Below are 52,185 nucleotides of genomic sequence, written 5' to 3'. Positions count from 1 at the left end.
ATCTAAAAACAATCTATAATTAGCAATTAATCATTATATATTTGTAACATAAGTTTAAAGCAAATATTTTCTATCCCAATAAAACACAATAAGAAAGAGTCAAAGTAAATGTAATAAATTGTTATTCTTACTTAGTAAGTGATTCAATATTGGGTTGATTGAATTGTTGAATTGACATTAAAGTTATAGAAGGATCATGGATTAAAAAATTAGAGTGGGAAGGATCTTTAGGCATTTTGGGGAGTGAGGGAAGTCTTGGAGTGATAATTAGGGCATGACCAAGAAAGGGTTAAAATTCCACTTCCCAGCTAGTGGGACCTTATTAGCTTATTTCCTTTAGGTTGGGAAAAGACGGCATTGTGACGACATCAAAGACATGAAGCAGTGTATCTCCAACAATGGCCACAATCCAAAGAGAAAGGAAAGAAAAAGAGAAAACAAAAGAATGGTAGACTCAAGCTAGTGGAAGTTTCATTGTCCAAAGTTTAAGTCTTTCTTTAATGCAAAAACCAGACCTCTGACATGCATGCCATGCCATTCATTAACAACACCGCTGGGTCCCTTTTAAGAATCTTTCAACCTAACATCACACGAATCTCCAAAATTATTCTTTTTCTTCAACATTAACTCTTCTATGCTTTCTTCGTAAATGCGCAAATTAAATTAAACTGCACAATTATTGAGTACCAAAATTAACAATAATAGGATTTGTTAAGTTCATGTCAAAGAAAAAAAATTAGTTTAGGTTGTAACTTTAACACTTTTACATCAACGAATTGGAAACAAACTTGTATTGAGAGTAAAATTGTAATTATATAAATATATTATTCATATAGAAAATTGTTGTTGAAGAAAGAAAATATTAGTCCTAATTATAAGAGTTTGAAAGTTAAAAAGTATTTAGAACCTAGTTTTTAAAATAAACTTCAAACGTCTCAAGGAGGCACCAAAAGTAGCATACTCAAGTTAATGTATATTTTTTTATATATTGACTTATTCAGTTTGTTTTGTTTTCTTTGAAAACTTTCATCTTAGAGCAAACTTATAAAATCACTTTTGTCACTAAATAATCTTCTCTTAAGATTAAGTCTAATTTTGTTTTCTCGAGGGATGAATACTGTTTTTAAAACTTTTCGCAAATGATGTATGATAGTTTTTTAAATGATTGACAGACAAAAAATAAGTTCAGACGATGGTGTTTAAAATGAGTTTTAAGAGAACATTTGAAGAAGCAAAGCAATAAAACAAAATTTTTATGTTGGTTCACTCGACTTGATTACGTCCAGTTCTCTCTTAAGAACTCTTAACGAGTTTTACCTCTCCAAGTTTACAATGAGTATTCTTACCACTTTTGGTTCATCTAGTCAACCACTCCTGGTTTACAAGTATTCTAATCATTTCTGGTCTCAACCCTAGACAACATGTCTAGATTGTTTAATTCAATTGAGCTAAACATCAAGTGTTTTAATTCTCTTCAAGATTTTATGGCACAAGTAGTGTTATGAGTAAAGTATATATTGATAACTCTTAAAGAGAGAATAGAAACAATACAAAGTAATATGAGATATTGCTAAGGTTTCTCTCTTTTAGAAATATTTAGCTTAAGAAGTTGTATGAGCACAATAAACTTGTTTGAGTGCTCATAAGTTCACTATATTATCCTTCTTATCTTCTCTTCAATCTTTTGTCTATTTATAGTTTTTATTGAGAGATGATACTTAGATAGATAAATTGACTTCAGGAGAGTAGATAACCTTTAGGTGGGAAGTAATTTAGTCTACTTTGCAAAGGTACAGTGTTTTATCATAGCCTTTATCGAACCAGAGCTTATACGATGTGATAGAGCAGAAGGGTTAAAGGAAAACATTCCCAGAATGTTCTTTATTTCTCTGAACATCTTTTTCTTGGGTGCAATGATTTTGGTCATTTATTTCTACTCTAGTGATCTACACAAATATTAAGAACAAAGTATACAAGCATCGAAACACTTATTGTACGTACATTAAATATTTTGAACATTAATAAGCGTTACGTCGTATTGTGTGTTCAAAACATTTTATCATTTGTCATATCATTAATAAATGCATCGTTTGGTAAAACATACAACATATATGATCATCTGATGGTGTAAAACATTATATATGCTTTATCAAAACTGTTTGTAGCGTTTAATAATAATACATTAGACAATGTTTTTCATAAGACGCTTGGCTTGAATTAACACTACATTGAATAAAACAATCTTTAAGCTTCAATGTTATTATGGACTATACAAGTTTTGTTCATAAAACACTAGCTTGTTACTCATATCGTCTATTAGATGATTTATTGAGAAAAACTTCTTTTCTTAGACACTATTTATAAACTTTCTTCATTAGACAATTCAATCTAGAAAACATTATTATAAGCTTAATTTTGTCTACAAAAGATGTTACAAAATATTTTTCTCTTAGATGCTATTTCTTTAAAACAACTTCTAATACACAACGATATTTCATTTAATATTTTTTTGTTAAACTTCAAAATCTAAGCTGCTTAGACGATGAATTCTTTAAACAATCTTATCTTAACATAAATATGTAACATTACTCTATTGATTAAGTACGCAAAATCATTCTTGATTTGTATAACAAAAATTTGTTGATTTACAAGGAAAAACTCTCTATGAGACGTATAAAAACAAACATTGCTTATTCTAGATATCATCTTGACAAATGTGAAATGCGATCTCCAGATCATCTGTTAGATGCACAAATATTTTAAGTACTTAAAGCTTTGATTATATTTTTCATGCAACATTTTTAATTATGTGTATCACTTCATGCATGTATTTTATCCATATGTCTTTTTTGCATGGAAAAACTTCCTTTAATAGATGTTTTATATCAAATTGCTCTAATTATATGTTGTAGTTTGGTTTTATATCAATGCATTTTCAAAATTATGCTAACAATTTTTGCTATTGAATTGAAAATGTTGTAGAAAGGATAATTTTTTTCTCTATTATCTTTTTCTCTTCTAATAACACTTTATTTAACATACAAATACAAATACAGAAAACTTTTTATGACGTTTAAAAAAGATTTTTTATGTCAGTTCTGGACCCATCATAAATATAACCAACATAAAAAGTTTTTGTTTTCTTTGTTGATTCTTTTAGATATGTCATAGAATGTCCACTTTTTAGATCGATTCTTCTAACTCGTTATAAAAAATGTATTTTAGTTAGAAGTAAATGTGTTCTTTCTTGCTTCCTTAGTAATTATGATTACCAAATTCAATATCCAAAAATAGAAATGTTCACAATCGTTCTTCAATCATACACAACACGAAACAAAAGCAAAATAAGAGAACTTCAATCATCATATTAAACTAGAATAATACATAACACAAATGTCTTAAACACTTTAACAATTAAATTGAAACACTCTCATAACCCTAAACCAAGAATACCCACACTTTGATGTACAAACCAAATACATCAAAAACATACAATTAATTCTAATAAAGATTACAAAACCATAAAAAGAAATGGGGATCACCTTCAAATCCTTGAACATGAATAATATTTGAAAAGCAAAATAATTATGATATAGTTTGTAAATAATAATTAATAATAGGAATAATATGTTATTAATTTGATATAGTTTTCTTGGATTTGGAAATTTAAAAAGATGGTACGAGAACCAATCAACGTAGTCAAATTTGATTAAAGTGGTTCATGTTGAATTTATTTAAACTAGTTATCCAATTGAACTTAATTAGTTTGGATTCTTAAGTCTATTCAAATCAATGAAGATCCTTAACTAAAACACAAATTATCTACAGAAGTGTTTAAGAAATAATTGCATTTGAATCTAATAATAATAATGAACAATTGGTTTAATAAACCTTTCTCAACTAAACCATTTATTCTTTACAAAATTGTCGTTTACTCTCTTACAATCCGAAGAGGAAAAAAATTGTTTCTTATTATATGACCATTTTTGTGTTTAACATCTTAACCGGGTTCAAATTATCCTACAGAGGACCAATTTGACTTTCACTCATTAAAGCCACATTAGTTTTCTTGTTCAAACTATCATACACTTAATTAGGGATGACAACGAGTCGGGTCGGACATAGATAGTGTGATACCCGAACCCGACCCGCATGTAAAAAACTATACTCGTACCCGCTCTGTTATCCGTCGGATATCCGCATAAAAAAAATCCGTGGATTTTTTCCAACTCGCGGATACCCGTTTTAACCTAATAATATTTTATTTATTTTTTTCTTCAAAATGGGTAGGTACAAACCCTTTTTTTAGGTTTTCTTCCATAACAAAAAGATGGGTCAAGCCCAAACCCTTCTTTAGGGTTTCTTCCTCATGTTCAGAGTAGTCGTCATTCTCCTCCTCGTCTCGTGCGTGTGCGGTACGGTACAGGAGAAGTCCCTAGCAGCCTCGGGACAACTACTTCTTCCCCATGAAACGAGCTCGAACAATAACCCTCACACCGCAGGCCACCAAATTCTTTTCCCTCTGAAAGACGAAACAGAAACGGAATGAATCGCAAATCCAGCGCCTCACCGCCTCCAAGCTGCCACCACCGCGCCTCTCCACACCCCGACAAAGGTAGTTCGCTCCCGATCGAACGAAGAAGAAAGGAAGAACGCCTCCCTGAGTCACGCCATTGTTGCTCCAGCAGCTACGCTCTCGTCGGACCTTCGCCACGCCATCGCTCCATCATCGCCGCTGTGAGGTTGTTGCCTCTGCTGAAGACGTAGATCATCATCGCCCCCAACATTAGGTCATCCATAGTGGATTGAAAAGCATAAACTTCAAGGTTTTGGCTTTAGTGTGATGAAGGAGAAAGAGAAAGGATAGAATGAGCCACTAAGTGTGACCCTTCGAAAGGAAACCCAAGGATTTTCTCTCCCTCTATGACAACAATGCGAATGTAGGAGAAAAAAAAATTGAAATGTAGGGTTTGACGGGCAGAGAGAGAGCTTAGAAAATAATTTAAAGGACGGTGTTGAACTTTTGGCAAGCGTACCAATAATCAACTGTAGTATAATGATTTTTAAGTAAGAGTATCAATACCACGAGGAACAACTTCAATTAAATAGATAAATTTATCTCAAACAACATATATACAAGGGTATTCAAACTGATTCATAATGGATTTTGATAATTTATACTATGTTGCGTAAAAGTAAAATATTAACAGCAGATAAGTTAAAGAAAGTTTAATACGCGAAGTTGGGATTGAATTCATCTATCTCACTCGTCTGCAATCTGAATGAATATAAACATATAACAACTGAAATTACCAATATTGATGCAACACACAAAAGTCATTTATACCGATTCCTCGCGTATAAAATTCATAAGATCAGTTCCTTGAATATTGATTCCTCACATATCCAACAAACTGTCCAGCATTATAATCAAGTGTTAAAAGCAATTGATAAACTGAAATCTATTCCTAACATCAAACGATATCAAGTATTCTTGTTCAGATCAGATTTTAGAAATACTTTCCAGTCAAAACTAAAACCCACATTCATGAAACTATTGATCAGAAGCACTAAAAGCAGAACAAAAATACCAATATTGAATAAAACAGAAATGCTATATATAAATATCACCAGATTGCATTCGAGTTCGAATCGATTACATTTAATCCCGAGAGAAAAGATCAGTCACTCATGGTGGCCGTTGACATTCTAAGAGATGAAGAAGAAGATCCTACAGCTAAAGTGGAAGAACAACTCTTTGGGTAGCTCTGTGTCTTCTTTTCGCCGCGCTCTCCGTCTTCTTTCTAACTCATGAGTATATATACTGCCCGAATTCTCGCTTAAGCTAAATTATTCTCGCTTAAGCGAAAATGACTTTTAAAGTAATGGCTTCCTGGACGAGTCTAGCTTAAGCGAGATCATTCTAGCTTGGGCGAAATGTTGCAGGATTTACTCTTCTCTCTTAATTTACCTGAAATATGTACAAAATAGGGATCAAATGATTTCCTTTTAATCAACAACTCAGAAACATGTGATTACATTTCATCTTTCTTAGATTGAGGAAAATTGATACAAATGTACACAATTTAATAAGAAGTGCCAAAATTCCATATGAAAATTTATTACTTTTTTGCACTTATCAAGGACGAAGGATAAAATTGAAATTTCATTTTCCAGACGGGTTGTGGGTATCTGCGAGTACGGATAGTGTAATATTCGAACCCGACCCGTTAACAAGCAGGTATTAAAATATCCGCTACCCGCGGGTACTAAATACCCGTAGCAGATTTTATCCACGGATACCCGCGGGTACGGGTTTTTATGCCATCCCTACACTTAATAGATCAATTATTTTAAGCTGAACTAAATGTAAATTAAGAGGATTACTTCCTGCACTACCCCATATTTCTTTCTACACCCTCACATTTTCTAAAAATTCCAAAACTACTCCTGTATTTCAAAAAACCCTACACCCCACTTTTTTTCTTCAACAGATTTCAAAGTCTGTTGAAGAAAAAAATCATTCAACGAATTTTAAAATTCGTTGAAGGATTTTTCAAACCTTCAACAAATTTTGGATATGTTGAAGTTTTCAAAAAATTCTTCAATGAATTTCAAAATCTGTTAAATGATTTTTTCTTTAACGGATTTCAAAATTCATTAAAGAATTTTTTTCTTCAATGGATTTCAAAATCCGTTAAAAGATTTTTTGAAATCTTAAACGGATTTCGAAATCCGTTGAAGAAGTGTATTTTTGGAATGTGGAGGTATAAGAAGAAAAGTGAGGAGGTGCAAGAAGAAATAGTTGTAAATTAATAATATAAGGCTTTTGCTTTATGCACCTCATACTCATCACCGCACCGCCATAATTTTTAAAATGACCCATCTACCATTCATAACATATTTCGATGGTGATTTTTGGATTGTCTATTTTGGAAATTTTTGGAAACAACCTTTCCGGAACAAGTTTTCTAGAATAGGATTTGTAGAACAAGATTTTCAGACCTGAAAATTTTCTTAGAATAAAATTTTCAATTTCCAGAACATATGAGATGCTTTTCAGAATAAGCTTTGTAAAACAAGCTTTCGAGAATTCATCTTTCCTTTTCAAATTGAGCAATCTAGTAGATTTCAGATCAGACAATCTGTAAAGAGAAAAAAACTACAAAATTATATAATCTCCACTAAACTTAACAACCTACATTTTCATGCTCTCCCTCTCTTTCTGTCTGTGCATAAAAAAGAAGACACAATGGCAACAATGGCTATAGGAGCAACGATGGCAAGTGAGAGTATTTTGGTCTTTTAGTTGTTAAAATGAAGTGCAAGTTGATTATAGTAAGGAAGTGCATTTTAGAACCAATAACTTCCTTGTGTGGCACAAGTTTTAGAACAAAGAAGTTCCATACGTATGTCCTTTATGAATGTTTTGTCGTTTGTTTATTGGTTCAATTCATTATACATATTACAATAGACAACAGAGTTATATCCTAAATATGACAATCATAGAGGGAAAACAACGTTAAGACACATCCGACACTGTCAAAAATCTTCTAACCCTTCTCAGGTATAGCTTATGTTTCCCTCATATCCAATCTCTGCTTGTTTCATGCTCCAAGCGTTCAGTTCTGAAACCACCAAACTCTGGCTTCCATAGTTAAATACATAAAGATGAGCATCTTTGTCTATAGCCAATGATGGATAAACTCTGCTAGTGATACAAACTCTCCCTCCATCTCCAAAACTCTCAACAATGGAGTGGTCAATCTGCATAACAAGAACTCATCAGACCACCAAGCATATCATAAAACAAGGAGGACTGAGTAACACCTTTTAGAAATAAACATACCAAGCTTCTTAGTGAAATCGTTTTTAGATTGGGATCTATGTCTAAGATACTTCCATATGTAGTTTTGTCAAGGTCATGCCTCAATGAGGACCTGGATAAACAAAATTCTGTCTCAATCACAATTTACATGGAGATGTTTAACAAGAGTTATCTATGAACAAAAAACTATGTTGGTGGAATGTTAGAATTCAGATGCAACCTGCTTTGGTCACTGCACATGAGGCATACATATCCATTGGATGCTCTATAAATTCTGAAGAAGACTGCGGTGTGCTCTTTGAGATCCTTTGAAGCCAAAGCTAACAACCCAAATGGCCCTATTGTGCCACTTCTTGCTGCATATTCTTGGCTACAAAGTAGTTGGGGATCAACTCCGTTTGGATCAAGAAACTCAGCCTTTTCTAGCTCAGGTAGCTCAAACAACACTTCTACATCGGCCTTCAAAAGTTCAAAATTGAAAGCCCTCATCATTGATGTGCTTGGTCTGAAATTTATCAATGAAAATAGAGTCAATTTACTTACCTGTGATGCAGTGATACCCGAGACTTCAAGATTTGATCCATGCTCAAGGTTCTCCCTCGTTATTCTGATGTGCTTGCCACGTAGTTGTTCTACCTCTTCAAGTGGCCATTGAACCAATCGCTTCCCACTTTTATCAAGCCAAACTTGCCTTGGAATTGTCTACACAGCCAAAAATACTCAGTCAGTTAACATGTTAAGAAAATCATTAGAAACTATAGTATGACAGGAATTGTTTGTATTATGGACATACACACTCTTCTATCTATGATTATATCCAACAATGATTTCAAACATATATCTTTGGATTGAATTTAATACAATCATATATCTACAAAGGTAAACAATATGACAGCTGAAATGACTAGAATACCTGTAGACCAGCCCATCCTTTCTGAATATCATCTTGTGTGGAGTCAGATTCGTTCACCCATCCCCATAATATTCTCCTGTTTTTGGCATTTTCAAAAAATGACTTGGAAGCATAGAATTTACCATAGTCATACCTCAAGTCTGAACTAGTCCCTGTAAACCTGACATCAGGAATGAAGTTTCCCTGATCAGATGCATAGTTACCAAGAAAATAGTAATCATGCTGCTTGCGTAGGTAGCTTATCTTCAAGACATGTCTGACACTTGGATTTTGCGCAGAAGTTTCCACCCCATCTGTGCTGCCATTGATGTACACAGGAAAAAAGTCTGGACACTCACAAACCCCAGTATTTTGTGATGCATAAAAGGGATTAGGATCCACTTTCCAATTAACAAAATCCTTACTTTGGTAGAGAATTGCCTTCCCTTCATCACCATTTTGGGCACCAACTACTACCCTCCATTTCCCATCCTTTCCCTGCCAAGCAGTTGAAGGGTCTCTGAAATTATCAACTTCAACTCCACTTGGTGGAGTCATCACAGGGTTCTGAGAGTGTTTTATCCATTCCCTTAAGAAGGTGTCAGATAGATTCCTCGGCACAGCTAAGTTCTGAACTTGATGTTTCTTATCATCAATTCCCGTGTACAAAATCATAGGCTCTTCTTTCCCAGGGATTATAGTGGCTGAGCCTGACCAACAGCTATTAATATCATATGGTCCACTTGGTTCAATAGCATTATTCAGATGAATCCAATTGATGAGATCATAGGATACTGAGTGACCCCACACAATCCTATCACCAAAGGTTGCTGCTTCAGGGTTATGCTGATAGAAAAGGTGGTAAACACCTTTGTAGTACATAGGCCCTGAGAGATTCAATCAACATTAACGCCAGATATCTACAGAAGAAGTAAGTTCTGGGAGAAACTAGAAGAAGACTTCTGCAGAAGTTAAGCGCATAAGTTGATTTTAATTTACTTATTTTGTTCCGTAAGTTCTTATAGTGAAGTCTATTTAAACAGATTCTTAAGAGGTCAAAGAAAAATTTGGTCCAATTTCACAACGATATGGATGATGATATGGGGAGATGTATGAACAACAGATAGTTCTATAAATTCAAGAGCTTACCATTGGGATCTGTAAAATGAAGACATCCATGTCCAATTATGTCAGCAGAAACATGTCAAATGACAAAAGAAAAGGATTAGACTTATCAATGGTTGAAAAAAGAAACAGAATTGAACAGATAAACTTGTATTCCTACGAAGTATTAATGTTGAAATACTAAAATTGGATCCACAAAACTTGGAGGGGATAACAATACCGTTCATCCAATTTTCTTGGGGCTGAAAGTGATAAGAAGTTCTATAAGGTTGCTTTGCAGTTGCTCTAGAATTGATGCTATGTGTGGAGAATGCTTGAATTCCATTTCCACTGTTGAGCAGAAAAGAAACAACAACAAATAACAGTAGCTCTGCAATGATCTTCATGATGCAAGCATGAGGGAGAAGGAGAATGTCAAAAGAGCAAAAGGCCTAACTATGAGTTTTAGTTTGATGAAGTACTTTATATATACACAAGAAAAGGACTATTATATTCACTGTGATCTGTCACTTTGTTGAAAGAGACAAATCCAAAACCAATCAGGTTTTTAAATACACATCAGCTTGAGATAGATTCCAACCTGAAGTTATCTGGGTCACTAGTTAGGCATTCATTGGAGTCTTGAATTTCATAATATAAAATATCAAGCCATCCTATATGCTTTTAGAATTTAAAAATATATCATATGAGTTTTCTATGATGACTCATGTATAATGGGTTTTTCTTTATAGGAAATGATATGCTTTTTCACCATTTATTGCTTATTTAATAGCAATGGTTTTCTTATCATAAAATATGAGAAAATGTCTAATTCACTCTTTATTGTTGACTTTTGGAGTAAGTATGATCAAAGTTATGTTTTAATTGGTTAAGAGTGGAACAGTGAGGGTGAAAAGAAATTAAACTCTTATCAGATTCTCTCCAATTTTTGGTGATAAAGCAAAAAGGGACTGATTTATTGGAAACTCCTATCAGACAAGACAGGGACAAATCACAGACTTCATCGTGCATCCATGCATGCATATGCTTATGTTGTGGCTGAAACTATATCAAGAGAGTTTGGTATGTGAAAATCACCAATGTTCATTGCCCAGCAAATTAGTGAAATGATGATACTATGGATAACACAGTGAAAGGTGTGGCCAAAGCCATTAACACGTGCTATGTTAGATATAGTGCTCTCTTTCTCATAGTTGTTTTCTTCCTATAACACAGTAAAAAAAGAATACAACTTTTCAAAAGTTAACATGTGTTTGTTTCATGTATGAGTATTGTTATTTAATATTGTGCTTGTCTTGGTACAACTCTTCTTTTTAGTATTTTATCATCTGGGTTCTGAGACAGAGAAGTAAACCACTTTTTTCTGTCTGTTAAGAAAATTACTTAACAATTACCCCTCAAATAAACTCCGACTTGACAACGAAAAAACTAGATTCTTGCCTAATAACTTTAAAATTAACTTAACCTTACAAATTTAATTTGTAAAATAATATTTATATTAAAAATTGTCTTTATCTTTCATCGGTATGCACTACTAGAAAAAATTGGCAGGAAATATGCAATTTTTTTAGTAGTGATAGGATTTCAAATTCATAAAATATATATCTATTGAAAATAATTTTAATGAGTCTTAGTTTTACACTTGATATAAATGACAAAGTTGTAAAATAGAAAACACACACGGTATAATCGTATTCTACAATTCTGTGTATATTATTGATGAATGCTGCAAGCCTTAAATAGCCACAAGACTAAGATGTAAATCCAACAACCCTAATATGCACAATATAATAATAACTAGTCGGGTATAAAAACAATAACAAGAACCAAATCTGTAGCCTTAAAAATAGTAACAAGAAATAAACCTGGAAAGCTAAAACTAGTAACAAGAATAAAAAAATAAGACTTAAAACAAAATCAATGAAATTCCATAATCATCCTAAAATTTAAGTTTATCTCAACAAAACTCTCCCATCAACTTAAATTTTTTCATCCTTCATCGAGCTTACTCCTTCCATGAACAGTCAAATTCTTTACTTTCATTATGGACTGAGCTTACTCTGTGAGTTCTTCACTTTCATTGTGGTCTTCCTCTTTCTTCACCTTGGTCAATGTCTCCTTTGCTTTGACTGTCATTCGAGTAACATTCGCTAACTTGTTCTTCATCTTGGCCGTCTTATTAACCATGTTTCCACCATGAGTTACTGCAACTTCGACTCTTTCATGATTTTCCTCTTTCCATCTGCCACTATCCTCATTGCACATAATATCATTTTTTATGTTTTCGCACATTTTGTTTTTATCCACTTCCTCGATAACATTATACTAAACTTCTCCTAATCTTTCTCTTTTAGTTTCTTCTCCACAACTTCTAACATGTTCAATTTCCGTAAACATTGTTATTGCTCCTCGAGCCCCTCATTTTCTAGGAACCCAAACACGTTAACCAAGCTGATCTCTAGTTCCTCTAGTACCTCCGAGCTCTCCAGTTTCTTCAGCACCGAGCTCTCCATGTTCACACTCTCCATGTTCTATTTTTTTATTTATATCAAATGTGGGATTTACGACTCTGATACACTATTGGGTCTATCAAGGAGGAGGCTCACGGGAAGACGCAAACACCAATGAGATATGAGCTCAATCATATAAGAAATTGACACCACTCTTTACCCAAAACCTTAAGACAATGAGTTAATGGGTCTTTTATCTTTATACAGTGATCTATTTTCTCATTTCTATCCAATGTAGGACTTAGACTCACGCTTGAATTCCCAACACCTACTCAACCAAACTTCCTACTTGCTCTATTGGGCTTTTCGGGCTCTCCACCGAGCTTATTGTCGAGCTATCTACACACTCCTCCAAGTTCTCCATAAAACTATCCACTAAAACCTCCACCATGTTGTCAAGAGACCTCCACAGGTTGTCCAAGCTTGCTTTTCCCCTCTCCAGGGCTATTCAGTCGTCTGACCGACCTCTTCATGATAGTCGGTTGCCTCACTGAGTTCCCTTTACTACCCGACTATTTTGCCAGGTTCACTGCAAATGTAGCAATCTTGACCATTGTTTGCTCTTCCTCCATCGATGGTTCTTAGTATCCATTCTCCATTACATCCCACACGTCTTGGGATCCAAGAAGAGCTCTCATTTGTTGACTCCAATTATCATAATTAACTTTCTTTGATGATTGTGGCAGAGACATACAATTTATTAGATTTTCCATCTCTCTTCCTCTCTGTTTTTCTCAAGCACTCAAGCACATTGTTTCACTCTCTATTTTTTTTCTTTCTCACTCAGACACACAAGGCATAAAACTTTAATGTCAATTTATAAAATAGAAAATGTGGCACACACTCTATAATTGCTACATATTATTGTACATATTATTGATGAATGTCACAAGCCTTAAATAGTCGCAAGACTATGAGATAAAACAACAATACTAATGTGCCTAGTATAATAATAACTGGCCGGCTATAAACACAGTAACACGAACCAGAGTTAAAAATAGTAACAGGTGTTGGGTACAAACAAAGTCCCACATCGGATAAAATAAGATATGAACATGATTTTATATACACATAAAATACCTCCATTGATAAAAGAGCTTTTGGAGTGGTACCAAAAACAAATCTGTGAGAGCTTGAAAGCGGACAATATCTTACCAGTATGGAGATTTATGTGTATGTGTGTGTGTTGAACCTTCCTACAATAGGAACTGAATCTTTAAAGCTAAAACACTTCACATTAATAAAAAAATAAGACTCAAAACGAAATCAATAGAATTACAAAATACCCTACAATTTAAGTTTATCCTAACAAAAGTTAAACATTATATAGAAAAAAATATAAAATCATACTTTTAGGATTAATATGTTTTTAGTCCTAAACTTTGATGCGAAATTGGATTTCGTCTTCATTCAAAATTTTTGATATATTTTGGTCTCCAAACTTTAAAAATGAATGGATGTGGTGTATTTAACCGAATTATGTTAAACTTTTTTTTTGTGTCAAATGCATTTCTTAATTGATATTGAAACAATAATGTGTCAAATAAGATAAACTTAAATACTAATATGAAACACATTTAACAAGCTAAGAAAATATTAATATAATTGGGTTAAAAGGATTATATCCATATTTTTTAAATTTAAAAACTATAATATCTCAAAGTTTCATATAAAACTAAATTCTAATTTTATGTAAAAATTCAAAAATTAAAAATATATTTAACCATACTTTTTAAATAACTGTGAAATTATTGGTTTAAATATTTTGAAGATGGTAATTAGAAATGAGAGTAGCAACCAATAATACAAAAATCAGATAGCATTTGGCAGTGCACAGTTGGCTTGCATGTGATTGGGAAAATGTCATGATCTCTATATTATAATTTGTGAGGTTATATGGTGAAGGTTTTCCTAAACAAATATTTTTTGCGTTCATTATCTATCACGTGAAAGATGACTTAGACAAAGACCCATAATATGAGTTCTAATGGAAAATATTAAAAGGAATTTAAAATCCAAGTCTTCTGAGAAATATTTTTCTTTTGGCTAATTCCTAAGACAAAACCGAATGATTGCAAGTGGCCATCTGTTTGATTGATTTGCATGAAGTGAAAGATCAAGACAACCCAACACTATTTGTTTTATATTTTATTTCAAAACTGGTTTTGGAACAACTTGCCTTATATAATTTATATTCATTTATTATTGAATTGAACTACTTGTATTTCCCTTTATTAAACAAATGTAAATATTAGTTTAGTCATTATTTCTAGAATTATTGAAATGAAAATATGATAATAAAAAAAATGCAGAGAAATAATTCCTCGAGCCACCACAATCAGTCTTTGAGTATTCGAGCCTTATATCTTAAGTTTGAGCACGATTTATAGTTCTTGACTTATATGTTTGAGAATAAGGTGATTTTCCATAAGTTTGTTTCATTGGTTGAGGATAAATTAAGTATAGGTTGGGTTTGTCATTTTTCTTATTTAATTTAATCCAAAATTTTGATAAAAATATTTAATTTAAATATAAATTTAACTTGATATCAATTTTATCATTATAGATAGAGTTAAATGGAAGGAAACAAAATAATATAAAACTTAAATTACGCTATATATTTAAAAATAAATATTTAAAAATTAACAAACTTACTGTAAATATAATTTCATGTAATGAAAAATATTCTCTATTAATTAAAAATGGTTTTATAACTAATATAAAATTATAAGAACTTGTGCTTTTATACTGTAAATACATCTATAAAATAATTTATAAGTGATAATTATATTTAAGTTATGTTAATTTTTTAATGACATGATTAATTTAATACGTGTGTTTCACACGATATATCTATATATATATATATATATATATATATATATATATATATATATATATTTATTTATTTATTTGATTTGCAATTTTATTTTTAAGTGTTTTTTTTAAGTTTAACCATTTTTAATTAAAAATTATCTACAAAATAAATACAAACTATATATAATAAAACTTATAAAATCATTTATATTTAATTTTATAAATATAATAATAACAATAATAATAATTTCATTATCCTTTGTATCGTAACAAATAAGTTAAGGAGTATTAACAAATTTTTTGGTGTTACTTGGCCTTGAAGTTGAATTTAACATAGATTATTAGGTGTGAACTTATCAAATAAGGGTGTGTGCTATTTGTTTTCTTCGTTTAGGAAGATAGAAGTTTCCCTTTTGAATTATTTTCTTCTACATTTCTTTCACATCTTCCAAAAATAAAACCTTCAACGCTTTGATTCAATTCATTTACTTCTTTCATTCAAATAATTCTTTTCTACTTTACTCTCTCATTTCTTTTATTACGACTTTATAATTTCTAGGTTCATTGAGATTTGATTTTATATGGTTTTAAATATTTAGATTTCAATTCTTTAGATAATTGGATTTGTTTGTTTGTTTAAAATATTTAAATTGTATGATGAATTGAATTTAGGGATACACAGTAGTTTCTCTTAAAGTTAATTTATAATAAAATACAGTGGATCAATTATAATGAGCTATTTGGACATAGAATAATGTTTAGAAATTCATGTAGGAAAAATGTTTTGTACTTAAACCTATAAACCAATTATGCATAATGAATTAAGGAAATTAGCCATTGCTTTCCATTGTACTGTTTTTACATGTTTTAGAACTCAAAATTCTTCATCAAACCCTTGAAACCTAATTATGAATTTGCGAATTTAAAAATTAAGATTAGAAATGCTCCTTTTGAGCATCATCCAAGTCAATCCCTATAAACTACATGGTTTTTTTTTTAATGAGAGAATTTTTTTTATGTATTTATGTGACTAAGCATTCATCAAAATGACATTGTTCTCAAGGAGCAATTAGTGTTAAAAATATATATAATAAAATTAATTAAAAATTTAAGTAATTTCTTCTCAAGAATGCAGAAAAAGTTTAAAGGGTGGATGTATTATAATTTCTAATGTTTTAACATTATTTTATTCATTGAAATTCACACTTTGATTCCATTTCTTTTCTTTTCCTTGTAAACAGTACATACATTGAAATAAACACACCATTAGGGAAATAGCTATGATGGATAATGATTTCGGCACACAGAAAATCACTAAAAAGGAAGTTTAATTCACTAAAAAACTGTTGTACTACTTGAAAATTTATTGAAAGTTGAATTTTCTTAATTGAACACTTCAAGATGTTTCTACTATTAATAATCATATAATAACTCATCAAAATGTGACTTCGTTCAGTAAAATAAATTTCACAAAACAATTCTTTAGTTACTAAAAATAAAATCTATAATCATGATATAAACAAGTAGTAAAAAAGAAAAATTATATTTTGTAAAACTAAAGAAATTACATTTTGAAAAATGATCAAATTAATTAGATGCAATTTTTGTTTTTATCTTCTTTCTCGGATTTTTACTTGTATTGATGTTTTTTCATAAGACAAGACATATGGAAGAAGATTTTATTTCACTATTTTTCTTTTTACTTTTATATTTCATTCTTCAGTTTATAATTTTTTTTATTTCCTACAACATTTGTTTTAATTTTCTAAGATGACAGTATAAAATTTGGGTAGCAAATATTATGTTGTTTTATTAGGAAGTAATTTTTAAATTTAATTCGACCCCACAAAATTGGTATGGTAAGGTTTTTCTAGTTGATTTGGGATTTTCTAACACACTCTCTTCACACCGAGATATAGACATGACTATTAGAAAGTGATTTTTAAGCCAAACTCAACCCCACAAAACTAGCTTGTACGGTGAGGTTTGCACCCCACTTATATATTATAAATTGGTCTTATCTCTAGTCGAAGTGACACTTTCAACGTGTTTACTTTTTTTTTTCATTTTTTTCAAAGCTTAGTATTTTTTTTATGTGTTTTTACTATTTAGCAAATAAAATGAATTGACAATTGTATAAAAGAATTTGAACTGTTTTGAGAGTTAACATTGAATAAATATGGGTTTTGAAACCAAAAGTGCAATTGTGCATTAGATAGTGTACCTCAGCAAATCCAAGTTTGTTGAGCCTATTATATAGAAATCTGAAACAAAGAAGGATATAGTATAAAATTATATTAATTATTAAATTATAATAAATAATTAAATTAAATTATTTTTTAAAGATTAAAATTAAATTATATTTAACTATTTTTAAAATATTTATTTCAGTTTTAAAATCTTATATAAATTTTTTAGTAATATAAAAACTAGTTACATTAATAAAATACAATTTTATGTAATTTAGTTAAATTTTATTTTTTGTAATTTCTACAATTGATATCAAAATTTATGTAATTATATGCAATTTTAATGAAAAATGTTCATTTAAACTTGATTTCTATTATATTTTATCATTATTTAGTACACTATGTTGTATATATGGAATAAAATTATAAATTGTCATATTTTTATTTTATCATAGGATTATTCTCGTATTTTACTCTCTTATCCTACCCTATTAAGTCTGTAAAAGACTTCTGAACTAACACAAATTAGAAACATACTAAAAACAAATTATATATAACCAATTTGCATTGACTACAGAAGTCAAGTCATCAATAAAAATAATTTCTCTGTTGCAATGTTCTCAAAGTTGATGTATATCCAAATTATTATCAGCACCAGTCATTTTACATCAGTGATGCTTTTTTCTTCAAGTAGTGAAAGATCCATTGTATAAGGTACTCACCATCTAGTATTGGTTGACCTTCCTCTATCATCATGGAGATCAATTCACACAATCTCAATTCTACCATGAACAAGGTACCTCAGAAACAACCTTACAGAACTTGGTACCACTTTCAACCTCCAAAATATTGGATGAATGGTATTATTACCCTAAACACTCTTTTTGTCTATTTGATTTTGACACATGTTTGTGTCTATTTCAGTAATCATGTCTAATTCTTTTCTCTTGGTCTTATAACATGTTTTCTGACAAAAAACTGGAAATGGTTGACTTCATTGTGCAGATCCAAATGGTACGCTCATGAATTTCTCACACTTTTGGTTACTTATTTTGCCTATTATAGCAGACAATTCATGCTCATACTTGAACAAATGTTGATCTTCTTAGAAAAACTAAATCAATTTATGCATTTAAAGTTTTATAGAAGTTCTTCTCATTGAACTTCTCCAAAAGTTTGTTGTGTAAGCTAATTTTACTTCGAACACTTGTTCAATCAATCTGTTATGTATATTATACATGTGTTGATATGAGCAAATTGATACTTGTGGCAGCACCAATGTACTACAAAGGAGTTTACCACTTTTTCTACCAACATAATCCTCATGCAGCAACCTTCGGTGAGAAAATGGTGTGGGCTCACTCTGTGTCCTATGATCTCATCAACTGGATTCATCTGAACCATGCTATTGAGCCAAGTGAGCCGTTTGATCTTAACAGTTGTTGGTCAGGGTCAGCCACTATAATCCCAGGAAATGAACATCCTGTGATTCTGTACACAGGAATTGATGATAAAAAGCACCAAGTTCAAAACATGGCTATGCCAAAAAATCTATCAGACCCCTTCTTAAGGGAATGGGTGAAACACCCTCAAAACCCTGTCATGATTCCACCAATTGGGGTTGAAGTTGATAATTTCAGAGACCCTTCAACTGCTTGGCAGGGAAAGGATGGAAAATGGAGGGTAGTCATTGGTGCTCAAAATGGTGATGAAGGGAAGGTAGTTCTCTACCAAAGTGAGGATTTTGATAATTGGACAGTGGAATTGAATCCTTTTTTTGCATCAGATAATACTGGAGTTTGTGAGTGTCCAGATTTTTTTCCTGTGTCCATCAATAGCACAAATGGGGTGGATACATCTGTCCAAGATCAAAGTGTTAGACATGTGTTGAAGATAAGCTATTACCGCAGAAATCAGGACTATTATTTTCTTGGTAAATATGCCAATGGTGATGGAAACTTCATTCCAGATGTTAAATTCACAGGAACTAGTTTGGACTTAAGGTTTGACTATGGTAAATTTTATGCCTCAAAGTCATTTTTTGACCATGCTAAGAGCAGAAGGATACTATGGGCGTGGGTGGACGAGTGTGACACTAGAGATGATGGCATTGAGAAAGGATGGGCTGGTCTTCAGGTATTTATTTTAGCTCTGTGTTAGACTTTTTCTTTTGGTTAAAATTTCTTTAGGATTATGTTAGGAAATGTCTCACAAAACTCGTTAAGATGTTATTCTGAATTGGTCTTATCTTTAGTCGACAAGAAATTATGTAACGATGTTGATGAGTGTTTTTTTCCATGTACTATGCAGTGTATTCCAAGGGAAGTTTGGCTTGATGAAAGTGGAAACCGGTTAATGCAATGGCCAATTGAAGAGGTAGAAAAGCTACGTGACAAACAAATTAGCATAAAGGGAGAGAAACTTGTTGGTGGATCAATTCTTGAAGTCTCAGGTATCACTGCATCACAGGTAAGTAAACTTTTGCTGCATTCTGTCACGTTCCTTTTTATTTTGAAACCATGTTCAACATCATTGATGATTTTTAGAACTTTATAATTCAAGGCCGATGTAGAAGTGTTGTTTGAGCTTCCAGAGCTAGAGAATGCAGAGTTTCTAGATGAAAATGAAGTTGATCCTCACTTACTGTGTAGTGAAGAATATGTATCAAGAAGTGGCATAATAGGGCCATTTGGTTTGTTTGCTTTAGCATCTGAGGATCAAACAGAACACACTGCAATCTTCTTCAGAATATATAAAACCTCCAATAGATATGTATGTTTCATGTGCAGTGATCAAAGCAGGTAATTTCTGACATAATCATCTGAGTTTTAATCTGGGAATTATGGTGCTTATATTATACTTTTCATCAAGAATAAATCTCAGTGTGATTTATGGTTGAGACTTGAGATTTTGAGAGTTGTGTACACTTCACAGATCTTCATTGCGGGAGAATCTTGATAAATCCTCATATGGAACTATCTTTGATATAGACCCTAATCAAAAAACAATTTCACTCAGAAGTTTGGTATGTTTATTGCTACTCATAAATATTACCCTTTTCATTTCATCAAGTGTTTTCCAATTTGAAATATATAAATTCATATTATGCAGATTGATCGCTCCATTATTGAGAGTTTTGGGGAGAAAGGGAAAATTTGTATTACGAGTAGAGTTTATCCCTCGTTGGCTATTGGCAAAGATGCTCATCTTTTTGCATTCAACAATGGAAGACAGAGTGTGGTGATTTCAGAACTGAATGCTTGGAGCATGAAGCATGCAGAATTTGACCAAGACGAAAGCATATATCAGCCGTAGCTAAGAACGATTTGGATAATCATGCATCAGTTATCTAGATACTTTATATTATAAGTGATTTTCTCTGTTTGTGATTGTTGTTGCTATCTTAGATATGTTTTTATTTTATTATTAATTATCAAATAAGGAAATGTTTATTAAAGTGGTGAACATGGCAGCAATACTGTTTTGTTGAGTCGAGATAAATGAAATAGAAGAAAAGAAAGTAGATAGATAAAATAATCAAAATAGAATTTGTTCCAAATGGATTGAAAATTTTACCTTAAAAATTTAATTAATTTTATAAATAAATATTATCATTATTTATTGATATTATTATTTAGGTTTATCGGTACTGTTACTCATCTTATTAGTAATACTTTATTTATTATTATTAAAAACAAAAAACTATTAAAAAAACAGGAAAAAAAATTAACTGGACAAAGTCTCTCGTATTTATCTATGACTTGTCATAATTGATTTCACACATTTATTTATAAAGAAAAAGAATAGTTGAATTGTAGCATAATAACTTATATGTTTGCAAGGAAACTTTTGTGTTAATGTCATCTATATTTAAGATATTTCTATTTATTATTTTTTTTACTAAATCATTCATTGTTTTTATTTTCTTTTCTCTATGTTTTTTTCTTTTATCAAAAGAAAGGCTTAAAAAGTACAAGGTAAGGTGACATAGTCTAAGAACATTATTAAATTATTCAAAAAATCTAAATTTAACAACGAATTTTAAAATTTAAAATTTAACAACTTCTATTACCAATGGAATTTTTCGAGAGAGAAAGTCAAAGATACCACCAATTAGACAAGGAATCCGACATCACTCTTTACCCAAAACTTTAGACAAAAAGTTAACGTGTCTTTCATTTTTATATACTGCTCTACTTTTTTATTTTTATCCAATGTGGGATTTAGACTCACTTGAATATCCAACAGAGTGATGAAGCTACGATAGTAACAAAGGGCTACGAGGGTAACACAAAGATGCATTGTAGTGGCAATCAAAATTAGAAGAGAAAGGAAAGATGAGAAGTAATTTAAGTCAGAGGCGACCGTGGATGCCCCAACGATGAAGGTGTTGTGAGGAGGAGAGGATGAGAAAGAAGTAAGAAAAAGAAGAGAAAAAAGAGAAGAGGAAGAAGAACTCGATTGTGATTTTTACGATGAATATTTATAACAAATTTATAGTCATTGATCATTACAACAATTGTGATCTGTTGATGAAATTTATTATTGAACACTTTATGAATAATTTTTTTGCAATTGATAATTCATAGATAAATTCAAATAGACCTGGCAATTTGGCCATCCTTACATGGTTTGGCCCTAACTCACGTGGGTTGGGGCCAGAAAAATCCACAGCGCCAAAAAGCTCCTCGTAGAAAAAGCCCACAGGACCAAAATATCTTCAAAAGCCCTGTGAGCCAGGGCCAGCCCATGGGCCTTTTTTTAGAAAAAATGTTCATTGTGAATACAAGAAAAAATATAATTAACTCCTAATTTGTTACAAAAATAGTTACTATAGAAAATAAATTAAAATTTTTGTAAGAGGAGAGTTCTAAAATCAAGAAGCAAAAGCAAAATGACAATATTTATTGAGTTAGATTCTCTAAGTATATAATTAAAGGATCATTTTATAAATTTGAAATTTAAATATTTAATTTCACTCTTTTTTAAGTTATAAGTAAGAAATTAACTTTTTATCTAAAATTATCCTAATTGAAATTTAAGAGAAGATTTTCTCTAATTGAAACTCTTAATTTAAAAAAAATGAGGCTTCTTTATTTTCTTAGAAAGTTATTGAAAAAGAAATTAAATATAAATTATTTTATTTTTCATTTTATACTCAACAAATCATGTTCATAACAAAAATAATAAATAAAAAGAAAAAACTCATAAACCTTGTGCAGACTAAAGTTGTATCGCCTATAGAATTCAATCTCGTCGTACTACTCACTCAAAATGTTTACATTTTAAATGTCATAAACATAAATATAAACATAAACATAAACATACATTTATGTTATGTGTTCTAATTGAAAGTTAAAAATAAATTATTTAATGTGTTAGTTAAATAATTGAAACACTATAACATTTGTCATTCTTTAGTACTTTAGGTCTATTTAAAATTTTCATTTTTTATAAATTTTTAAGAAATTAAGTTTCTTTTTATAATATATCTTATGGTGATTTTGAGAAAAGATTATGAGAGAGAAAAAAACAAAATAAAACATAAGTTTAATTTACACATAAAATATTAATACTATTTTTTATCCAAAAATTTTAGATAATAAATTTTTGAATTATTTTTAATTTTAAATAATTAAAAACAGATTGAGTGATATTTTAGAAGTCGAGGAAACAAAACAGTGATTTTTTTAAGAATTGTAAAAACAGTGCAAATATTAAATCAAATTAATATGTTATTATCTCTTTGTGGTTATTTTGATATTACTAATTATATATAATTTTTTAATAATTGGTGTCTGCAATATAAGACATAATTTTATTAAAATTGACAACAGAATAAAGCATTTTTATAATATTTCAGTAAAATAAATTTGTAATACTATTTAGTTGTATAAAATTAAGTGTGTGGTTTGCAATTGTTTTTAATTATTTAAAAAAGTGGTTATTTTGAGTATTAAATATTCTATTATACTATAATTAATTAGTTTTATTTAATAATTTGAAATAAGAAATCAATTACATGAATATAAAATTTAGTACTTTTAATAGTTACTATTAAAAATGTTGAAGTTTAGTTTCCAAAAAAATTTTAGTGGGCTAAACCCACCTTAACCCTGACCCTAACCCCCTTGAGAGGGGGCTTTGGGAGTTGGGGCTTTTTTTTTGGCCCCATATGAGGGGCTTCTTAAGAGGGAACTTTTTCAAGAGTGGGTTAGGACTAGCCTCGGGGTCATGAATCAAATTGACACCTTTAAATTCGAATTACAAACAATTTTTTCTTGGTAATAAACAATTTTCTTATAATACTTCTTAAGTATGCTTAAATTACTTAAATTTATTTTTCATCTTCCAAATATTTTGTCAGTTCCGGTTCTTATAAATTTTATATTTTGTATAAAAAATTATTAATAAAACATTTAAACATATTTGGTTCAAAGTTACCTTCGGATGATATACAATATGATAAAGGCACATCATATCATGAAAACAGCGATTGTACAAATTTTAAATATTAAAAGTTTATTCAGAAAATTGATTCTGGTTTCAACAGGGAAAACATACAATATGAAATAACGAGATAAAATAAGATGTTGTCCAAATCCTTGCTAGTTACTGTTTCTATTTTATGCTTTCTTCTTGGCCAAATTCTGCATGCTTCATGCTCCAAGCATTCAGTTCTGAAATCACCACACTCTGTCTTCCATTGTTGAATGCAAAAAGATGAGCATCTTTGCCAATAGCCAACGAGGGATAAACTCTACTCGTAATACAAATTTTCCCTTTCTCCCCAAAACTCTCAATAATGGAGCGATCAATCTGCATAATATGAATTTATATATTTCAAATTGGAAAACACTTGATGAAATGAAAAGGGTAATATTTATCAGTAGCAATAAACATACCAAACTTCTGAGTGAAATTGTTTTTTGATTAGGGTCTATATCAAAGATAGTTCCATATGAGGATTTATCAAGATTCTCCCGCAATGAAGATCTGTGAAGTGTACACAACTCTCAAAATCTCAAGTCTCAACCATAAATCACACTGAGATTTATTCTTGATGAAAAGTATAATATAAGCACCATAATTCCCAGATTAAAACTCAGATGATTATGTCAGAAATTACCTGCTTTGATCACTGCACATGAAACATACATATCTATTGGAGGTTTTATATATTCTGAAGAAGATTGCAGTGTGTTCTGTTTGATTCTCAGACGCTAAAGCAAACAAACCAAATGGCCCTATTATGCCACTTTTTGATGCATATTCTTCACTACACAGTAAGTGAGGATCAACTTCACTTTCATCTAGAAACTCTGCATTCTCTAGTTCTGGAAGCTCAAACAACACTTCTACATCGGCCTTGAATTATGAAGTTCTAAAAATCATCATTGATGCTGAACATGGTTTCAAAATAAAAAAGAACGTTACAGAATGCAGCAAAAGTTTACTTACCTGTGATGCAGTGATACCTGAGACTTCAAGACTTGATCCACCAACTAGTTTCTCTCCCTTTATGCTAATTTGATTCTCACGTAGCTTTTCTACCTCTTCAATTGGCCACTGCATCAACATCTTCCCATTTGTATGAAGCCAAACTTGCCTTGGAATACTCTAAAATATTGAGATCACTTGATAAGAACATTGTCCTAAAATATTTGATTACCAGGTTCAACGTGAAGCTAAAATAAATACCTGCAGACCAGCCCATCCTTTCTCATAATCATCTTGTGTGGTGTCACACTCCTTTGACCATCCCCACAATATCCTTCTGGTTTTTGCATAGTCAAAAAATGACTTGGAAGCATAAAACATTCCATGGTCCAATATTAAGTTCAGATTTGGTCCTCCCAAATCAGCATCAGCAACAAACTTTTCCTGATCAAGGAAATAGTCACCTAGAAAATAGTATTCTAGTTGTTTGTTCTGATAGCTGGTTTTCAAGACATGCTTAACACTGCTGTTGTGGACAGATGTATCCACCCCATTCTTTGTGCCACTGATGTACACTGGAAAAAAATCTGGACACTCAAACATTCCAGTGTTTTCTGATGCATACATAGGATTAGGAAACAGTTTCCAATGAACAAAATCCTCACTATAATAGAGAAGAGCCTTCCCTTCATCACCATTTTTGGCACCAATGATCACTCTCCACTTGCCATCACTTCCTTGCCAAGCAGTTGTAGGGTCTCTGAAACCATCCACTTCAACTCCACTGGGTGGAATCAAGATAGGGTTTTGAGGGTGTTTCTCCCATTCCCTTAAGAAGGGGTCTGATAGATTCTTTGGCACAGCCAAGTTCTGAACTTGATGTTTGTTAGAATCACTCCCTGTATACATAATGATAGGTTTTTCCCCAGGGAGGATTGTGATTGAGCCAGAATAGCAGCCATTGATATCATAGGACTCACTTGGTTCAAGAGCATGATTTAGATGAATCCAATTGATGAGATCATAGGACACAGAATGACCCCATACCATATGCCTACCAAAGGTTGGTGCATAAGGGTTGAATTGATAGAAAAAGTGGTAAACTCCTTTGTAGTACATTGGTCCTGTGACAATCAAATCAACACTTGTCATAAGATCATCAGTTCATGTGTTCTATTGAATCAAGAGTTGACAAGTAGATGAAACAGTAGTGCATTAACACCTGTCTTAAAGAAGAAAATTGTAAATTTAAAATTTTGACTGCATATCATAAGTAAAAATTAGATGGAACCTCAGTAATTTCTAATGGGTTAACATGGACAAGAGATAAATTTCAATTTGACATTGGAGAGAAGTTCACAGACATACCATTTGGATCTGCATGATGAAGGCAACCACTTTCAATTTTCATCAGCAAAATATGCAGATGACAGAGAAAAGCATTGAGTGATTTAGAACACAAGCATGTGTGCTAGAAGTTGATGAACAAGTTAAAAGAGTGCTAAGGATAGTACCATTCATCCAATTTTGTGGGGGCTGAAAGTGGTACCAGGTTCGGTAAGGTTGTTTTTCAGGTACCATGTACTTGTTTGAGATGATGTTGTCAGAAGATGCGTTGGTCTCCATGATTATAGCACCAAAGTTATTGGAAGAACAACAAGAACCAAATGTATAGTTTGATCAATGGATAATATTTGCAATTATGCACACTATGGATCTTTCTCCTTGTGGAAACAACACCAGTTAAGAAACATGAATCACCACATAAATCCATAACTTATTAGGATTTAATATACAACAACTTGCAGCTAGAAAATATATTTATTGATGACTTCCACAAGTTACATTCTTTTTTATGTTTTAGTAAAAGGTAGATACAACCTTTGACTTTTGTTGTTCTTAAATAATTCTGGTTAACACGCAAAAGACAAACTCAAATTTCAGAAGGTGGAAGTAGCCCAGAATCCACTTACTGTTTAATTATTATTATGTGTTATGGAAGTCTTTAAGAGGAAGAATCGAGGAAAAACCAAAAGAGGCTTGTCATTTAATAAAAAGTTTATCTAATTTTTCTAAAGGTTGCGTAGGGAGGATATTATTCAAAGACTCAAAGTCTTCAAGGTAAAAAATACTATTTAAAGAAATTTAGAGTTTGATTTTTTGGGAATTCGAAATCTAGTCTTTTAAATTTTTTAGGGTGTAGATTCATCGAAAAATAAAATAGTACCTTTTTTTAATTAGGTTATGACCAATAAATTGAAAAAAAAATTAATTTGTGAGTTTTGAAATTTATTTAAGATTTAATTTTAAAATCTCTATTTTTGTATGAAGGATAAAGATTGACCAATAATCACCTAATTAGTGGATAAGATTATATGTTAACTATGTCCCACATACATGGTTAACCTTTTATTTTAATTTTTCCTCCCACCTGCATATAGATTGGGAAGACACTTAAAAAATATTAGAAATGAAAAATATTAGAGCTTTTAGGTAATTTATTTTTGTTTTGATGAACTTCAATTAAATATTAGTTAAGGAGAGCTATTTCTTCTAAGCAATCTGAAATATAAAAATCTCTTTATGATTATGGGTCATATTAATGGTAGAATATTTTGTTAAATTGAAATGAATGTTTATACTTTTTATTTTAAAATACTGGGTTTAGTTGTTTAACCTAGTATTAATGTTGGATGTGAACTTTTGGTTTGAGTTGTGATATATAGACATGTTAGTTTTGGTAATAGGTTCAAGATGAGCTTAAATATTTGGTAGAAGGTTTGAAATTGGTTAGGTAATTCTGATAACTTGGGAGATTTTGAATTATTAAGTTTTCACTAAAGTTGGGCTTGGTATGCAAAAATTGAGAAATATTTATTATCATATAAAATTTGGGTCATATATAAGCTTAACTAGTATCATCTATACTTGTTAAAAATATATGCCTTAAGTGTAATTAGTTTCTAAAAAATTATGTAAAATTATATATCAATATGTCCATAGGATGAAATTTGTTTAATTGATTTGTTCAAAGATATGTTGATTGGTGAAATTTGTTCAATGGATTAGAATTTATCCAACAAATTTTAATTTGAAATAATTAAGAAAAAACATAAATTAAATTTTCTCAATAAATTTTATTGTATGCAGTGAAGGTACCATATTTATATATACACGTGTGTTTAGTTTACTTATATGATTCCAAATGATTATGCATATGTGTTAATTAATAATGAAGATTGATATTTCATGTATAATAATTATGTTTGGGTTATTATTATTAACTCTATTCAAGGGTAGTGTGCTAGTCTTTATGTGTAGTATTTATAGTAGTATCTAGGTCTGTACCTAGGTGTCTATACAGACTTTTAATTATGTACTTTTTGTATAAGAACTATATTATAAATAGATGAAAGTGAGAGAATTAAGCCCTTTAGAAATATATTTTACATTTTACAGTTTCAATTTCAATTTCAATTTCAAGTGTTTGAAATGATGAATTATATGTTGATACAAATGTTTGAAATTAAGTATACAAAATTATATAATTACATAGTCATTTATTTGAATTGAAGTATTAAATAATAAATTTATTAGAAACAAATTTTAGTGACAAAAGATATGTTTAGAAACTAATTTCTTAATTAGAAACCAATTCTTTTGGTAATCAAAACCATAAAAGCTATTAACAGACGAATTTAGAAACCAATTCATAATATAAACTATTTTGGTTACCAATTTAGAGATCAATTATAATTTTTTAAAACAATTTTAATTATTAATAATTTTTAATTTATAAATTTATATATAAATTGATCACTAATCAATTATTTTCTTATTATTAAAATTAGTCATTATTAAAAAATGTGAGAAGATGTCTCAATTTTAATATTAATAGTTAAGACATTATATAATAAGAAATCGAGGAAAAGCTCTTGCACATATTATAAAATAATTTGAGTGTATATTTTATGCAACAAAATCACCCTAATCTATATTGTAAATTTAAAGTCTTAAATACACAAGAAAAGACTGAGATAATTGACCAACAGAATAAAGTTCGTATGTAAATTTTTGTTACTTAGGGAATTATCCATTAATTTTATTATTATTAATGGAAAATAGAAAAATAAGCGATTGAACACAAAGAAATTTACCTACGGAAAGAAGGGGCATGGGAAAAGAAAATTCATGGAGAAAATTAATTAATCCATGAATAATATAAAATAAACCAAATTAAATTGAAAACAAAAAAGAAAACTAATCTTGAAGTATGTCCACAACTCAAAAACTTAAGAAAGTTAGAGACAAGAATAAAGGTCGGATCTATAGAATTGGAGAGCTTGTCATAAATTTAAATTAGGTGATAACCACATATATAATATAGGTTCAACTTTTTCTCACGATTCATAACAGATGATCCAACTCAAACAACAATCCAAAATTATACGAAAGACAATGAGAAACTTAGGAAAACAATGCAATTATTACTTAGTGTAGTCCTTCATTTCCTTTCCATTGATGCTCAGTGTGCATTTAAAAACCAACAGCAAAAAAAATACCAAGAACGATGAAGATCATGATTATGCTAATTGTTAGAAACTTAAAAATCTTTCACTTCATTTTAATTATGTTTAAAATTTGTTTATAGTATATTTAATATAATATTTATACAAATAATAATTTTTTTCTTAATTTAGAGAGAAACAATATTGCTTTATTTTTAGAAAAATGTGATTAAATTGAATCAAAGAAACATATAAAGAACTAAACTGAAATCAAGACAATAATATTTGATATTAACACTAACATGTGGCAGTATCCTTCCACGTGTCATTGACAATGTCACGTGTCACACTAGGACTTATACAACAAAAAGTTTTACAAAAGAAAATTTAAAAAATTTAAAAAACAAAACAGATTAACATTGTTAGTAATTTTTTTAAAGAGAAGTTAATTAAAAGACTTTTTCAAAAGTTATGACGCAAACTTTTTAAAAAACAGGAACTAACTTGACACACTCTTCCAAAGTGAGGGTCATCCGAGTAATTAAGCCTACAAATAACTTATGAAGAAGTTTGTAATAAAAAACTCTACTAGAGCAGGAAAAGTCACCGTGACAAATTTATAAATAAAATAATTTTTTTATGACAATTATGTGGGAATATAGTTAAAAATAAAACAATTAAGAAAAATAATGACAGTGGATAGAATACTATTATTAACCGTTCTTAAAGTGAAAAACAATGATAGTTGAACAGAGAATTATCGTTAAAAGTCGAAAAAAAGGAACAACGATAATTAGATGATAAATCATCGTTAAAAAAGTTCTTAAAGTGATAAACAACGATGATTAGACATAGAGCTATCGTCATTTGTGTAATATGTTTAAGAGAAATGCTCATTCTCTCTCACTTCTTCTCTCATTTTGTCGTTATTATCTAATTGTCCTTGTTATTGTTCCATGCTGATGAAAGAATCAATGAAAACATCGATGAAGAATCTCAAATTCATATCTTTTTATGTTGTTGTTTATTCGCTCATGTTTCGTGATTATATTTTTCTTGTCTCCTCGTGCCTCTGTCGTCGATAGACAAAGCCTCCCGTATACTCTACAATTTGTGAAATATTTCCACCTCCCATTTTCATTGTGAAATACTTTTTTTATTATACTGATTAAATATTTTTTAATTGTAAATTAGATAAAATGTGAATTTTTATTATATTAAAATATATTCTAAAATATTAAAGAATTTTCAGTATCTTTTTATTTTTTTAATTTCTTTTTTGTTTTTACTTAGGAAACAATTTAAATTAAAACGGTAATTATAAGTATTTCAAATGATGATTGTAATCATATTGATTACTTTCAACTTACAACAATAACTTTATTAATAACAAATTATTGACCGTTATTAAAAATATCTTTTAATTATTATTAAGAGTTTTATCTGCAATAGTACCTATTTTCATTACGCATTTTGTAATAAAAAGTCTTAGATAAAAATATAGTATGATAAAGAAATATATAAAGAAAATAACCATGTAAAATAAAATTAACATTCTTGTTTTCATTGTTTTCATTTTATTTATATTTATGTTGCTTTATTTTCTTGTATTTCTTACATTTTTTTGGGATTCTTCTTTTTTTGTCTTCTTAATTAGTTAAGAAAACAAAAAGATCAAGTTTGATGGATGCTATCTCGACTAATGTTGGAACATTATTTTCAACTTAAAACTTTGAAATTTAGTGTGAAATTTCATATTAATATTATTTGACTTCATTAACATTGTTTGAGAGCCCGAAAACCTTATAACTTCAAAATTATTTCAGTCCATTTTCATGTAAATTTTCCAAGTATATTCGTTTTGATGTAAATTTCTCAAGTATATAGTTTTCATTTACATAAGATTATAGTTTTTTTTCTTATAATTAATAAAGTATCATGATAATTGACAATAGAACTAGTAGATATAAGTTTTTATTAAACATCAAGATAAAAAAATGTTAATCAATGTATAATTGTAAATATTACTTTTTACTAATTTTTTATTTATTTCTGAACTAAGACCAAATTAAATATACTTTTTAATCGGTATTTTATATTCTATTACTATTGAAAGGAGAATATAATATGCATTTGTGCATTAATTGAAATTTTCCTCTTACCATGTAAGATGGCCTACTATCTTTCCATTTCCAATTAATGAAGTATTAGTTATTTAACCATTATTTACAACACTTAATACACATATAAACTTTTCTATACATTACCAAATAACTAACAATGTATAAAATTTGTATATATTTTAGAATATTCAACAAATTAAAGTGTTTAAATTCACAGGCTACAATAACTTAAGATAATTCTAGCTTTAGGCTAAGATCCACACACATTTTTTTTAAATATTAAAAAATAATGATAAATTGAAGGTGACAAAGAGTCAAAGACCACAGAAGCTTGTTAGCTTTCAACAGATCACTTCAATTTGCTTTTAGGTTAGCTTTAGACAGCTATATACGTCTAACAAACACAGCATATTCTTTTGTCTTTCTGAAAGTGACACATAATGTGACATCAAACATAAGTGTGATATCAAGGGCATGTTTGAAAAAAAAAATCCTTGTTTTCAGCTGTTTTATAAAATAAAAAAATATAGTCATAAAACAAATTGGGCATGCTTAACAAAGTATTTGTTTTGGGAATCTATTTTTTAAATAATTTATGTTTTTTTACGTATTATATTAATTGTATTGCATTTTATGAAGCAATAAACTCAAATCTTCATTAATTTTTCATGTTCTATAACCTAACTATAATCGGGATTTCAATTTTTTAGAAACACAAAAAAGAAATCATAACATGGTATCTTTTAACTAGATTAACACTCCTAGTTATGTAATTTATTTCCAGCATACAATATAACATAAAAATGTATAAAATAAAGGGAACTAGCTAAAGCAATTAATTAAGTAAATAAACATATAAATAAATATAAATATATGGAGACCATATATTACTAAAAAAAGTCATGTCAAATAAACTTTGCCATAAAGTCTCATTATTTATTACAACTATCAATTACCCTAAAATTAGCTACTTTAGTCCCATCATAATTATTCTCTCTATACATTAGAAATATTGAAGTTCATATTTATGTATTTTATATATCATATTCTACCACCAAGTCCTAAGTTGTCAAAGAAATAATATTATAAGTGTGAAAATTTGAATCACAACAAGGATGTAATAATTTTTAATGTTCAAGTTCAACCAATATTTCTCAAAAGAAAATTAACATATATGGGAGCATGAAGCTTAGCATGAAAATATTTTTATATACTAAGAATTATAGAAAAAGAGCCAATAAGGAATAATACATGTACAAAAAATACTTCTAGAATCAAGATTCCAATTGACCATATATTTTTAGTTTGTGGACAAGGAAGAGACAATCAAGTTATAAGTAAGATAAAAGATGGAAACCAAATTATAAGTAAAATAAGAAGAGACTTTATGGATTTTTTAGAAAAGTCTTATATCACCTTGTATTTGAATAGAAAAATATATACTTTTCAGGAAATTAAAATGTATTGAGGTTGTTTTCATTATGTTTTATTTGCATTCAAAAAATCAAATTTGTTAAGTTTTAAATTTCTTTGGACATAATTTTCTAATCACACAACAAAATAAAAATAAAAATACAAAACTATTAATTCAATCTTGTAAACATCGTCAACAGATAACTTCTAATTTTAACTAAAAAATCTTGTTGATATTTACTAGAAATAATTTTACGGTTTAATGTCTCAATAGGTCCCTATTTTTGTTCAGAATTTGAAATAGGTTTCTTTATTTTTTGGCGTCTCAATTGGGTCCTTATTTTTGTTAATTTGATACAAATAAATCATTTTCGTCAATTTCATCAAACAGCGTTAATGAATGTGTGACGTGGCCTTACACGTGTCAATACTGTCCTCAGGCCACGTCACACATTCATTAACGCCGTTTGATGAAATTGACGGAAAGGATTTATTTGCATCCAATTAACAAAAATAAGGACCCAATTGAGACGCCAAAAAATAAAGAGACCTATTTCAAATTCTGAACAAAAATAGGGACTTATTGAGACATTAAACCTAATTTTACTGATATTAATTGAAAAAATTCTAACAAGGATCAACTGATAAATATAAGGCATATGTTGGTGGGCAAATACTGTAACAATTTCAACTATAAGATATTTTTTTATATTAATGTTAACTATAAAACTCTAATTTACATTAGTAAAAAATAGTAAATTGGCCATAAAATTCCCAACTAATAACTAATATTGATCGCTTCTAATCTTAGTGGAAAAAAACTTAATTAATTAAATGACTTGAAGATCAGTATGAAAACCTAAGAAACGCTAATCCAAGATCAAAATTTAAACATATACAAGCAATGATAAAACATTTGCTTAGTTGTTTCAATGTTCTTTTCACAATGACAATAATTGAAGATATTAGTTGTATCTTTCCATATATGAAAGCATGGCGCCTTACTATCTCTAAAGTTTGTCTTTGACATGATACTATCAAACTAATATAATATTGTATTATTAAATGAGACAAAGAAAGATATATATATTTTCTTTAGAAATCTAACAAAACAAATTGGAAATGAATATAAACAATAAATTTTTACTCCTTTTCTTTTCTTTAGAAATAACACAAAACATGTGAAAAAAATGAATACAAATAATGAGTTTTACTATTGAAAAAACAAAAGAACTTAACAATTAGAAGAGATAATATAAAAACATATGTTAATTTTTTCCAATATATTTCATCAGTTTTTTTTATTATATTTAATTTTATGTTTCAATATTTATTAAAATTTAACGATATGCATATAAAAAAAAATTAAAAATCCTCTTCATTTATATATATAAACAGATGGATGAATATAGAAATAACAAGTGCGAAGATACTTGAGTATTAAGATCTCGAACTTCATACTCGTGTATTAGAGTTTTTCTTCAAAAAAATTTCCTACTGGTATGCCTTTAATTCATTAAAAATTGCATCCCGAGGAGAACATCCTAACTTAATGTTTCGACACTTGTTCTTTGTGGTGGACCGTGCAATGTTTTCTTTTGTGTAAGTCTCATTTGATGCACCTGCTATTAATTTTTTTATCCAGACTAGGAGAATTAATTACATTTACTTTTGTATAGATAAAACAAAAACATTTCTTTTAAATTATTAATAAATAGGTACTTGTATTATACCTCAAGATTTTAAACTATGTTAAGATGCACTATAATTTCTAATTCTACTTTAAAGGCTATATCTCTTAAAAAGTTAAAAGAACTGAATTATTGATTTTTCTGAATACATTTTATATAAAGAAGTTGTATAAAGAGAAGAAGATGAATAATTTTTTATACACTTTTTGCTTCTTTCTAAGACATATATTTGAAAATATCTTTTACAAGTTTTAAGAAGTTTATTGTATTGTTTTCATATGTTTCTACGAGAGTAATTTTCTATCTTGTAAGCCTTAAAAAAACTTTGTTGTTTTAGATTCAAAATTGAATTCAAACACTTATAAAGTTTGACTTAGTGGAGTTAAACGTTCTAGTTAGTTGGATTAGTGTTGGTACTAGGAGTGGTGAAACTCGTTTAACCAGTTTGACTAGTTTGTAAACAAAGAGTGATTAAACTCATTTTTAGTGGAACCCTTTAAAGGATTTTAAGGAAAAACTGAACGTAGCTTAGGTTGGAGGGAACCAGTATATGCTTTACTATCTTTGTGTTTAAACAAGTTTTCCATTCAATACTTTCTATAAAGCCCAAGGGTTTAACTATTGTTGCAAATCGTTTAACCCTTGCAAATTAATATTAAACACTATTAGTAACAAGTTTTTAACACTATTCAAACCCCTCTTTTCTAGTGTTTTCTTGTGTTTCATTATCTCTAGTCAATATGAGACTCTTAACACACTCTCTTCACGCTAAGGTATATACATTTTGAACGTGAAACATTAATAGGTGGTCAAACAGAGATTCGGAAATGAGTGGAACAATAAACACAAAAAACATCAAATTTTGTTAGAATATGCTCTAACATAACTATAATATGATGTTAATAAGTGAAATTTAAGTCTAACTCAATTTTACAAACCCTTCTCCAAAATGAAAATAAAGGAATATGTGTAAGCAAGGAGCCTATGAACCAGAAGCATATTGGTTTGGTATCCTTTCCAATATCAATTCCTCCAAAACTTGATGATATGGAGACTTTCTTCCTCTGTGGATCTTTGGACAACAATCTTAGAACCATATCCTTTATTTCTCATTTGTTGGCTTATCTATACTAGTATTATGTTTACGATCTGTTTCGGTTTATGGGATTGATGTTAAGTCTTCTCTCCAGAATTGTCTCCAAATTCCAAGCTTAGGTTAAGAGTTTTATCTTTAGTCTTCTTCTTACACCGTTCGTTCAAGTTTGGTGCTACATGCAGAAAGTACTTTGATGTCAAAGTCAATGTTTGTCTTAATACTGATAGCAATAAATGCGTAGTCAAAAGTAACAAACTAGCTTAATATCAAACTTGTATTTATAGATTTTGATATGATTTTTCGATTAGTACTGACCTAATTACAATCTAAACAATAATGACCTGACTTAAGACTAACATAATTATTCTTATTACTAATCTTGTCTGTAATTAGACCGATCGACCCGTTGGTGCATTGGATCAAGAGACATGTTGAACACTGGTCCATATCTCCCAAGACACATGTTTAATCCAATATATTAAAATCAAATTTCACACCGTGTTTAATCTCCAAAGACACATGGAGCTTGGACATTTCACACTTTTCTTTTGTGATAGTATCTTCATCAAAGTAGAATGCTTAATCAAAAGTAAAAGAAAAAGGGAACTCATGCAACTCCAACAATGGGAGAGAGTGAAGTGAATCCAATGCATTCATAAACACATTTTTGCTTAACAATTTGTAATATTTGACAAAATTAATAGAAAGTAAGTTCCAGAGTGTTTGTTATGGTACCTTACATTATGCGAAGAATCAACAATTGAAGGCTTTTATTTATTTTTTATTTGAAGTTATTGAAAGGCAATAATATTCAGTGTCGCGTTTCTCCTATGATATATATATATATATATATATATATATATATATATATATATATATATATATATATATATATATATATATATATATATATATATTTTGATAAATATTCTCCAAAAGATTAACAACATACTACCTATAGCATGATCAAAGTCTTAAATTGATGTTGAACAGTTTTTTTTCAACACCTTACATTGAATAATACTCTAATAAACTTTCTCCAAATAAGACTTCAATTTCTTGTTTGAAAACTATTAAAAGTATTTTTTTTTACGTGGGAAAAAGTTTTTGGAATGACTAAAAAATTAATTATTACTAATTATAATAAATTATGATGTTCTTTATATAATCTATAAATATAACTTATTATATGCGGAAGTGTAGTTTTTAAAAATACACATAATTGATTATTTATGAAACATATGAAATTAATTTTTTATTATAATAATTCATTATTTATTTAGATTTTTTTATATTTTCACAATTATAAAAGATTTTATAATTTTATATCATTCCTATATACTTTTATACATATTCTTTTTTATAAATTTTTATAGTTAAAAATATTTTGTTAAATATTTTTAAAATTATTTTATAAATATTGGCGAGTAGATATTAAAATAATATATAGGTACCGCATAACACGCACAAATATGGAAATAGTTATGAGACAAATTATATTTATCTAAAGAAGAATAAAAAAATATTACTACATGTATCTACCCGCCCTTGTCATCCTTATAACTTTTTAATTGATTGAGTTTTTTTTTCTTTATTACTTATTCTTTATCCTCTTAAATTTTTGTAGAAGATATGATTTATGTTAAATTTCATATATTTTAATGGGTTAAATATGTTTTTGGTCCCTTAACTTTCAGCGAAAATTAGAATTAGTCCCTCTTCAAAACTTTGGACTAATTTAGTCCCCAAACTTTAAAAATGTGTGAATTTAGTCCTTTTAACCAAATTTTGTTAACTTTATTTGATGTTTCAAACGCATTTATCAGTGAACGTTGAAGCAAAAATGTGTCAAACAGTGTAAACAACTCAAATGCTATCATGAAACGCACTTGAAACATCAAATAAAGTTAACAAAATTTGGTTAAAAGGACTAAATTCACACATTTTTAGAGTTTGGGGACTAAATTAGTCCAAAGTTTTGAAGAGGGACTAATTCCAATTTTCGCTGAAAGTTAAGGGACCAAAAACATATTTAACCCTATTTTAATTCGTAAACTGTGTTCACAAATCAAATTAAAAAAAATGTTTATAGATATCACATCAAATTCATTTTGATACATATGTATTTAATATTATATTTTGAATTTTATCTTTATTAATGATAAAAAATAAATGTTAATATTTCAAATGTAATTATAGAATATACAATATACACTTGGTAACTTTCAAATTTTAACTTTGAAAAATTCCCTCTCAATTCGATAAATGAATGATATTTAACAATTTTTACATTAATTATATTTCACAAAAATTTAAAATTAAATAATAAGTAGGTTACAATTATTTACAAATATGTGTTAGCACTAATTTCAACAATTAATTTTAATTTACTTATTAAATTTTGAAAACATTTATTAAAGTTAAGAAAGCAAACCAGGTTAGAATCTCTACCAGTTTGCGATTGATCTTGAGGTAGTGTAGCGAAATTTTACTAAAATTCATCTCCTTCCAAAAATCAAGTCATGTTAATGATTAAAGGTTAATTACCTTCTTTTTTGTTATAAAATTATAAGACGATTTTTATTTTGATTTTTATCTCAAAATTTCTAATTGATAGATGTTAATTGTTAATATTTTATCGGTGAAAGAAGTTCAACCGACAATCTTTCTCACATTATTTTTTTCAATTTTAACATTAAATCATCTTATAATTCCATAATTTAAATCTTTATATAGTAGCGTAATTTTTTTCGTCGAACAACATTTTTTTTAGAAACATAAATTATGTTAGGATGCAATCTATGTCAAGATGATAAACGAGATGTACAAGATGAGAAAGAACTTATACACTTGCAGTACCAACTAATTGATGAATGAAGCAAGAAAGCCATACCTAAAGAGTGAGCTCCTTCAAACCAACCCTAGCGCAGAGAAACCAGAGGATGGAGGCAAACTGAGATGCGCACAGTGAAGTAGAAGGCATAGAGAAAAGTAATTGCAAGTACGAGAGAAGAATCCAAAATGCAAAATATTATTGAAAGTATGATGTTGTGTTACAGTCAGTACAAGTAAGTAAAATAAAAAGGGAAAAAGTAAGATGGGCTGGGTCGCAAGCCTGAAAGCCCAATTACTAACATTATCATCCCCTCAAGCTGGGAGTAGATGTTTGTCATTCCCAGCTTGGAATGAAGATACTTAAAAACCGCAGGAGCAAGAGGTTTAGTGAAGAGTTTGACATCTTGTTCAGTGGTAGAAATTAGGAGCAGCTTGAGGAGGCCAGTGTTGAGCTTGTCCCGAACAATGTGACAGTCGATTTCAATATGTTTGGTGCGTTCGTAGAAGACTTGATTAGAAGCAATCTGGATGGCGGAGCGATTGTCGCAGTAGACTATGGCAGGTTGAGTAGCGATAATACGAAGGTCATGAAGAACGTAGGTCAACCATTGTAGTTCATAGGTGACAGCAGCTAGAGCTCGGTATTCAGCTTCAGAAGAGCTTCTGGAAACAAAATGATAGAGTTGCCGTAATAAATGGAGTAACCAATGATAGATTTTCTGGATTCAGGACAGGTGGCCCAGTCAGAATCACTATATGCTTTGAGCTGATTGGTGTTGTTGCTTTGGAGGAGGATACATTGCCGAGACTTTCCTTGAGGTATCGAAGAATGCGGTGAGCAGCTTGTTGATGTAAGGTGGTAGGAGAAGAAACAAATTGGCTGAGATTATTGACAGAGAAAAGTGATATCGGGTCTGGTATTGGTAAGATAGATGAGGCGGCCAATGAGTCTTCTGTAGGATGAGGCATCTTCATCATTGAGGATGTCGCCTTGACTAGTAAGACGTGAAGAGTGAGCCATAGGGGTCGACATAGGGGCGCAATGGAGCATTCCAGCTTCTGTAAGTAGGTCGAGGGTGTACTTGCGTTGACAGAGGTAGATTCCAGAACTGTTTCTAGCAACTTCCAACCCGAGAAAGTAGGTGAGGTCACCCAAGTTTTTGATGTGAAAAAGGCTATCAAGAGAAGTAGTGATTTGTTGTATCTTAGTGGCGTTTTTGCCCGCAAGAACAATGTCATCAACATAGATCAAAATGGCAGTGGTGTAGCAAGTATCATGTTTCAAGAAAAGGGAATGATCAGCATTAAATCTAGTGTAATTGTTAGATAGAAGAAAAGTGGAAAGTTTATCATACCATTGTCGTCCAGATTGTTTGAACCCATATAAAGATCGTTGAAGTTTACACACCTAATTGGGGTTGTGATGGTTGAGGCTAGGAGGAATTTGCATATAAACTTCTTCATGAGGTCACCATGAAGAAAAACATTGTTGACATCAAGTTGCTTTAGAATCCAATGGTGAGAGGCAGCAATGGCGAGAAGAATACATAGAGTAGTTAATTTAGCAACAGGGGAAAGGTCTCAAGGTAGTCTAATCCTTCAAGTTGGGTGTATCCCTTAGCAACAAGGCGGGCTTTAAAACAATCAATGGATCCATCAGACTTATGTTTGACTTTGTATATCAAGCGACATCCTATAGCAGTTTTTCCAGGAGGAAGGTCAATGATGGTCCAAGTGTTGTTGTTGGTTAAGGCATTGAGTTCGTCTTGCATAGCTTGAGTCCATTGAGGTATTTTAGATGCTTCATTGTAGGTGCGAGGTTCAGTGGTAGAAGAAATAGAGAGGATGGTGTGCCTGAAATCAGAGGATAACCTGTCATAAGAGAGAAAATTAGTAATAGAATATCTAGTAATGTGATTAGTGTGAAAATCTGAAAGATATGTAGGAGGACGTTTGGTCCTAGTAGATCGCCTAATAGTGTCAACATGCTCATCTATATTGGATACATCATCAGTGTATGTGTTAGCTAGGGGAGTATCAGCAGCGTTGGTAATGCCTGTGGTGTCATTGGTACTCGTGACAATATCACTAACAACATTAGTATCAGTAGCAGCAGGCATATAAACATTAGTACTAGGAAAATCAATATCATCATAGTTATGACTGTAATTATGAGGAATAGGCAAAGAAAGAGAGTTAGAACCATAATTGTTGATAGAAGTATAAGGAAAGCAATTTTCATGAAACAATACATTGCGAGATATGTCAATCTTATGGTTTTGTAAGTTAAGGAATCGATAACCTTTGGTGTGTTGTTGGAAGCCAAGGAAAATGCCAGGAACAACCCTTGCATCAAGTTTATTCCTGTAAGCAGTCAAAGTGCTAACATAGCATAAACAACCAAAAACACGCAAAGCAGAAATATCATACAGATTTCCAAATAATTTTTCATGTGGAGTAGCATCATTAAGTATGGGGGTATGCATGCAATTGATCAAAAAAGTAGCATGTTTAGCAGCAAAACACCAAAAAATAGTGGGCAAATTAGCTTGAAACAAGAGAGAGCGAGTGACATTTAACAAATATTGGTGTTTGCGTTCAACTATGCCATTTTGTTGAGGGGTTTCATTACAAGTCGTTTGATGGTTGATACCTTTAATGGAGAAAAGATTGTGCATAGCAAACTCAATACCATTATCGGTACGTATGGTTTTGATAGTAGTAGAAAACTGGTTTTCTATGTATGTGATAAAATCAGTGATAATTTTTCTAACAACAGATTTGTCAGTCATAGGTATTAACTAGGTGTAACGAGAAAAGTCATCAACAATAGTGAGAAAATATTTGAAACCACGCATAGAAAGAATGTTGCAGGGACCCCATATATCAATGTGAATAAGATCAAAAAATTTCATAGTTTGAGAAGTACTATCAGAGAAAGGTAACTTTCTTTGTTTAACACGATGGCAAGCATCACATATGTATGTAGAATTATGAACAATGAAAGGGTATTTAAGTTTCAAAGAATTCAATCTAATGTCAGAGGGATGTCCTAATCTAAGATGCCATAGGCTAGTTTTATTTACAACATTGTTCGCAAACTGAACAACAGAAGTAAGTATGTTGAAGGAAGAGTCTAAAATGTACAAGCCACCAATGAGTTTAGCTATAAAAATCTTCTTTCTGGTTTGAATGTCCTGTATAGTACAACCATGAAAGGAAAAGGTTAATTCATAGTTATTAAAAGAAAATAACTGAGATATAGAAATAAGATTAAAAGAAAATTGTGGAACATAAAGGACGTTCAGAAGGTGAATATTATTTTTAAAGATAACAGTTCCAGAATACTCAGAATGAACGATATCACCATTAGGTAAAGCAATAGGAATAGGTTTGATTCTTTTATATGAAGAAAAATTTCGTAGAGAAATACTTATATGATATGTTGCTCCAGAATCAAGGATCCAATTATGCTTTGTATGTTTGGAAGTAGAAGTGGGACTGATATTACCTAGAAAAGGTTGGTTGGTTGAAGCAGAGCCAATGTGATGAATTTGAGCAGAAGTAGAGGCACCATTTAAATTGTGGTTTTTGAAGAGCTCTGCCAGAACTTGAAATTGTTGAGATGTGAGGCGTATGTCATCAACACTGCCAGGATTGTTATCTTTGACAGTCGCATTGTCTTCTTGAGCAGACGTATGATGAATCTGGGCATGCTTGTTATAAAGCTTATGTCCAAGAGGATAGTCGTGCTTCTTATAGCAAACCTCAACAATATGACCGCTTTTGTTGCAATGAGTGCAATGCTTTCTGGCAGTCGGTGTGCTTTTGAATCCTTTGTCTTGATTAGGGAACTCGTTCTTGCATTAGCAAACAGCTTCACTGTGCCCATGCTTTCCACAATAATTACAGACGGTGGAAGAGGTGGAAGCGGCATAAGCGGTAGTAGTACCAGTGTCCTGAGTCTTGACTGCAACAATCATATTTCCACTGGACAATTTTCGTTCTTGTTGTGCCACCAAAGAAAAAACCCTAGTGATGTCCGAAATAGGATCTAAGAGAAGCACGTGTGAGGTGACATTAGCAAATTGATCATTCAGTTCCCGTAAAACTTGCATGACTTGGTCTTCTTGCTTCCTTTGTTTCACAACAATTAGGACTTGACAGTCGCATTCGGGTTTACAAGTGCAAAGGGGCTCAGGACGGAAATTTTCGATCTCATTCCAAAGAACGCGAAGTTTAGTGAAGTACTAAGAAACGGTAAGGTCACCTTGATGAAGGCCCGCAATGTCAACTTGAAGGCTGGAAATCCGAGAGAGACTTCCTTGAGAAAATCTATTCTTTAGGTCGTTCCAGATTTCCGCGGCTTTACTCATCCAAATGATGCTTTGTCTGATGGAGATGGAAACCGAGTGACGATCCAAGAGACGACCATATTATTTTTGCGATTCCAAGCGACATACTTCGGCTTGTCTTTGTCCGGTGGAATAATATTGCCAAGAACGAACTCGATCTTGTTCTTGGCACTAAGAGCAGTTAACATGGAGCGACTCCAAGAATGGTAATTCGTATCATCAAGAACCGGTGAAACAAGAGCCGTCGCTGGGTTCTCGTCGGGATGGAGATACAGGTAATTGTGGACGAAGCTGTCTTCTACCATGACTGAAGCGAGAAAAAGAAAGAAGGAAAAAGGTACAAGAAAGGGAGAAGAAGAAGTATAGTAACGTAGCAGAGCTCTTGAAGAGCTCTGATACCATATCAAGATGATAGACGAAATATGCAAGATGAGGAAGAACTGATACACTTGCAGTACCAACTAATTGATGAATGAAGTAAGAAAGTCATACCTAAAGAGTGAGCTCCTGCAAACCAACCCTAGCGCAGAGAAACCGGAGGATAGAGGCAAACTGAGATGCGCACAGTGAAGTAGAAGGCACAGAAAAAAGTAATTGCAAGTACGAGAGAAGAATCAGAATGCAAAATATTATTAAAAGTATAATGTTATGTTAAGTGAGTACAAGTAAGTAAAATAAAAAGGGAAAAAGTAAGATGGGCTGGACCGCAAGCTAAAGGCCCAGTTACTAACATTATCAATCTACAAATTTAATTTCTATGAACATCTTACTAATATGATTAATCATTTGTCAGTGGTTAAAAAACAATTACTATGATTAATCATTTGTCGTGGTTAAAAAACAATTACTACTATTGAATGAGAATTACTGCCTCTATACATTTATTAAATATAAGAACAAAATGAAAGTTTGAGATAGATATAAAAACAAAAAAAAACGTAATTAATTCATAGTTAAAACTTGCTAATTATCTGATAAAATTTTGTGTGGTTCTGAAGGAGAAAAAAAAAATGTTTTATCTGAATATGAGTATATGGCTGTCACAGGCTGTGTTTGTGAATGGAGATAGAAAAGCATATTTGCCTTTTGGTTTGAAGTCTCTTAGCAATTACAGCGATGTTAAAACTTCATTATCAGTCACTCTTCTTCATCTTTCACACTCTCACGGACTCACTTTATCTCTACTTTTTAGGTAGAGAGAATGTTTGGCATGAATAATCAATCAATGTCAGACATCCACCATTAACAAAACATCCACAGAGACACAATATTATTTTCTATACCCTCTTCGTGTAAACTTTTTATCATTTTTCTTATACTACTCTTTCTCTTTCTCTCTTATCAATTATCATTTTTCTATTCAATTTTTTTATTATATTTTTAAAATAAACTCATTGTCATTAATTTTAATATTTTAAAATATATTAAAATAATTTTTCAAATATCAATATTAGTGTATTTTTAGTACTTTAGGACAGCATAAAAACATCCATATTGAATCTGAACTCCTGTATCTTTGTTACGTACAGAAGATAAGTTCATGTTATCTGTTATATTTTTATACAAAGGCTATGTTCTCATTAAAATATGAAGGAAAAAAAATCTATCACAAGTCACAGCATAAAACCCCTTTCTGCACTCTTATAAGTACAAGATATTCTCTTTTAACTGGTAAAACATCTCATACTTATATTACTTAATGAATTTCTTACTCTATATATATAGTTATTTATATTAACTTATATCTCAAATCAAATATATTATGTATCACTGTAAAATAATACAGTTAAACCATGGATTTTTGTGTGTGTATTTTTATGAACCTAATATAGAATTTACAGTGGTCAAGTTTATTTTCTAATTTCAATTAAAATGTATTTTTAGCATGTCTGTACATAAATTAAAATAAATAACCATATAAAATTATACAGAGTACTATATTTTAAATTTTATGTAGGAATAATTAAATTGGTAAAACATTGTCGAAAAACGATTGATGGAGATTAAGATATGGTTGGTCTAAATAAAACTAGATGGGATATCTTAAATATAATACCGAATTTGAATCTTATAAATTAAAAATCATAACTAATTTAAAAAGTCACTAAAAATAATCAATGATAGTATTGAGATTCATGTTTATTGAATCAAATTAAATGTAAATCTAGAATTTACATCTAAGTATTTTCTTAAGACTGCTACTTTTAATAATTTAATTTTTTTTCATATGTAAAATGTGAATCATAACTCTAATAACAACGTATATATGAAACACATTGTATAAATATGGTCAGCACAAAGTTGACCCACAGAAGAAAGAAAATCATCAAGCTATTATGCAATGTGCAATAATTGAGGAAGAAAGAAAAAATTGAAGAGTGGAATAGAAAATGATAATGTTATAATGTTCAATTATTGAGGAAGAAAATTTTATAAAAGAAAAACTGGAGGTAGAGAAAAAAAAGGGGAAAAGACAGAAAGTGCACTTCAGAAGAAGCCAGTTTGGCTTGTGCTTTGGTCTCTTGTACGTGCCATCTTCAAACACATCCTTTTCCTCATCCGCATTCCAATCTCTTCTCTCTCTCTTTCTCTCTTTCTATCTCTCTCCCTTCACACACTCACAAACTCAAACTTCCTCAAGTAGGTAGCTAATAATTTAACTCATACACTTCTCACCATTCTCTTGTTTTCTTTTGGTTACTCACATTAAAGACTAGTCTTAGATACTGAGATCTACTTAAGGAATTTACTTACCTCATATGTGTTTTTCTTCACACTCTTATACCAGGTCATGCTTCATCTTTCGTGTTTGATGCTTGCTGCTTGATGCTTCATGCTTTTCATGTTAGATGCTACTTACCAACAACAACTTCTCAAGGCAAAGGCAATCCTTCTCGGGATCCATTCACCTTTCTCAGCTTTTTCCTCTTTCTCTCTCTCTTTCACTCTTGGTGGTTTTCTCAAGAATTTCTTAAAAGTTTGAAGAATAGAGAAAGCTATATAAGTAAGCAGGATCCATGACCTCAACAAAATCAGATCCATTCATTTCCTTACCTTATAGTATTACCCTTTTCACCTGCAAGATCTCAGAAATTCTTTTGGTTCAAATACCTTTATTTTCTCATCAACATATATATATGTGTGAATATCTCACCTTTGTGCAGTGTAGTTTGGTTTCTTACCTAATCTATTTGTATATATAGGTTTCTGGTGGTGGAAGAAAACATGTCTAATTTGACTTCTGCATCGAGTGAAATAAGTGCTTCTTCAGGAATCAGAAATGACAATGGTTTTTTCCATGCTCACCAATACTCCTCTACTTCAATAAATCAAGAACCACAACCAAAAAAGAAGAGAAGTCTTCCAGGCCATCCAGGTCATACACAAATACCATTTTTTTTTCTCTACTTTGTTGCAGCAAAATCAGTTTTTGATTTACTCCCTATACAGTTAGTGTAGTTCACTTCACATAGTTTAATTTTTATATATTATGTAAGATATTTATATCTGTCAAAATATGATTTTTATTATCATTACTTCATGGAATCAACAAATTTATCATATAGGAGAATTTGTCATTGGATAAGACTTAAAACCCTTCATACATTTGTAATTTTCTTTCAGTTAAACATGTATATGGTTTCTGCATTGAAAAAAATTTGTTGTTTTATGTTGGTTTGGTTCAGACCCTGATGCAGAAGTGATAGCATTGACTCCAGAGACCCTATTGGCAACAAACAGGTTTGTGTGTGAGATTTGTCAGAAAGGGTTTCAAAGGGATCAGAATCTGCAGCTTCACAGAAGAGGGCACAATCTGCCATGGAAGCTAAAGAAGAAGAACAGCAAAGAGGTGAGAAAGAAAGTGTATGTTTGTCCAGAGGCAACATGTGTTCACCATGACCCTTCGAGGGCCCTTGGGGACCTCACTGGAATCAAGAAGCACTTTTTCAGGAAGCATGGAGAGAAGAAATGGAAGTGTGAGAAGTGCTCCAAACGCTATGCAGTTCAATCTGATTGGAAAGCTCACTCCAAAATCTGTGGCACCAGGGAATACAAATGTGACTGTGGTACCCTTTTCTCTAGGTAATAATCTCCTTAATTAATTAATTAATCAACTTTTAACTCATAAACCAACTTATCTTCTCAAACCGCAATCTAAATTGCTCAAATTAACTAATTTTCTGTCCAAGAAAATCATTTCATAACAGTTTGTCATCAGGTTTATGTATTATATGTCTTCATTGTTATATATATGCTTTGTCTAATAGAAATTGTATAATTAATTATATGGTTATTATATGTGTATATGCTAAAAAATTAATTAGAATATGATGATATAGTAAAACACTTTTTACATTGTTATTCCAGTACTGAGTTTTTTTTATAACTTCTAATTTCTAATTAGTTAATGTAAATCCACAATAATGAAACAAAACTAAGCAATTTATTAGTATAAAAAGTTTATATATATTTGTAGTAGTATATTGATTGGTAATGTAAATCCACAATAATGAATAGTTTAAATTTTGTTAGGAAAAAATGTATATTTAGCAGGGGCCAAATTAATCAAATAAATGAAAAAAAATTAGTAAATATCTAAATTGAATAATTTTATTTTGTAAATTGAGTTTGAAAATAACTCTCTTTTTATTTTATTTCATATGAATTTCAAGACAAAATCGATACAGATTTTGTCTTGAGAAAGTTTATAATCGAACTCAATAGAATAATTAAGAAACAATTTCTTCAGTTTTGCCTTTTGAATAGACACTGAGAACCTCTCAACTCAGAAAAGAAAAAACTTATAATTCAACTTCAAGCTTTTCATGTATTTCTCTTATTACACCATTCGTTAAATACATTTCATTTTCATCTTCTTCTTTTTTTTCTGTTTACACTAAATATACATCTATTTTCATTAGAAAATAAGTCTAAGCTTTTCTTATCACAGACATTCTTTTTTTCTCTGAAAATATGTAACATAAAATTTAATATTGATTCGTGTGCATCACTTACACTTATTAGTTTCAGGATATATAATGACATAATTACATGGTGATAAAAAATAGCATTTTTGTCAATATTTATTAATATTTATGTTTTTTATTATAACAAAACAAATAAAATAAAGTATTAATAATTAATAAATACATTCCACTTTCTATTCATTTTTTTTCTGAATCAAAAACAAACATATTATTTTTATTTTACTTTTCCAGGTATTAGGAAGGAAGAGGAAACAGATGTGAATTAACAAGTCCATATATAGATGAAAAGGGAAAGTGTGTAAAACAGTACAAACAACAAAAAACTGTACTCTAGGAAGGAATCTGTGTGTATTTATTTATATAGATGAAAAAAAAAACTGAATATGAATTATTTATAATATATACTAATAGTTTGCAGTTTGATATATAATTAAATTATATATATATATTCAGACAGAGTTGCATTAAACAAAACTGTCTCATGAAAAACATAATCATTATATATGTAATTTGTCATGCAAAAAAAAAAAATACTGAATTTCTTGTTTGCCTTTTCTGTGGTTGCAGAAGAGACAGCTTTATCACTCACAGAGCCTTCTGTGATGCCTTAGCACAAGAAAGTGGAAGAGCAGTGAACCCTCACTCTCTATTATCATCTCAGTCCCAATTTCGAAGCCATGGGCTTCAACTTGAAGCAGCATCATCACTGGTGATGAAAAGAGAACAAGATTTCAACCTATTAGGTCAAGAAATTCCATCATGGTTATCTTCTCCAACAGTGTTGGAAGAATCAATGCACAGTCAAACACTGAGAACCACCTTAGACTTCTCAACACCACAGTTGTTTCCCACACATGCGAACCACTCATTGTTCCACCATGATCAAAACCCTAGCCCTACTACTACTACTTCTACAACAACAGCTTCAACACCCACTTTTCTTCCTTCTTTGAGTTCCTTCCATTATTCCACCACTTCTCCTCACATGTCAGCCACTGCTTTGTTGCAAAAAGCCTCACAGATTGGCGTAACAGTGAGTGCAGCACCTTCACAAGCGATGATAGTGAGACCCCACTTGTTTCTGCAGCAGGTTCACGTGCCTGAATGTACAACAACAACTACTACTACAACAGGGTATAATAATATGGCTTCATCTTCACCCGTTTCTGGAATGCTTATGGCTATACCTTCACGTGAACAAATAGGGACTCATGGATTTGCTCGTGGCTTGGCATCTTGAGGGAATAAAGCTGCAATGCTCTCTGATTACTTGGAAGAAGGTGCTGCTGCCAAGTTGCAGAAGCTAGCTAGTGCTGAATAATGCTGATATATATATATATATATATCATCAAGCATCTTCTCTCTTTTCCATGATATGATTGATGGCTACGAGATAGTATAATTGTACTACTGTGTCCTCTGCTATTAGAGGCATGTCTATTGCACCAACAGATAATGTGTGTTAACTTTCAGGAACTTGTTTCAAAACCAACAGAATATCCCAGTTTGCTTATAAAAACAAAAAGGGTACTGCACTAGCCACTACCTTCCAACCAGTCTTCTGAATTGTAATTCTTTATCTACATCATTTCATCACTTCATACATTGCAGAAAATTGCGAACAAAAATGATGTTCAAATGAGTTTTGTTGAGACTTAATGGAGCATTTTCCCCAAGAGATCTTCAATATATGTTATTTATATTCATAAACAAAAAATTGAGTTAATAATGGAAACTTGTTGAATTAATCATTCATATATAATGATTAAATTTGAAGTAAAAAATGTCATTTTGAAGGATCTTTGGATGAAGATAATCGAAGATATATAAGATCAATGAGATACCAAGTCGTCTTTACACCACCTCCAACTCAATGGATCTTCATCTTCATAACTACTTAAATCTTTTGATAGAGAATCACTAGAAAAATACATTACCAATCAAACATAAGTTTACCTCATGTAATATATTAACACCATTTAACTCGAAACATGAAAAGAATGAATTTATATATATAGATGCTATTTCTTTATATATTATTTATTTTTTTCATTTTAATATAAAACTTATATTCATATTTAAATTTCCAAAACTAACAATTAAATTAATCATATATATTTCCAAAAAATTAACAAAATTAAAATTAATATTTTGATTCTCCAATTATCTACAAGAAAATTATTATAATATATTTCAATTTTTTTTTTCAAGGTTATACAATCTTCTTGTAAGTCATGGACATATGGCAAGCAAACACATGTTGAACATTCTTTTAATAAGTGGTGTTTTGTAGATATAATATGGTTTAAAATAATTCTTGTTACAATTATTTGTTTAATAATTCTTGTTACAATTATTTGTTGAACATTTGTTTAATAATTCTTGTTACAATTTTCTTTTATCAATTTGGTAAGACTTTATAAAACTAGTTTTAAAATAATATGGTTTTTATAAGTTGGGGATATATCATATCAATAACTTTACTATAATATTTTGGATAAAAATATGGATAAATAAACTTTACTATAATTCCTTAAAAAAAGGTCTATATATAATTTGTAATTATATAGTTTATTCTTCTTTTCAAAATCAATTATGTTATAATCTCTAACTTGAAAGATTTATAATCATTACTTCAGACATATAATAAAAGTTGCATAGCTTGATTAGAAAAATAAAAGTCAAGTTTATATATCAATTTGGTGCACATAAAGTCAGCAAAAAATATTTGAAAAAAATTAACATATTACAAACTATTACAAGTTTTACATTGATTAAAAATAAGGTTAATTTGTTATACATGCGTGGGTGCAAATATTAATCTACAAGTCATTTTTATAAAATTGATTTAGACTAAATCTACTTTTTAACCTGGTACTAGAGTCATGTGTTAGAATTTACCTTAATGAAATTTATTGTTTGTTGGTGATAATGATGACATTTACATAGTTAAATTAATATTATTAACCTATAACAATTTTAATATTGCTAAAATAATAGCTAACAAAATATAAATGGTAAAGTCAACCTTAAGTCATCTTCCAAAAAAAAAAATGATTTCTAGCCAATTAGTTCTTATACAATCTATACACTAAAAAAGTTAGTCAAATACAATAAAAATAATAGAAGATAAATATAAATAAAATAAATAATATATAATAATAAATAACAGAAAGAAAGAAATAAATTTGAAAAAGATAAAAAAATAATAATGACACTAGTAAAGAAAATGGGTTGCTTCCACTATATTTTTTCAAAATAGGATTTATCATTGGTTATTTAAGCTTTCTTTTATGCTCTTTCTAGGTTTCCTTATATAAAATTTGATTGGGTTTTAGCCCTAACTATTTTGTTGATGAAATCTTCTTTCTGATAATGTAATATTCTCCAAATATCTTTTAAATAATGATGGATATAACTTATCTTTGTAGTTATTATGAATATCTAAAAGGATTCAAAGATGTAAGAACCTAGAAAATAGAGTATTAGAGTTTATAGGTGTTTTAAAATAATGAGACCGAGTATTTTAAAGTTAAAATAATTCCGTAATATAAATAAAATTTCATAAGACATCTCATTATCTTAAACACTCATCATTTCTCTATAAAATATTCTCTGAATTCCCTTTACTTTCTCTTTAAGATTTCTGACTCTGGAGTTATCTGTTTGACATTCAGAAGATGTCTAGGAGATCACAAAAGTGAATTCTCCATTCTCTACCAATCGGGTTTCCTTATAGAGCAAGTAATTTTCTACTCCTTTCCTTTCATTTTTAGTTTAAGACACATGTAATTAGGATTTCCTCGCATGTGTCATATAAGCTCTTTATCTAGTTCCTTGTCAATCATGATCGACCATGGATTGATCCTTATGGTCGAGGGTAATACCCAAATCCCTTTCTTACTAATTATGATGTTTTAAGTTTGCCTTAACTCAAATGACTTTTATTTCTTTATATGCAGGTTTCTTCTATCCAGGGTTGCTTCTCAGGCTGAAGCAACTTGATGGAGAATTCACAGTTTTCTCTAATACAGAACGAAGAAACCATCCAACCATAATTAAGGTAAATAACACATAGCAGTAAAACATATTCATGCATCTAACCAGATGGGATACATATGCTTTAAAATTCTCATGATACATGCTGTAAAATATATAATTATAACTCTACAAATCCAAATAGGTAAACATACATGGTAAACTTCACTGAAATAAAAAAAAATGATTTTCTATTATATACTAATAAGAATAATATTTTAATATATACCGTTGCTTTCTAGAAATCATTCATATATATCTAGAAAATGTGAATGGAAGTGGATTTATATATCTGTAATCATGTTTACAGGGTAATCAAGGAAAACAATACGCACAG

General features: G+C 30.2%; 4 protein-coding genes across 8 annotated transcripts; 2 read left to right on the top strand and 2 right to left on the bottom strand.

Annotated features, from left to right (window-relative positions):
* Positions 1 to 7,417: 7,417 nt before the first annotated feature.
* LOC124825498 (beta-fructofuranosidase, insoluble isoenzyme CWINV1-like) lies at positions 7,418 to 10,300 on the bottom strand. The gene is made up of 7 exons (XM_047298116.2): positions 10,066 to 10,300; positions 9,870 to 9,878; positions 8,742 to 9,607; positions 8,372 to 8,530; positions 8,049 to 8,287; positions 7,850 to 7,940; positions 7,418 to 7,767 (listed from the first exon to the last, which is right to left on the bottom strand). Exons 1-7 carry the CDS (start codon positions 10,229 to 10,231, stop codon positions 7,564 to 7,566), a joined length of 1,734 nt encoding a protein of 577 aa, XP_047154072.1. The 5' UTR covers positions 10,232 to 10,300; the 3' UTR covers positions 7,418 to 7,563.
* Positions 10,301 to 18,003: 7,703 nt separating this feature from the next.
* LOC124825499 (beta-fructofuranosidase, insoluble isoenzyme CWINV3-like) lies at positions 18,004 to 20,826 on the top strand. The gene is made up of 7 exons (XM_047298117.2): positions 18,004 to 18,221; positions 18,367 to 18,375; positions 18,635 to 19,497; positions 19,672 to 19,830; positions 19,924 to 20,162; positions 20,296 to 20,386; positions 20,473 to 20,826. The coding sequence occupies exons 1-7, from the start codon at positions 18,116 to 18,118 to the stop codon at positions 20,674 to 20,676; spliced, it is 1,671 nt and encodes a 556-aa protein (XP_047154073.1). The 5' UTR covers positions 18,004 to 18,115; the 3' UTR covers positions 20,677 to 20,826.
* A 3,022-nt stretch (positions 20,827 to 23,848) lies between these two features.
* On the bottom strand, positions 23,849 to 26,569 carry LOC124825491 (beta-fructofuranosidase, insoluble isoenzyme CWINV6-like). The gene is made up of 7 exons (XM_047298104.2): positions 26,316 to 26,569; positions 26,170 to 26,178; positions 25,063 to 25,925; positions 24,823 to 24,981; positions 24,491 to 24,729; positions 24,267 to 24,357; positions 23,849 to 24,180 (listed from the first exon to the last, which is right to left on the bottom strand). Exons 1-7 carry the CDS (start codon positions 26,425 to 26,427, stop codon positions 23,983 to 23,985), a joined length of 1,671 nt encoding a protein of 556 aa, XP_047154060.2. The 5' UTR covers positions 26,428 to 26,569; the 3' UTR covers positions 23,849 to 23,982.
* An 18,757-nt stretch (positions 26,570 to 45,326) lies between these two features.
* Positions 45,327 to 49,366, top strand: LOC124842328 (protein indeterminate-domain 7-like). 5 transcript variants are annotated; one of them, XM_088099483.1, is made up of 5 exons: positions 45,327 to 45,466; positions 45,611 to 45,706; positions 46,026 to 46,198; positions 46,509 to 46,905; positions 48,378 to 49,366. In XM_088099483.1, the coding sequence occupies exons 2-5, from the start codon at positions 45,672 to 45,674 to the stop codon at positions 49,048 to 49,050; spliced, it is 1,278 nt and encodes a 425-aa protein (XP_087955609.1). In that variant the 5' UTR covers positions 45,327 to 45,466; positions 45,611 to 45,671; the 3' UTR covers positions 49,051 to 49,366. The 5 variants fall into 5 exon arrangements, with proteins under 5 accessions (XP_087955609.1, XP_087955613.1, XP_047174741.2 ...); XM_088099487.1 differs by having other exon boundaries at positions 45,339 to 45,462; XM_047318785.2 differs by having other exon boundaries at positions 45,402 to 45,466; positions 45,611 to 45,826.
* Positions 49,367 to 52,185: the final 2,819 nt, after the last annotated feature.

This window comes from Vigna umbellata, chromosome 1 (assembly GCF_029865625.1).
Source record: "Vigna umbellata cultivar VRB3 chromosome 1, Vumbellata_1.0, whole genome shotgun sequence".
Classification (NCBI taxonomy): Eukaryota; Viridiplantae; Streptophyta; class Magnoliopsida; order Fabales; family Fabaceae; genus Vigna; species Vigna umbellata.
Note: the sequence above shows the minus strand (reverse complement) of the source record. Positions and strands in the feature narration are given on the sequence as shown.

Bases quoted from the DNA above. Each gene is read 5' to 3' on its own strand.
- LOC124825498 (XM_047298116.2), bottom strand. From the start codon at position 10,231: ATGAAGATCATTGCAGAGCTACTGTTATTTGTTGTTGTTTCTTTTCTG. The intron at 8,288-8,371 runs GTAAGTAAATTG...GAACTTTTGAAG, and splicing joins CGGGTATCACTGCATCACAG to GCCGATGTAGAAGTGTTGTT. The intron at 7,941-8,048 runs GTTGCATCTGAA...TTGTTTATCCAG, and splicing joins ATGTGCAGTGACCAAAGCAG to GTCCTCATTGAGGCATGACC.
- LOC124825499 (XM_047298117.2), top strand. From the start codon at position 18,116: ATGGAGATCAATTCACACAATCTCAATTCTACCATGAACAAGGTACCT. The intron at 19,831-19,923 runs GTAAGTAAACTT...TTATAATTCAAG, and splicing joins CAGGTATCACTGCATCACAG to GCCGATGTAGAAGTGTTGTT. The intron at 20,163-20,295 runs GTAATTTCTGAC...TACACTTCACAG, and splicing joins ATGTGCAGTGATCAAAGCAG to ATCTTCATTGCGGGAGAATC.
- LOC124825491 (XM_047298104.2), bottom strand. From the start codon at position 26,427: ATGGAGACCAACGCATCTTCTGACAACATCATCTCAAACAAGTACATG. The intron at 24,730-24,822 runs GTAAGTAAACTT...TCATAATTCAAG, and splicing joins CAGGTATCACTGCATCACAG to GCCGATGTAGAAGTGTTGTT. The intron at 24,181-24,266 runs GTATGTTTATTG...CATATTATGCAG, and splicing joins CAATTTCACTCAGAAGTTTG to ATTGATCGCTCCATTATTGA.
- LOC124842328 (XM_088099483.1), top strand. From the start codon at position 45,672: ATGCTACTTACCAACAACAACTTCTCAAGGCAAAG. The intron at 45,707-46,025 runs GCAATCCTTCTC...TTGTATATATAG, and splicing joins AACAACTTCTCAAGGCAAAG to GTTTCTGGTGGTGGAAGAAA. The intron at 46,906-48,377 runs GTAATAATCTCC...CTGTGGTTGCAG, and splicing joins TGTGGTACCCTTTTCTCTAG to AAGAGACAGCTTTATCACTC.